This window comes from Corylus avellana, chromosome 2 (genome assembly GCF_965113065.1).
Source record: "Corylus avellana chromosome 2, dhCorAvel1.hap1.2, whole genome shotgun sequence".
Taxonomy (NCBI): Eukaryota; Viridiplantae; Streptophyta; class Magnoliopsida; order Fagales; family Betulaceae; genus Corylus; species Corylus avellana.
The window spans coordinates 33,037,795-33,109,883 of NC_142491.1; the positions used below are offsets into that span (position 1 = coordinate 33,037,795).

The 72,089-nt window shown below is 38.2% G+C and overlaps 1 protein-coding gene across 2 annotated transcripts; it reads left to right on the forward strand.

Moving 5' to 3' along the window:
- Positions 1–18,700: 18,700 nt before the first annotated feature.
- Positions 18,701–39,687, forward strand: LOC132192151 (diphosphomevalonate decarboxylase MVD2, peroxisomal). 2 transcript variants are annotated; one of them, XM_059607410.2, is made up of 11 exons: positions 18,742–18,788; positions 18,891–19,134; positions 34,073–34,271; positions 34,603–34,666; positions 34,824–34,887; positions 35,024–35,104; positions 35,260–35,346; positions 35,530–35,687; positions 35,795–35,843; positions 38,870–38,994; positions 39,069–39,687. In XM_059607410.2, exons 2-11 carry the CDS (start codon positions 18,919–18,921, stop codon positions 39,289–39,291), a joined length of 1,266 nt encoding a protein of 421 aa, XP_059463393.2. In that variant the 5' UTR covers positions 18,742–18,788; positions 18,891–18,918; the 3' UTR covers positions 39,292–39,687. The 2 variants fall into 2 exon arrangements, with proteins under 2 accessions (XP_059463384.2, XP_059463393.2); XM_059607401.2 differs by having other exon boundaries at positions 18,701–19,134.
- The last annotated feature ends 32,402 nt before the right edge of the window (positions 39,688–72,089 follow it).

The window sequence follows — 72,089 nt, forward strand, 5'->3', positions numbered from 1 at the left end:
CCATTTATTATACTCCGAAAGTATATTTCGGTGTTCAGTATTTGCGGCAAAACAAACGGCGATAAATCCTCAAGAAAATTGTAGACGATTTTCTCTACGCCGATAATTTATCAGCATTTGTCGATACCATATACTGATATATTTACTTGCGTATAGCTTATAGCTGCACACCGACAATTGTGACGACGAATAGACATAGCCGATAAAATCATTTTACGGGCGTAAATAAGTAAAATAATAAGTTTTACATTTAATTTTTTCGGCGTTTTTGAAAATGCCGTTTAGAGTTATAATAATTAATAAAATTAGTTATTATACTGGAATTCCAGTATAACCATTTTTTTAAAACGTGTTAATATATAAACCAAAATAAAAAAAAAAAAAGTAATAATATGATTCTGTTTTTAATTGAGATAATCCGGAATGACTTAGAAGAAAATAATCCGGAAAGACCTAGCTATAAGATAATAACCACGCCATATTCATTAGCTTAATTAAGATTCGATTCTGTTTTTAATTGAGATAATCCGGAATGACTTAGAAGAAAATAATCCGGAAAGACCTAGCTATAAGATAATAACCACGCCATATTCATTAGCTTAATTAAGATTCAATATTAACTCTACCGAGATTCAGGGCCCGTTTGGGAGTGCGATTTCAATAAGTGCGATTTTAAAAATTACGTTTTTAAAAATTGCGTTTTTAAAATCGCTACTTTTTAAAATCGCACAGGTGTTTGGTAAAACATGCTAAAAAGTACTTTTTTTTATCAATTGAGTGTTTGGATAACATTAACATATAATTGCGGTTTCATGACCAAATTACTAATAACGATGAAATAGATAGAGAGGATGAAGAAAAAAAACAGAAAAAAGAAAGGTTTTAATATATTTTAGGTGGATATTCTTGGTATTTTTTTCATTCCCACTCTAAAAAAAGTAACTATTGCACCAAATATCTTTTTAATAGAAATCGTGATTTTGTTTTAAATTTGTACTTTTTCAAATAAGCATCATCTAATCAGCTTATAGAAATCGTAGATTTTTTTGCGATTTTAAAATTTGCGTTTTTAAAATCGCAATCCCAAACACCCTAAAATTACGATTTGGTTTAAAATCGCAGATTATTTTTTAAAAACGCACTCCCAAACGCATCCTCAATAATAGCAAACCACATAAACAGCAGAGAGTGCCACACTGGAGGAGGGGGAGATCTCCCCTCATCCTTTGTTGCCACTCCTCTCTCTCTTCACCTTATGAGCTAGACTATTTAGCTGATGCTCCCTAGCTCCTTGTGCAGTGTTTTTTCCCCTTCATCTCCACCTCTTTCCCCACCTTCGTCCCTTTTTTGTTTTAGCCCTTCTCCTACGGCCCCTAAGCTCAGATCCGCCGAGTCATTTTCTGATTCTGGCTTGGCTCTTGGATCGGACTGGTCTAAGCTCGATCTACCGTCCCCTGTCAGACCCACGTCGACTCGTGCTCTTCCCAATGGCTCTCCGGCTCCGTCCTTGTCCATCGCCTCCTTGCGTCGCTTTCTGGCAGCCTCGCTCTGAGGCTTGTTTTCTTCCGGCATCGCTTTCTGTTTTTATGGTTTTTTGGCTTTTGTCTCTTTTTTCCTTGTATTTATTTTCCAGTTTTTCCATGTTCGTTCCCTGCCTGTTTTTTCTATTTTCTTGTGGTTTTTTGTTCCTATTTTGTTGCTTGTAATAAGGCTCTATCCTCTCTCTTGATCTACCTGCTTGATGATATGTGGGGTATTCGCTTTTGGTCCAGACCCTTGGGTTGTAGATGTGAATGATATCCTGACTATCGGGTCAAGGAGGATGAGTTTCGGCATGGGAGTTTTCTGCTCTCAAGCTCGGGGAATAAGAGCTACATATGCATTGAATTGAGTCTGTCTAAAGCAGATCTATTGTTAAAACTGAAGGCTAGTCATGTGTTAGCAGATGTTGATGTCATTGATAAGTCTTAAATGTTAGATTTATAAGGTATGTACCTTTGATGTCTGTAACCTTATAGCTTCGGCTATGATTTGCTTCAGAGTTTTTTGCTCTGTTTGTAAGAACATAAGAACTTTTGCTCGCGATCTTTTCATCAATGAATGAGTATGGAATGTCTTACCCTTTTAAAAAAAAAAAGAAAAAAAAGAAAAGAAAAGTAAACCACATAAACATGCCTCATCTTGTAACTCCATCATAAATAATTGCTAATAATGCAATCTCTAATAGCTAGAGAAAGAGAGAATCAAATTTGTTTGAGCATATATAACAACAACATAAACAATCCTAAGATTTACAACAGCGCCCAACATCATTTTTGGTAAGTCCAAAAAAAGGGTAACCATAGCAAGAGCAGCAATTAGTACACGCCAAAATTGCTCTAAATAGGTTGCTTTCATTAACAATATCAACTATATAGCATGTGCTAATTAATATTCTCGAGAAGTGATGGTCATCTTCTAGAGGTTGGGCTCTAAACCTTTTTAGAAAACCATGAACCCCAAGAATTTTTCCGATTGTACCCTGAAAGCATATTTGTTGGGTTTAACTTCATCTGATATTGCCTCAGTCTTGAAAGTTTCTTCCAGATCCGCAGTGGGGTTTCCTGCCTGAACAGTCTTGATAAGCATGTCATCGAAGTAAACCTCCACATTCTTGCCAATTCGTCGTCTGAACATCATATGTACCATTCTCTAGCAGGCTGTCCATGTGTTCTTCAACCCAAAAAGCATTAACTTATAGGAATATATATAAACCCTTATCGGTGAGAGAGGCTATATTTTCCCAGTACATGCAGATCTGGTTGTAGCTGAAGAACACATCCATTAAACTGATGTAGCGTGACGTCATGGGTGCAAAGACAAACAGCAAGAAAAATGAACAATATTGCCTAGAGCCTTGAGTCTATCAAGGATCTAAGAAATCTTCTAAAAACGCTAGAATCTATCTAGGTTTTGAAGGAAAATATTTAAGAAATTCAACTCTAAGCTTTCTTATTGATAAAAACTGAATAGTAATCAAAAGCTACGTTTTGTAGGCTATAAGCATGTATTTATAGACCCCAAAACTCTTAAACCTAAAAGTAAAAGAGATTAAGTCGGTTAACAACTCTACGCCGAATAAAACATACCTCCATTCGAACGGTCACAAAATAAACTGAAATTTAAGTATGTAAATCACTGGCCTTTCAAACGAAATAGACCTCCGTTCAAATGGTCACAACATAAAACTATCAGTTATGTAAACTGAAACATAACATAGGCATTCGAACGAACATCTTGAGATTTACTATGGAGTCTCTCTGGGAATGCTTGGTTCGCTAGACCATTCGGATGAGCTATCGAATGGAGGCTTTTGTGACTCCTTGACAGCTTCTTTGCGAATGCTTGTAATCTTGTCTTGTCGCCCTGGCTGGCACGGTTCCATAATGCCCCTTCACACTCATATCTGCTCCGATCTTCTTCATGAACTTCCTAGCGTTTTGGTCTATATCATCCTCCACAGGTTGGAGAGAATTCGCCATCAAATTCACATCATCATCATACGAGTTGCTAGTGAATGACACTCGAGTAGTGACCCATTTTGTAAAGTTCGCAGGGGTAAGTTCCACCCTACATCTGAGCAAATTGTGCCCCACCTTGGAGTCCACCAATAAATCGATTCAAGGAAGCGGTAAGCTATCTTTCAAACACATCTTCTTGATCAAAGCCAAATTGGACAACTAATCTGGGTACAAAACTTCTCAGATAAAGCATGCTCGAATCAACTTCTCCACTTCTTCGGTCATTGCCTGATTTTGTTCGAGTGACTAGCTTCTCCTCTTTGGCTTGACTGGCTTTGTAGCTAGATTGTCTTCTTGGATCACCCTGCTTTTGCCGATCCTCCCCATGATCTTCTTCTCGTCCTTGGTTTGCCTCCATGCATAGCGAGAATGTGCTCTTTGAAGGTAGCAACACATTGGTTCAGGTTTGGGATTGGCTAGGGTCGATCAAGCGGAGGGCAATGAGTTGGATCGACGGGCAGTTGTTGGTCTAGATCAACAAGGGCCCGCTATTTTGGACCCATAGGGTCATGGTGATTTGGATCTACCTGATGAAGGAGTCTCTTTGCTCTATTTTTGTGATGGCTATTTCTTAATCGTGTAGTCATGATAACAGTTTTTGTTTAGGAATGGTTATTCTTATAGCCGACGCCAAATTGTTAGTACATTTTTTCAGCTTGGTGAATACCAAGAGATAGTAACCTGCAAAACAAAAGAGTGTAAGAAAAAAGAGCTTGTTGGTGTGAGATGGCAAAATATAACTCCGATATTTAAGTCAATGATACTCTTAGTGGTTTTTCCCTATAGCTCATACCTGCTTGGGGCTCCCCTTATGTTGCCTTTGGGCTCATCAAGCCGAGTTGCATTTGACCTAGAAATTATAGCCGCATGCAACTGACTTCTGTTGAAACTAGGATTACTGTCATTTGTTGACATATATATCAGGACCCTTGAAATCCGGGACCGATTTGATATGCTGATGGAATATTCTCCGTGCCATACACGCCATCATCCGATGGGCGTTTTGGACTTAACGACGGGCCCGATCCTGCGCAGGCCCTCTCGATCTTATCAGTTATCGGCCTTATACCCATTATCCTCTATTTTGAATTTTTCAATTTGTTTTAAGCGCGCTTTAGATATTTGACGAGCTTTCTTTTTCTTCTCTCAACAAATTTAACATTTGGACCGTTGTTTTGATTAATTTGTTTGATCAGATATGTAATGTGCCTGTGATGATTTAGGTATTGTGCTCTCTGGTTTAGGGAAGTGGTACCAACATTTACCAATATCATGTCCAAACGGACCAAACCCAAAATCAGATGTAGGAAGAAGTTGACTTTTGACTTGTATGGTTGAATTCATATATGGTAACAATCATTAGATCGAATATGCTAAAATGTTACATATCATTTTATCTGATATTCATTGGACAAAGCTAACTTGGTACCCTAAACTAATTTTTGGGTTAATCTTTGTTAAATAAAAAAAAATAATTAATTTTAAGTGCCACGTAAATATTGATAAATAATTATAGAATATATATAAGCTTATAATATAAAATTACAATATCTAATTGTTGCCATTAATATAGGCTAGAATAATTCGAAAAATTTGACTAATCATATGTTATCATAAGAGGCGTAATACAAAGTTCGAGATTGTCCACCGAGTGAATGGGTGTCGTGAAGTCGCAGGCGGTAGGGAATTGTGTAAGAGCCTTCCCGCGGCAATCACCTCTTTTGCTAATGTCAATTGTCATATATATATATATATATATATATATATATATATATATTCCTGCTCAATGGGATCTTACAAACAGTAGTAGAGACCAAAGACCAATTACATGTTTCAACGTCCAAAATTCAAACGACATTATCATCATTCACAATTAATATGATCATGTGCCTTTATCGGTTGTTTCCTTTAAACAATTTTCTCATGTTTTTGCCACAGACTATTCAAAACTAAAAACATGAATTTGAAGAGCGAGTCAATTCAAAATTTCCCACCATTTTGGACTTGTTTTTTTTTTTTTTTTTCCCCTAAAGTATGCATTTCTAAATAACAAATTCTCTTAGGTAATATGGCATGGGTTATCTGATACTCATCTTTCCCTCAGGAAAAAAAAAGAAGAAATATGCCTCTTTTAAATTAATTGGTTTAAAGAATATATGGCATGAAGAACTTGATTTGATTATTATTAGAGAGCTAGCCAATATTTGACTATTTTTTCCCCTCCCCCCAACACACGTATTAGTACAGTACAAAACTACCAAACAAAAATGTACAAAATCAAAAGCAAAGGGGATTAATTATGGCTATTTTAGAGAAAACACGTATCATTCGGTGAATATACTTCAACAATTTCTTATTTTCTATGATTCTATCTCTAGTCTATTCAAACTTTAAAAGATTTGTATTGACTTAACACCGTTGAAATATTCATACCCGGAAGGGGGAGGGGGAGGGGGAGCCAATGTATCAACTTTTTCCAGCAAAACCAACTCCCTCGTTTTTCAGCTAAAACTCCTTCGTCAACACGTGAGCCCTAAAAGTCCATGAAGATCAGTATACTGATATGAATAGTATATCCTCAAGAAAATTGTAGGTGTTTTTCTGTACGCCCATAATTATTTGGTGCTTCTCAATAGGCTACATTGAAATATATTTACCGGTGTATAGCTATATACAATTCTCATCAAATCCCTAACTTTATTGGTGTATAGCTATATACGGGAAGTAAACATAACGACAAAATTATTTTACAGGCGTAAATAATTTAGTAAGAACACACAGAAGCTCTTGCACTATCCAGGTGCAGAAGAGCCCCAGTGAAGAAACTGTTGATAATGGCTCAAATTGTCAACAAGTGTGAAGATAATTGTTGGAAAATATCAATATTCAAGTTTGTGGGCTCAAGTCATATTTATCTATAAGAGGATAAGGTTAGTTTTTAAAAGGAGTCCAAGAACAACTTGGAATTTGATTTTTTGGAGAAAACGTGTATGGATAAACATGTGAGCTGAAATGCTTATCTTCATCATGGAAAAGACTTTGTATTCATGATGGTTTCGTTTTCTCAACAGCAATTGGATTATAATTGTTTCTCCTCTTTTTTCGTGATTAAACCTCTATAAAAGGACATGCAGTCCTTAGTTAAGTGGGGGATCCGAAAATTCAAATTGGTGAGAGCACTTTGTGACATTTACAAAGTGTAGAGAGTTTTTTCTTTACTGGGCATTTGAGAGGGACAGTTGAGTGGGGTGTACAAGGGGTTAAGGGCTTGGGTTTGGGATATTAAACTCGAGCGGTTCAGGCTTGTACCATTGTACTCAATATTTCTCAATAGTAAAGAAGGAGACCGGATCACACCCCGTGGACGTAGGCATATTGCCGAACCACGTAAACTATTTGTGTACGTGTGTGATTGGTGTGTGTTCTCGTGTGTTTTCTTTCAAAACTTGTCTTTCGCATAAAGGGCTGGTGGGAAATTGGTAACCAATTAATTATCAATTTTCCCAACAATTGGTATCAGAGCTTGGTTGCGGATTTCTACTCGTTAAGAAGAAATGCAGTCCTTGAAGTTTGGGATTGAAAGGTTCGACGGAAGAATGAACTTTGGCTTGTGGCAAATACAAGTCAAGGACATCCAATCTGGGTTACACAAAACGTTGAGAGGAGCAGATTTGGCAGATTGCTCCAAAAACGCTAATATTGTTTCTCTCGTTACAAAGAGAGATGATGATGTTCTTTGATAAGGGCATGTACATCCTCTGGGCGCTAAAAATGTCAGGATAATGAATGTGTTCTATTAGCGGGTCCACATTTGCATACGAGACATTGGTTTGGTTTTTGATGTCGGGTATGTGGTGGAAAAGGGTGTCGATGGCTGATGAACTTCCGGGGGAACCAAACATGGAAGTTGCACCATATTTTTCAGCAGGATTTTTTCGAGATGTGCCAAAAATGAAAATTCTTGGAATGGTTTAATTCTAAGTGCATGTGGTCTTTATGGTGGAGCATGATAATTCTTGTAGAATTATTATAGTTGGTATAGATAGTGTTTTGTGTAACATCCCAGGGCGTGGGGATGGGCATCGGTCAAGATGCGGACCTGAGGTCTCAGGTGGAGGTTGCCAAATTTTCGCCAAGGTGGAGATTGTTGATAATGGCTCAAATTGTCAACAAGTGTGAAGATAATTGTTGGAAAATATCAATATTCAAGTTTGTGGGCTCAAGTCATATTTATTTATAAGGGGATAAGGTTAGTTTTTAAAAGGAGTCCAAGAACAACTTGGAATTTGATTTTTTGGAGAAAACGTGTATGGATAAACATGTGAGCTGAAATGCTTATCTTCATCATGGAAAAGACTTTGTATTCATGATGGTTTCGTTTTCTCAGCAGCAATTGGATTATAATTGTTTCTCCTCTTTTTTCGTGATTAAACCTCTATAAAAGGACATGCAGTCCTTGGTTAAGTGGGGGATCCGAAAATTCAAATTGGTGAGAGCACTTTGTGACATTTACAAAGTGTAGAGAGTTTTTTCTTTACTGGGTATTTGAGAGGGACAGTTGAGTGGGGTGTACAAGGGGTTAAGGGCTTGGGTTTGGGATATTAAACTTGAGCGGTTCAAGCTTGTACCATTGTACTCAATATTTCTCAATAGTAAAGAAGGAGACCGGATCACGCCCCGTGGACGTAGGCATATTGCCGAACCACGTAAACTATTTGTGTACGTGTGTGATTGGTGTGTGTTCTCGTGTGTTTTCTTTCAAAACTTGTCTTTCACATAAAGGGCTGGTGGGAAATTGGTAACCAATTAATTATCAATTTTCCCAACAGAAACTGACTTGATGAGTATTCTTGAGCACTTGTTGAACAGAACCACAACAGAGGAGCTACAACTGGCAGTGATTGTTGCACGGCAAATATGGCATAGGAGGAATGCCGAAGTATTTGGTGGGAAGTTCACAAGCCCAAACGCCATACTCCGCTCGGCAGTGGAACAAATTGAAGCTTTCTACAAGGCTGAAGTGCAAGCTGACAATTCACGACTCCAACCAGGGAAGCCCATCTCTACACCTTGGCAGAAGCCACCTACGGGAGTGATCAAAGCGAACAAAGACACTTCTGTCTACTGGATTGAGTGGAGGATATGGATTGGCATTATTATCAAAGACCACGGGGAGGGGTGATAGCCATGCTATGCGAAACGAAGGGCTATATCCAAGACCCAGCCATGGCTGAAGTGTTAGCAACACGCCGAGGAGCAGAATTCAGTGCTTCGTTGGGTATACGAAGACTCATCTCGGAAGGAGATGCACTCCAGGTTGTCCAAGCTTTTCGAGGAGGGTGTGGACCGTATGGGCATATAATCCAGGATGCTCAACATCTGCTGGGACAATTCTAGGAATGCATGGTGGCTCATCTACATCGGGAGGCTAACGGGGATGCACACAAACTTGCCAAGCTTGCACTCTCTCTAGGGGAGGATAAAGTCCGGAGAGATAATTTTCCTATTTGTATGCAAGACTGTATCCATGGATTAAGGCTATTTTTATCATTGAAGTTTGGAGTACCTTTTCAAAAAAAAAAAAAAAAAAAAAAAACATAGAAGCTCCCTGTAGTATAAAAAATAATTCAAATATCCTCGAGGTAGTTAAAAATAACAATTTAGTCCTTATAGTCAAATTCCATCAAAACACTTGACGGATTCCGTTAGTGTGCCACGTCAGCACTAATAAAATAATGACATATGTCACTCAATAAAATTAAAATATATATATTAAAAATATAAATATAAAAAAATTAATATAATTTTTTGAAAAAAAAATAGAGGGGGCTTGCTGCCTCCCCCAATGGTGGTTGGGGTGCCTCGTCACCACCCCAGCCCATAGGGGTGGGGCACAGCCACCCCCATGTCCTAGGGGTGGCTTGCGGGCCACCACTTCAAGGATTTTGTTCATGTGCGACATCAACACCATTAAAATGATGACACGTGTCACTCTTAATAAAAAAAATATGTAAATATTAAAAATATAAATATATAAAACTAAAAAGATTATAAAAAAATTAAATTTGACTACATGGGCTACATCGTTATTTTGGCATATCCTAAGGACCTCTAAATTATTTTTTATACCACATGGAGCGATTTGTAATCAGGCTAACCACGAGAACTGATTTTGCATTTAATGGTTAATGGTTAATGGTTAATGGACGATTTCCAAAAATGCCAATAATGGTTTTAATAAGTAGTAACTTCACTTTAAACCCATGCGATTTGATAAGCCCTCCAAACTTCAAAACCTCTCAATTTGAACCCCTGAACTTTCAATTGCAGTCAATTTGAAATCATCCGTCATATTTTAAACATTAAAAGTGAGATAATGACGTTTATACCCTTTACTTTTTATAAAATTCTAAATTTACCCATAATTTCAAATTAAAAAAATAATAATAATAAAGTAAAAAAAAAAAAAATCAAGGATATTTTGGTCTTTTTAGTATTGCCGTTAGAAGTGAATGTCTAAATCTGACAAATGAGTTCAAATTAACCCTTGAAAGTTCAAGGGTTCAAATTGAGAGGTTTTGAAGTTTGGGTGGAAGGGGGAGGGGGGAGAGGACTTGTCAAATCGCGTGGTAATTCAGAGGTTTAAAATGAAGTTACCCATTTTAATAATGAACAAAAAAATAGTTATACTCCAATATAATTAACAATTTTATCGTGTTAATAAGAAAAATATGATTATTTTTTTAATTGAAATCATCCAAAAAGACCTATAAGATAATAATTTGAAAGGACCTATAAGATAATCTAAAGGACTTGTGAAAGAGTCAGAATTTTGGTTCATGAGGGGTAAGATTAAAATATATAGTTTTAAAAAAATTGATTAAAAATATTAAAAAAATTCTCAAATAATTTAACTATCATTTAAAACATATAAATGTAACTTGTAATTTATAAATTTACACCTAAACTGTAAGCATAAAAAAAGTAAAGCGCTAAACAATAATCAAAACATAATAAAATAAAAGACAAACAGTAAGGAAATGAAAATGTGCTTCTGGTGGAATGGGAACAGAACCTAGCTTAAGTCTCCGTTGTTTTGCCGTAAAATGATTTATGGAAAATGTTTTACGTATTTTCGGGTGTTTGGCGCAACGTAAAATAATCATCAACGGAAAGTATTTTTCCTTTGACCGAAAATTCTTCTTTAATTTTAGGAAAATGGTTTATGGTTTTTAAAACCGTAAACCATTTTTTGACTTTGAGCATCTCATTTTAGAATCGTCGAACCATGCCAAGACCTACCCCGGACCCTGCGGGACTTAACTGTAACCCGCTCGAGACTTGACTAAGAACCGCCTGGCACCTACTCGGGACTTGACCGGAACTTGTCCAAGACCTGCTCGGGACCCCGCCGGGACCTGCTTGAGACCTGGCCGGATGTGCTCGAAAACCGGGTGGGACTCAACCGGAACTTGCCTGGGACTCGACCAGACCTGTCAGGGACCCTCTAAGGACCTACCTAGGACCCACTCAGGACCCACTCAGGTCTTGACCGGGACCTTCCCGAGCCCACGAAGGAACCTACCCGAGACCCTGCCGGGACCCCGTCGGGACCTGACCAAAACCCGCCTAGGACCAAACCGGGACCGGACTAGGACCCTATCGGGACCTGACCGGGAACCGCCCAGGATTTGACTAGGACCCGCTCGGGACCCTGCCAAGACCTGACCGGGACCAGACCGGACCTATCTAGGACCCGCTCGGGACCAGCCCGGGACCCCGCTGGGACCAGCCTAGGACATAGCCTGGACCTGACTGGGACCTACCCAGGACTTGCTCGGGAGCCACTCGGAACTTGATAGGAACCTGCCTGGTACCTTACCGGACTTGCTTGGGACCCAATAAAACCTGCATGGGATCTACCCGGGACCTACCCGCCTAGGACATGCTCGGTCGGGTCCTGGTCAAGTCCCAAGTGGGATTATGGGCTAGTCCGGGCAGGTCCCAGGTAAGTGCAAGGCCCACCGGTCAAGTTCGAGGTGGGTCCCGAGTAGGTCCGGCCGGGTTCTAGTCGGGTCCTGGTCAAGTCCTGGCGGGGTCCCGGGCGAGTCTTAGTCAAGTCTCGGACAGCTCCTGACAAGGTCCTGGGCGTGTCCCGGTCAAGTCCCAAGTGGGTATTTTTATATTTTATTTTTTAAATTATTGTATATTAGTATATTTATATTGTGAATATAAAAAATATTTGTGATTTTCCGTACACCCACCAAACGCCGAAAAATGTTTTCATCGTAAAATATTTTCGGGTAAAATGACTTCCATGAAAATATTTTACAACGGAAAATATTTTATGCCGAAACAAACAGAGCCCAGACTCTCTTCTAGCTCTCCTCTCTGTTATTCGTTCATGCTCAAGCTCCTTTTAAAGAGAAAAATTCCTCAATCTTCTAGTGATATGTCAGTTGTGTATCAGATGAGGTGAGATCCTACTGTGGGTCCATGAAGCTGGTGTTTATTGTAAGTTGTCTGTTAAATTAATATTTTCTCAAAAGTTTAAGTTGATGGAATAGATAAATTTAATTACCCAATACTTAAGCGGTTTGTTGCAAAGGTTATTTATGTCGCAAAAGATCGCTTCACACATGAGATGGCATGTTGATAGGCGCACAAATGATGGATACTAAGGCATCTGGCCGATGGTGAAGCCTATAAGACATTTGATGAGTGGTATCCAAAATTTACCTTTTGACCCACGCAATATTACGTAATGACACTGTAATGGCACATATTTAATCTAAGAAAAATGCTACTTTGCATTCTGACATCCATCTGGTGTACATTTTTGTTGAGATGACAAGCTCAATCTACAATCACTACAAAAAAGGAAAAAAAAATGTATTTTTTTGACGTGGCAAACAGTAACCCACTTTTTGCCATGTTAGTAATTAGTGACGTGGCAAAACATCAATAAAATTTTATTGATGTGAAAAATGTGCCACGTCACTAATTCATGACGTGCTACATTCCACACGTCAATAAATAGCAACGTGTCAAAGATTGTCACGTTGCTAAATTTAAATTCAATTTAATTTGAAGAAATTATATTTAAATTATATACAATATTATGAGCAGTTCTGCGATTGGTACCATGACTACGTAAGACTAATGTGAAGTTTAACAAAAGAATAGTCGGAGTATGTTCATATCAACTAAACAAACTAACTTTGCATTTTCCATTGTACGTAATATATTCACAGGTCGATCAATTGGACGATCGATGCTGGAAGGAACTTCGTGACAAATTGGTAATGGATTGTAGAGGGCCGAGAGAGTCAGCTGTCAAATACAATAGATATGTGGTTAACGGCTAGCTGTTTCGCACTCTTGCATATAATGCAGGAAAGAGGACTCAGAATAGCGGCTTGTACGGGCCGACCTTTGATGGCAAAATGTACTACGGAAAGTTAACGAAAATACTTAAGATTGAGTACTACGACAAGACTAAATACATTATGTTCAAATGTGATTGGGTGGACAACACGAGAGATAGGGGATACAAGGTGGACGAAAATGGCAAAATACTTATCAACTTAAAAAACCTTGTCCACATGGGAGAGCTGATTACTGATGAACCGTATGTGTTAACTTCACAAGTTGACTAGGTATTTTACGTCCAAGATAATAAGGACCCAGATTGAGCTTGCGCAAAGAATAAACCTAAAAATGTATATGATGTTGGTCAGGGTGAAGGGCCTCATGATGCATGTGCCAACTATCACAAGTGTGAGCCGCTTTTATTGACCAGTAATAATGATCATGATCCGCAGGATCATATCCAATAGGTCAGACCCGACTTAGATCCAAACCAAGCGTAGGTGATTGAATAAAAGTTGAATATATATATATATATATATATTTATATATATATATAGTTCACATTAATTGACTAGTTTCTTGTTATTTCTTGCAACATTGATTGGTAGCTGTTCACTAATTATTATATCAACACAATTAATTGATTTGTGCATTGGGTAAATGGTAAACATCTTATTTTTTAATATGTGAATCATTTACATATGGTAGTGCATATTTCATACATTGTATACGTAATTAATTGGGTGTGTGCTATTTTTCGCAGGTTGATATGAGTATTAAGAGGAAGACAAGAGCATGGAGGTCCACATCTTCAGTGTAGCAGTCTACAGCGTAAGGGTCTCCAACGTACCACGCTGATGACAGCGAGCAACAAGACGTTGCTATGCTTATGAGGCAATAGGCCAGGTATCGACCCGTACTTCCAAATGTTGTGGAAGGGGAGACCCCTGTCCCTAATCCATACGGTCCAACAGGCCTGACCTAGCAAGGGTATCGGTATGAGCCATCTTCATACAATACAGATGCTTCTTATCATCCACCTCACCTGCCGACGATGAGCGAGTTAGGGGTGTGTTCTTATGGCCATGTGGAGCACCTCTACAGCCAACCTATCGCAGGTATGGACGACAGTGAGACACAAGTCCAGGAGGACTTGCCTGGTGGGACAGGTTCAGGAGGACCTACCTGATGACTCCCAACCCGAGGACACTGCTCCAGCCGTGTTAGGCCTTCACCAGGTCCGAAAGATATGTAAGTATATACGCCCAGAAGACCAATATATACGTCTTATTATTTGTAGTTAGTATTCAATTCGAAATAACTAACATCAGTAATTATTAATGTGTTAGGTATCAATCCAGATGGAAGCACCTATTTAGAGGTGTTCACCATTAACGACTCGCACAGGTTGCTGGGGGCCTCCGCCGAGAAAAGGATCGTACTCGAGTACAATAATTCGTGGCAGCCTGTAGGATTTAGAAGGTTTAGACGGATGACCGATAAGATTATAAGGAGCGAAAATTATGTTAGAATACGGGACGACTGGACAAAAGTACCGGAGTGTACGAATGAGGATATATAAGACGCCTTAATGGTATGTTTTAACTAGATGTTATATGATAGCATGTGTATTTTATTATGTGTGTGTGTGTGTGTGTGCGCACGCGCATGCATTTACACATATATTTTTGTTTTATTAATTTAGGGTTAAATACATAATACCCCCTGGGGTTTACAAACTTCATTTTTACCCCACTGTGGTTTCATTTTTATTATAGGAGGTCTTTGTGGTTTTAATAAATGACCAAGTTAGTTAATCTGTTAGGAATTCCACGTGGACCAATCAGATGCTGACACGTGGCACATACTTAATTTTAATTTTTTTTTTAAATAAAAAAAAAATGTATTAAAAAAAAAAAAGGAAAAAAAATTGGGGGTGGCTTGGCCACCCCCATCTGGCTTGATGGGGGTGGCTCGGCCACCCCCTTGGCTCCAAGGGGGTGGCCGAGCCACCCCGTTGGTGCCCAAGGGGGTGGCCGAAACCCACCCCCAGTGGGTATTGGGGGTGGCTCGGCCAGCCCCATAGAGCCTAGGAGGTGGCCGAAACCACCCCCAAATGGTGGTTACGGGTGGTTTTGGCCACCCCCTAGGCTCCATGGGGGTGGCCGAGCCACCCCCATTCGGCCAGATGCCACCCCCTTTGGCCATCGCCACCCCCAATTTTTTTTCCTTTTTTTTTTTTTGAAATATACATTTTTTTTTAAAATTAAGTAGGTGCCACATGTCAACATTTGATTGGTTGACATGGAATTCCTAACGGTCAACTAACGGATGGACTAACTTGGTAAATTATCAAAATCACAGGGACCTCCTGTAATAAAAATGAAACCACAAGGAGGTAAAAATAAAGTTTGTAAACCCCAGGTGGTATTAGGTATTTAACCCTTTAATTTATCAATTTTTAACTTGTGCAGGTGGACTTTTACGTCCTGCCCAAGTGCAACATGGATGCCATAAAGAAGGACGCGTTCTGAGATATGGGCATGAAGTTGAGGAGTTGGAGGCACTAGTTAAAAGACGATCTTGCCATTCAACCAGATGATACTCTGGACACCGTACTGGTGAGACTGGGGCAAGAAAAGCTTTATGAGTACAACCCCTTCGACTTGGAGATCTTGTTGGATAGATGGTGTGACAAGTAGAACCAGGTAGGTCGTGAGTTATACTATTATTTTGTGTAATTTCATTAATTGTAATTGTGTTAGTGCTCACATTTTAAGAATGTTAATTGAGTAGGAGTATGATGCGCATATGAAGAGATTGCGAGTATTGAACAATACACCCCACTACATCGGGTTGAAGAGCTTCGCCAGGCTGATACATGAGGAGGTATGTGTGTAATTTACCCTATACTTATAGATGTAAACATTTGAATATATATATATATATATATATATATATATATATATATATATATATATATATAAACATCTCTTTATGTTCTATTTTTTCGGAAGACCGTAACTGTGGGCACTCCTCCTATACGAGTATAGTCTTACATTAAGACAGACAAGAAGAAGGATGGTAAATATCCGAATGACATAATCAAGGAGAGATGTGTATGCTACTCACCTTTTATATGTTGTTTTGCTTATATATGTGTGTGATAATTTATTTACGATTAATAGTTGTATGACGCACTAATAATTAATGTAACATACAGGAGAGGATGGAGGAGTTAATGCTCACTGACCCTGCAACATCGACGAGGATGACAGAGGGGACGGTACAGTGGGCACCGAACGACGCGTTCGCCCAGGCGATTGGAAATAAGTTTGAGTACGCTAGTAGGGTTGAACAGCTTGGACTGAATATTCTACCTGTGTGGGGCAGCATACACTCATATTATACACCGTCATAGGCATGGTCATAGAACCCCGAGCACTCCGTGGTCTCATAAGAATTTCTTGACATAGCACTTGAGGCTAAGATAGCACAACACAAGGCACAAATGGATGCGCTGTTGGCCACAGAATGGGAGCTGACAGATGCATGGGTAGCTCAGCAGGTGGCTGCGCAGATGGCTGCAAAAGATTTGCAGTTGGCTGAAATAGAGGCTCATATGGCGGCGTAGCTTGCGAAAAAGGAAGCTTAGATGATAGTGAAAATTGCCATATTTGAGGCCCGTTTTCGCCAGCTCAAGGAAATGATGTGGTAGAGCTCCGTGCCCGAGGTGACTTAATACAAGGTAGCGCCAGACAAAGCTTCCCCACCCTTTGGGATTGTGTGATCGTCGGTCGATAGTGGATTAAGTAATGACATTTTTTTAATGGTAAATGTGGTTTTAGAACTATCCCTATATATATGTGCACCTCTAAATTTAGAGTTTGGATATTTTGTAGTGATTATCATTAATAATGTTGCAAATCCTGTTGAATTTGGTTTATATCTTGGTTGGTTTGGTGGTAGATGTTGGTTAGAGCTTTGCATTTGAAGTGTTTAGCATCGTGAGATGGACCACTATGGTCATTGTAGGATGTGACGTCCGTTTGATTTGATCACGAAAATATGTTAGGGGTGTAGATATAAATCTGAATTTGTTGAGCATGATGACCTTTGTTTATATAGTGACGTTGCTCAATGATTAAGACTTGATAAGATTCTACCATATTGTTTTGTCATTTGCAGCTAGTGGCTATGGGGAGGATGCTATTGATATCAATGATGACTTGGATTGAGCAAATTGTTGGTTATTCGCACTTGGTGAACATAAGTAATTTTTTTTTATGTAATTGTATTTGTGATAGTTTTCTTGATGTAGTTATATATATATATATATATATATATATATTTGTAATAACAAAGATGGTTATATTGTGTCTTGAAGCTGGTTTTGTTGATAGTTTGTTAGATATACATCGAACTTGTATGTTTGTGATCGACGTTGATGGATATGCATTATGTTATTTGCATGGATCGATGGATAGCTCTTTTGTAGTACATATGTAACTTGTATACCAGGTTAAATCCGAAATTCGGGTAGAACTCCGAAGAAATTCAAAAAATATATACAGGAGGAAAAAAAAAAAAATTTAAAAATTACCAATTTTTTTGATGTGTTAAGTTATGACACGTCACAATTTAGTGACGCGTCATAACATTTGACACGTCAAAAAATTTCTGACGTGCCAGTCTTGACACGTCAATTATTACTGACGTGGTAGAAGTGGCACGTCATAAATGTTTTTGACACGTCAGTACCACCACGTCAATAATTTTTTTGACGTGGCACTATTGCCACGTCAAAAAAAATTCTTGACGTGATAGTACCGACATGTCAAAAAAGTTTCTCCATAGCATGGTCTATCAAAAGACATAAAAAATATAGGCTCCTAGTTCTTCAAAAAATTCCTAAGAAGTATTATTTCCAACATGTACATATGAAGTTAATTAATTCAATTTAAACTAAGATTGATTAAGAATTTCAATCTTAAAGAAGGAGAGAGGTTGCCATGAATATAGATAATCTTATTTCTTGCCACTTCATTTCCCTCATTTTTTGATTGCAACCAGACCAGATCAGCTTCTACCTTTGGCTGTGTTTGCTAAGCGGCTGGACCAAAACAAGACCTCAATTTTAAATTATTTTTTCTAAAAATCAACCCCAACATTCTTATTTTTTACATCACATCAATCACTTTTTATTACTATTCAAATAAAAAAATCACTACAAAAGAAAATTTTTCACTTTTTTATACAAAACATTATTACTTTTTTCTTTCATATCAATCAAATCTGCTACAGTACCGTTCTACTCCCTTACACAGCCAAAGAACATGTGGCTTCACCTGCAAATTGTACGTAGGAATCCAAACCTATTGGCTATGTTTGGCAATGGCATGGACATAGGAAGTAGACCGGTACTGTAGCAAATTTGATTGATATGAGAGAAAAATGTAAGAATGTTTTATATAAAAAAGTGAAAAAATTTGTTTTGTAGTGATTGTTTTATTTGAATAGTAATAAAAAATAATTGATTTGATATAAAAAGTAAGAATGTTAGGGTTGATTTTGAAAGGAAAAGTGTAAAAAAATTTTTTGGGTTTTGGGTCATGGGTCCTCTTTCCAGCACATGTGACTTGTGCTACGTACGAATTTCTCCTACACCACATCGAGCAATGATATACATCTGTATATCACTGCGCACACCACATTACACAACCCACGCCCTTTTTCTCCTGAATTGTGGGGTTCTTTGATCTCTGCCACTGCACCAGCAATTGTACGTTGGATGCCCTTTCTATGCTTGCCATTGGTCTTTAAAATTCAGACATCGGCCGGTGGCCCACTCCTTTGGTTCTTCCACCTCTCGTTAACTCTCCCACTCTCTCATTGCTGTCGGATTCTTTTTCTTTCTCTTTTATTTTCCTTATTATTATTTTTTTTCCGGGAAAGAAGAACAAACAGTTTCGAGAAATTTGGGGGAATGGCGGGTGACTGTGGAAAATGGGTGGTGATGGTGACGGCGCAGACGCCGATGAACATGTCGGTGATAAAGTACTGGGGGAAGAGGGACGAGACACTAATCCTGCCTGTCAACGATAGCATCAGCATCACGCTTGATCCGGATCACCTCTGCACTACAACCACTGTCGCCGTCAGCCCCACCTTTGACCGGGACCGCATGTGGCTTAACGGCAAGGTAAGGGGACTCAACTGTGTTTGGCTGGTGAGAAAATGGAGTGGAAGAAGAAAAAGAGGAAAGTCATTTGTGTTGTCTGTTTGATGTTATGGATAACATTTTGTTTCTTTGAAATATCATACGACAGGATGTTATGGATAACAAAAACGGATGTGTTTGTTTGCTGAGGAAGTGTGAGGGAGGCAACGAGATTTAATATGTAATATGTTTGAATTATTTCGTTTCTGTTAATTAGGGTCTCGGTTAAATTTGGGTTCAGTGGATTAGGCTTGATGTTATTGAACTAGCTTGAAAGAAGTTTTTGCTTCGGCTTCACGGAAAGGTGGATGGTGTTTCTCAGTATTGTCTTTATTATCTAATTGCTGCAATAAAGTTTAGAAAAAGGAAAGAAATTAATTTTTTATTTTATTTTATTGTTGGATGATTATTCATGAAGGACCAAACAAAAGCAGATTATTATTATTATTATTATTTTTAGCTATAATTATTATTATTTTCTTGAAAGAGCTAAACTGATCAGAAATTCATAATAATACTAGTCGTAGAACTAGAATTTTAAGTTTTGGGGCGCAAAACAAAGGAGAAAACTTTTTGGGGCTAAAAAGTTAATTTTAGTGGGTCTAAATATAAGAGTCTTTATACTTTTGAAGGACATTTTATTTTATTTTATTTTTTATTATTTTTTTTTTGGGGGGGGGGGGGGGTGTGGGAGGGCAGTAGCTTGTGTGTAGGTCCTCCCCTGCTAGTGATATTTATCTTCTATGAAGAATGGATAATGGATTTATGCTTGGGTTGGTTGTTGAGGGTATTTAGGAGTAAACAAAGAAACTCTAATCTTAATCATAATTTTCATCATTATTGTGCTAAGGAAACAAACTTCTTTATACGGCTGAACCTGATTTAAGCATGTAAAATGAACATGTTAGAATATTTGAAATTATTTTAGGTTGATTTATTTCCTTATGTATTCTAGAGTTTAGTTTTGAGTTTCTTGTCCACTACTCATTCTCTCTCTATAAATAGAAAGTTATGTAACATGGTTTAATACAATTCAATATACAAGATGTAGTTCATTACGTCTCTCCAATTTTGCTGCTCTACTCGTTCTCTCTTTCGTCAATATATCTCTTCAACATATTTAACATAGTAACAGAGTCACTTTTCTGTGGCCTTAAACATCATTGACATTTTCTGGCATTCCGTGCTCTACGACTGTCTCATAATTCCAGTCGTCCACATGTCGTCTCACGCCTTTAAAGTCGTTTTCAATGCCTTCCTTGCCTTCATCACAGCCCAATCCAAAAAAATGATCCCAGAATCCAACTTCCAAGGTACAGATCTAATGGTCTATGGAAGGTATGTCATCAATAGCCCTCACATGCACCCCCATGTGCCGCTCAAGACTGCTGCCTGTGCTGTCTCGCGCCTTCATAGTGGGCCAATCACCTCGGCAATAGCACAACTCGATAGATTAGGGGCCGACGAGTCTATAGCTGCCAAGAAAAACCTTACTAGTTCCTAGGTTTTACTCCTTAAGCAATGCGCCCACGCGGCATCGACAGAATCTCCATGTTCCTCACATACCACCCCTGTCCCTCTTCTTGCCAAACCAACCTCCAAAAGTGTTTTCTTAGCCTCAAATCGGTGGATCTGTTTAGTTTGAGCCTGTTTTAGGCTCCGCACACACTCCCACTCGCCTCTAGAAGAAGATGTTAGTATTTCTAAGCACTTCCACGCCTTCCACGCACCAGGGGATCCGTCCATGTGCCGATAGCTCCCCTCCACGCATTGTTGCACATTGGTTGTTGTTTGGTACGTCCCCTCCACATGTCCCGCGTGTATTGTTGGGCCATGGATTAGCTCCTAAAGCCCAACGGGTCCCAAACCCAACTTAAGCAAGATGGAATACCCGACAAGGCCTTGGACAAGCTTTCCCTGAGGAGGTTTCGTAAACCGAGGAGGCCTCGGACAAGAGACCGAGACTACTCCTCGGTAGATGTCGGATGCTGAACCCGAGACTCAACTTCTCAGGAACAAGATAGTCAAGAGCCAAGGATAGATCAGTCATTTTACGACTAAGAATATGCCGGCATTCAAACTAACAGAAGTGATCATTATCTCACCTTCGAAAAAGATCTCTACAGCATAGATGACTGTCTACATACAAACTGCCCCTACATAAACGGGATAAGCAACTATTCAAATTCAAAAGGTTATCTCATTCAAACAGAAACCTTATCAATTGTCCCAGGATTCCTACCCTTATCAAATAACTGCGAAACAGATATCTAGGGATAGGAATCCCGAGACGTGCGGGAAGCAAACTCTACTCCATGCCTATAAATATAAGTCCTTAATTTCAATCAAAGGTAAGTGCAATTCCAGTTCTGAAAACTTTGGTTCCTTAGACATTCTTTCTTCACATTCTAACTTAGGCATCGGAGCTCCCCCATCGGGACACCACCAGGGGCTCTAACCCTGTTTGTTCTTTGTGTGTGTAGCCTGAAGCATCCGCGAAGTTGTCGGCACTTCCTCTAGTTGTGCCACTCATCATTTCAAAAAATTGTGTATCAACAATTTGGCACTGTCTATGGGAACACTTCGCTTATTCTCATCATTCATTATTCTGTTATGGTGACTACATGTTCTCATTCTCAATCAGGACGTCATACCAGCAAACCTCTCGCGGCTACTGGAGTTCCTCTTGATTTGGCTGAGTTCATGAAGTAGATGACTGAGTCCATGATTGCTTTACAAAAGCAGAATGAAGATCTTGCCACTAGGCTCACGGTTGCTAAAAGCCGAAACAACTGAAGGGATCAAGAGCGGGAGGAAAGGTGTGAGAAGGAGAGACGCGCTGAAATCCGTAGGGGAAAGAGGCCTCGAGGTTATAATCACGAAGACAATATGAGTTCAGTTCAAGCTAGCCATTGCACAACTGTCCAGAACGAAGAAGATAGTGAGTAAACAAACCCCAAGAGATCTCGTCGTACTAGATCTCGATGGGAGCAGTCTCCTCGTCAAGAGGACCATCATACTAAAGGGAATAATGAGAGCGACGTTAATGCGGACTTGCAAGATCTTATGAAAAAGTATGAAGAGATGGCTTGCCAGATAGCTAACGACGGAGATTAACCCAATGCAGGGGAACTTATGGAGAACACGAATCTGCCCTTCACCGCTCAGGTTATGAATTTTCCCCTTCCTGACAAGTTCAAGATGCCCGAGTTAATACCTATGATGGCACTGGGGATCCTACAGACCATATGGAGAGTCTTCGTGCACATTTTATTCTCCATGGCACCCCAGACGAGATTTCGTGCAGGGCTTTCCCCCTAACTTTGGCTGGAGTAGCTAAGGATTGGTTCGGAAGGCTCCCAACCGATTCAATAGATGATTTCAAAACTCTTGGGCGTCTCTTTTTAAGTTAACTCTTGGCTACTTGGAAGAGAAAGAAAAATTCAGCCTATTTACTCTCCCTTGTTCAGGGGAAGGAGGAGACGTTGAAGGACTTTATGCTAAAGTTTAACCAGGAGAAGCTGATGATTGAAAGCCTGAATGAGCAGACGGTGCTCGATGCTTTAATGCATGGACTAAGGGAAGAAGGGCTATTGATGGCAGAGCTATCGAAAAGCTCCAAATTAGTGACTCTCAGTCAATTCATGAAAAAGGCTAAGGAGTACATTAATCAAGAGGAAACTGTCAGAGCTCTCATGAAGTCTCAAAGGGAGGAAATCGAAGCCAGGAGTGGTACTGTTAAGACGGTACCAGCTAGTGTTGCAAAGAAAGAAGAGAAGAATGTGAAGAAATTAGGGAAGGTGGCCCCATCGTACCCAAGGATGGACCCTCAAAAATTGCAAAACCCAAAGTCCACTCCACTGAATACTAGTATGACTGAGGTATTCATGGAGATTAGGAGAGATCCTGCCTTGAAGTGACCAAGGAAGTTGAAAGGCAATCCTAAAAGGCGTGACCCTCAAAAATACTGCGAGTATCATCGCAATCATGATCACTTAACCGAGGAATGTATAACCTTGTGGTAAGAGATTGAAAATCACATCAGAAACGGGAAGTTGGTGAGATTCCTAGCAAATGAGCAGAATTGAGGAAGGAACCAGGAGCTCCCGTTACTTGAAGAAAACCAAGAAGTTCCAAGAAACTGAGAAGTAAGGCCGAAGGATGATCGGTATGTCAAACCGATACACAATCAACAAGTAGAACCGAGACGTGATCGGAATGCCCATCAGCCTCAGCATCAGGATGTAGTGACGGAGATCCACACCATCTCGGGAGGAATAGCTAGTGGAGGAAGTTCTAGGTCATCTAGAAAAGCTTACACAAGAAGAACGAAGGCTGATGATGAAGTTTTGTTGGTAGAGAGACATTCAAAAGTTGCAAAGAAGGAGGTGATGACTATATCCTTCTCTGAAGAAGACGCTAGGGAGGTCATAATCCCCCATGATGATACGTTAGTAGTTACGCTAACGGTTGCCAACCATAAAATCCACCGAATCTTAGTGGATAATGGCAGTTCAGTTGATATTTTGTACTGACCGGTCTTCAAGCTGATGGGTGTTGATTGGAACAGGATCCAATCATGTGATTCACCATTGGTAGGGTTTGTTGGAGAACAAGTGCAGCTGATAGGACTCATCTCTCTCCATGTTACTATAGGGACAGCTCCCAAGCAGTCTACAACCATGGTGGATTTCTTGGTGATCGATCGACTGTCTACTTACAATACAATCATTGGTCGACTATCCCTCATTAACTTGAAGGCTGTAACTTCAACTTACCATTTGATGATGAAGTTTCCTATGGAGGAAGGAGTCGAAGAGGAGAGAGGAGATCAAACCGCATCAAGGAAATGTTATAACATTTCCCTTAAGAAAGCAGATCCTACTCTGTTGACAGTTGGCATGGTGGGTAGCCGAGACAAAGACCCCTCAAAAGGGGAACCTGCCGAGCCCTTAGAAGACATGGAGCTAGGGGAAGGCAAAGTAGTGAAGATAGGAACACAACTCGCCTCAGCGATTCAAGATCTCGTAACCTTTCTCCGAGGGAATATGAAAGTATTTACATGGACTCAAGAAGATATGCCGGGCATCAATCCCGATGGCATTCTCCACCAGCTCAATGTGGACCCAAGTATGAAGCCAGTGCGGCAAATCGAAGGAAGTTTGCCCCCAAGCGGAATATGGCCATAGCTGAGAAAGTAGAGAAGCTGCTTAAGGCTCGATTTATAGAAAAGGTATATCGATTTATAGAGGAGGTATATTATCCCGACTGGTTGGCCAATATGGTGCTGCTCAAAAAATCCAACAGGAAGTGGAGAATGTGCGTGGACTTTACAGACCTCAACAAAGTATGCCCGAAAGACAGCTTTCCTCTGCCACGCATTGATGCGTTGGTGGATTCAACAGCTAGATATGGCCTGTTAAGCTTTATGGACGCTTTTTTTCTGGTTACAACCAGATCTATATGCATCCAGAAGACCATGAGAAGACCGCAATTATCACTGACCGAGGCCTGTACTACTATAAGGTTATGCCTTTTGGTCTGAAGAACGTAAGAGCAATGTACCAAAGGCTAGTTAATAAGATGTTCCAATACCAGATCGGGCGTAATATGGAGGTGTATGTTGATGACATACTGGTTATAAGCGTGCTACCAGAAGGCCATATAGATGACCTGCGTGAGACGTTTAGAACATTGAAGCATTACGGGATGAAGTTGAATCCTGCAAAGTGTGCATTTGGGTATCATCGCAGAAATTCCTCGGTTACATGGTGTCAACCCAAGGGATAAAAGCTAATCCTAAAAAGATCCAAGCAGTCTTGGACATGCACTCCCCTAAGAATACAAAGCAACTTCAACAATTGATGGGTAGGATTGCAGCGTTGAACCGATTCATCTCTTGGTCAACCGATAAGTGCCTACCATTCTTTAAAATCCTAAGGAAAGCATTTGAGTGGTCTGAAGAGTGTGAAGAGGCTTTTGAGCAATTAGAGAAATATCTAACAAGTCCACCCCTATTAAGCAGAACTGTTCCCGGAGAGGCATTGTATTTATACTTAGCTGTCTCCCTAACATCTGTTAGTGCTGCCCTTATCCAAGAAAATGGCATTCAAAAGCCAGTTTATTTTGTTAGCAAAGCACTGAAGGGAGCAGAAGAGTGGTACCCTCAGATGGAGAAGTTGGCCTTCGCACTAGCTATCGCTTCCAAGAAGCTCTGCCGTATTTCCAAGCTCATACTATAAAAGTCTTGACCGAGTATCCATTGAAGAAAGTACTCAGAAAGTTTGATTTGTTTGGTAGATTAGCTAACTAGGCAATCAAACTCAGAGAATTTGCTATTGAGTTCCTTCCAAGGAACGTTATCAAAGGGTAAGTATTGGCTGATTTCTTAGCAGAATTCACCAATCTACCTGTCACCCTGGAATGACAGAAAGACAAAACATGGGTAGTCTACGTAGATGGATCCTCTACAAGGAAAAATGGTGGAGCCGGTGTGGTATTAATCACCCTGGATGGAGAAGAGTTATGCAGCTCTTTGAGGCTGGAGTTCAAGACAACTAATAATGAAGCTGAGTATATGGTAGTTTTAGCGGGACTCAATTTAGCTCGTGGAATGGGAGCTGAGTTCATCGAATTACGGAGCGATTCCCAGGTAATCGTCGGACATATCCGATGAGAGTTTGAAGCTAGATGAGGTAAAATGAAGCAGTACTTATCAAAAGTACAAAATTTATAGAATGCATTCAAGAAATTATGTATTATGAAGATCCCAAGAGAAGAGATTGAAAGAACTGACCGGCCAGCCTGGATGGCATCGACAGCAACTAGAGACACCGAAAAGCTTGAAGGGCCAATCCAGACTTTAACAAGACCTGCCATAGTCGAGGCAGTCTCGGTCTCAGTTACCGAGACTATACCTAGATGGTAGAGGAGCATAAGAGAATACTTGCAATAGGGGATTCTCCCGTTGGATAAGAAGTCAGCAACGCAGGTCAGAACTAGAGCTGCCAAATTTACCATCATTAATGGGATTCTATACAAGTGAGGCTTCATGCTGCCACTCTTCAAGTGTTTCTCCAAGGAAGAAGGTGATTATGTCCTTCGTGAGATCCATGAAGGCATCTGCGGTAGTCACTCGGGAGCAAGAGTATGGGTGCATAAAGCAATCAGGGTCGGTTTCTACTGGTCAAATATGAGTTGGGAGTCGGTACAGACAGTAAAAAATTGTGACAAATGCCAACGCTTCGCAAATATTACGAAACAACCCCCAGAAGATCTGAGTTCAATCTCTTCGCCATGGCTTTTCTCACAATGGGGGGTAGATATAGTGGGGCCACTACCTCGTGGAAAGGGGGTTGTACGATTTGTGATTGTAGCAGTGGATTATTTTACCAAATGGGCAGAAGTAGAGGCCCTAGTGAACATCATAGCCAAAAGCATAGAGCGGTTCTTGTGGAAGAACGTTGTATGCCGTTATGGTATTCCACATGCGTTTGTAACTGATAATGGGAAGCAATTTGACTGCAAGTCATTCTGAGAATGGTGTGCAAAGCTTCATTTAAGAAACTACTACTCTTCTCCGAGTCATCCCCAGGCGAACGGACAAGTAGAAGCTACCAACAAAACAATTTTTAAAATTCTAAAGAAGAAACTTGAAGATCGGAAGGGAGATTAGGCAGATGATCTTCCAGAAGTCTTGTGGGCATACCGAACAACGAAAAGAACACCCATTGAGGAGACCCCATACACCTTGGCTTTCGGGACCGAGGCAACCATACCAGCCGAGGTGGGCTCGGGTAGCTACCGAGTTGAGACCTTCCATCCCGAGACTAATGATGAAGGTCTGAAAGTACATCTGGACTTGCAATAAGAGAAACGGGACCAGGCCCAAGTAACCATGTCGACGTACCAAGAGAAAGTAGCTCGGTATTTTAACAAAGGGGTCAAGCATAGAAACTTCAAGATTGGGGACCTAGTTTTGTGAAAGATCACCATTGCCATTAAAGATCCTGTTAAGGGAAAGTTAGCTCCAAATTAGGAAGGACCCTATAGAGTGATTGAATGCAGAAGGGTGGGAGCTTATTGAGAACATGGAGGGAAAAGCACTCCCCAGGCCATGGAATACCGAGCACCTCAAAAAGTACTTTATCTAACATATTATAGTAAGGTGATTCTTGTTTGATTCTTATTCAATTCTTATTTTCTTTGTAATTTTCATTACATTTCATTAAATAAAAGAATTTCTTGAAGTTTCAATAACCTTTCAAGCATGTCAAAAGCAAGGTAAACCAAACTACCCTCAGGGTAAACGGCCAAAAAGCCATCGGAAAAAACTTAGGAGTTTCCCGAGACCGAACCGGATGAGACATAGTTCTTCGAAAAACAACCTGTAAAGAACGAAAAACCTTCAAAGAAGGTGTTTTCAAAGAAGGTTAAACCAACAACCTGTAAAGGACGTAAAACCTTCAAACAAGGTGTGTCTGAAGAAGGTTAAACCAATGGCTTGTAAAGAACATAAAACCTTCGAAAAAGGTGTGTTCAAAGAAAGTCAAACAACTAGCCTGTCATGAGCAAAAATCCTTTGAGAAAGGTGTGCTCAAAAAAGGCTAAACAAACCTCAGAAAAAGTAACCTGTCAAGAACATAAATCCTTCAGAAAGAGGTGTGTTAGAAAAATGTTACTAGTCTATTCCGAGAATAAACATAGCCAAAATTAAACTACTAAATAACAGCTACAAGATTTAAGATAAATGAAAAAGACACATTTCATTAAAGTCTTAAATTATAAATCTGTGATTTACAAATCAAAAATCAAATATACTAACTACTTTGTTACAAGAAAAAGCTTAGCCCTCTTTTGGGTCTACAGCTTGAGCCTTGGAAGTAGTTGGGGTCTCAGCACCATGTCCAGAAGCGGTCCCTTCACTACCCGAGGACTCCTCGGAATCCGAAAATGGTTGATGAGTAAACCAGTCGATCCCCTCAACATCAGGCATCAGACCCTACCCGAGACTGATAAGCTGTTTTAAAGCTTTATCAAATATAGGGATAGTCTCGGGCTTCACTGTGTCAAGATCTATTGTGCGAGCGGGGTCCTTGGCGTCTCAAAACCAAGAATGATCCCATCTGCCCAAGCACTATCCCGAGTCTAGGAAGCATACGATAGTTGCTATAAATAGTTGGAAGATCGGGCCTCGGCTTCTTCAAGTCATAGCTTATTTTCTTCAAGCTTTCCCAGGAAGAATTTAAGCCACTCCTCAGCAACTGTCTGGCCTTCGATGGCCTCTTTAAGTTTAGCATTTTGGCTAGCAGCCTCAGCTTGAGAAGCCTTCAACTGCTCCAGAACTTCTGTATGCTTCTCCTCAAGTTGGTACAGATCCTCCTTTATGATAGAATAATCCTCCTGAAGCCTCGAGTGATCAGCACGAAGGGTTTGCAACTCAGAAGACAGATCCGAGACACGGGACTTGGCTTGTGCAGCCTTAGCTTCAGTCGCCAACTGCTACTGGCCGAGAAGGAGCAATTCTTTATCCCGCTGAGCTAGCGTGTCCCTCAATTTAGCATTTTCAGCCTCAGAAGCTGCAAGCCTACTTCGGGGGCTCTTGAATTCCGAGGCAAACTCCTGGCAAAACTTTCTGAAGTAGTAGTATAGAACTATTGACTTCAAAGCTCCCTACAACAAACAAAGTTAATGAAAACAGGGTACGACTTATGCAAAAAGAAAGCCAAATAAAGAATGATACTTACAAATAATTGGTTGAATAACATCGACTCTACCATACCTGTTGTGCCAAATACTACCTAAATTAATAGATAATATTTAGTACATTTTAACTCGCAAGTGCACAAGATCAAACAATAGTATAGTGCAACAAGTACAAGGTTGATCCCACGGAGATTGTTGATTTTATTTAGAATTAATTAAAAATATCAACTTGTCACTGAATTGATATTGTGAGAAAGGAAATAAAGAGATAAATGAAAAAGGTAAAGACAGGGCTTTGATATCCACCACTAATTATATTTAGATAATATGTCAATATACCAATGTTTTGATCATGTTATGTATATCTAATGTTTGTCAACCTAAGGGCATGGGTGTATACTCCTTAACCTATTGATTTCCCTAAGCAATGAGTTAGGCATGGGTGTATACTCCTTAAGCTATTGATTTCCCTAAGTAATGAGTTAGGCATGGGTGTATACTAAAGGATTTAGCATGGGTGTATACTAAGTTGTTCTTTAGGAAAGCATATATTCTGTAGAAATCGACAAACACATAAGGCCTAGGGCATGGGTATATACTTCCGGTTCCCCATGTTGATTAACCCAAGAACCAGTGTGGATTACTTTTGTTACTTATGTTAAACCCAGGACTCAGTCATCCAAATTGATTTAATTAACTAGTCCATACCACATGCATATAATGGCCAGCTACATACATATGAGGAATTCATGAAAATAGGAATTAATCAAGTTAAATATAACAACATGATCATCACAAAGATGCCAATATTGAAATATTAAATAAGCATAATTAGGACTTCAATCTAGCCCTCCTTAAAAGTTAGTTATACCTATAAAAATAAAAGAAAAGGAAAAGGAAAAGGAAAAAAAAGAACCAAAAACCGCTCCTAGAAGTAGCCTCCAATTCCTCTCACCAAAGTTGTCTCCTTCCAATTGTGTATTGAATTCTGAGGCTTAGAGGTCTATTTATAGGGCTTAGGAGAGTCCTAAAAGCCCTATTAATCCTAGAAAATTCTGAGATTTAAGTCCCAGTCCAATTAGGATAAATAAAACCCAAGTCCAAATCAGAATAGGATTCGTCCAGAATTGCGTTCCTATTTACGGGGTGATTTTGGCTTTGTAGCGCTTCGAATTAGGAAAATACTATTCACAATGATTTGTATAATTTTGAGTTAGCTTTTCAATGCCGCTTGAATCACCTCAATCGGATATTTGAGCTAAAAGTTATGGTCAAAATATCGAGACGTATGCAGAATCCAATTTTCAATCCAATCTGATTTTGACTCCAATTTGAGAAATTCCGATTTAATCCTTTCCTTTATGATTAAACTTAACCATGATTGGTTAAGCTTAACAATATCTTCTAGGTCTTCCCAATTTTCCCTTTAAGCTTGGAACTTTTCTGGAAACGCTTTCTTTTCTTTCAAAAACCTATAAAACAAAGAAAATACAAAAAGGAAGTAAAATGGCATAAATTAACCAAACTAAAGGATTAACACAGTTAAGGGCTTAAAATATGAATATTTTAGCACTTAACAATACCCTTGGCAGAAATGTCTCACTCGCCCATCAAACTATCTTGGGAAACTAGCTCCATTAAGGCTTGAAACAGATTCCCTAGCAGTTGTCCACCAAACCGAGACAGAGGCTTCCCCACAGTCCATTCAACATTTTGGGGCTTCACCAGGGAATAACTCGAGGACGCCTTGGACCCATAAGCAACCGCGGCCTCGGTAGCCAATGTCGGAGCCCGAGACGAAGCCTCGGGTGATCGAGCCAGAGCCCGAGACCTCTCATCGGCTATTGGAGATAAGACCCGAGGCCTTTCTCCTCCTTCCCCTGCCTTGGCACGTGGCCCATTCTCTTCCAGCTCCATCCCCACTGAGCTATCTGAAAATGGATCTATTAAGAGGTGCTGAATGTTGGGACCAGAATGGACCGGTGATACTGACTCCACGGGGATAGCAGTGGTTAGAGCAGCATCGGGAGCTTCCAAGGGAGTTGCAGCAATGGGATGGTTTGCGAGGATATTCTCATAGGCCATTATCGGAGCCATGTCAAGCTCGGGGTTAACCCTCCTCCGAGTAGCCAGGAGGTCAACATAGAGGGATTTCCCCTTCTCGGCCTCAATAGTAGGGCCCTTGCCCTTCACTAGTCTCCTTTTCTTCAAATGAGGAGCTTCAGGCTCCTCGGGCTCATTAACCAATTGCAGAGCCTTCTTTACCTGAGACTCATCTACTTTTTTCTTGCCTTTGTCAAGCACAGGCTTTCGGGGGGTAGTGCCTCGAGTATTGGCCGCCGGAGGGCCCAAATCAACAGCCGCTTAAGCCGGTCTCTTCCATGATTGACCGGCACCATCTCTGTTGGCATATAAACAGCTATTTAACCTAGCCATCGTAACCAACTTCTTGTAGGTCATGATAGATTCATGCTTCTGGGCCCAGGCTAGAACCGTGTTAACTCGGACCATTTTGTCCTCCGACAGGCAGAGATCCTTGTGGAGACCCAAATGGGGGGTAGTCGTTTCCTGAGGCACTATCGGCCTCTCCACCTTCTCTCTAGGAGCAAATTCCCATTGCCCTTGCACAAAGAAGTACTTATTCCTCCATCCGTGGTTACTCGTGTAGGTCTTCTCTATGAAAATAAACTTCCCCCGTCTCGTTTGGAAGTTATACAGCCCATCACTATTGGGGTTCTTCTGGAGCCAGTGCATCTAGAGAAATTCTAAAATGGTGAGGTTTTGTCCTTCTCCGAGAGCCATGGGCCAAACGACCACACAGGCAAAAAAATCCTCCAGGCGTTAGGAACCAATTGATGAGGAGCCACGTTCAGACGACCGAGAAGCTCACGTAATACCTTTGGGAAAGGCAGCTTTAGGCCTGCATGGAACATCTCTTCATATAGTCAGACCTTATGACTTACGGCGTCCACTATGGCGCCCTTCCTCTCATCATCAAAATGGAGCTTCACCGTTTTGGGGATGTAGCAGTCCAGGATGATTCCACGCTCATCCTCCTTGGTCAGATCGGGCTTCCATAAGGCTGGGTAGGTTTTGCCCAAACCACCGTCTGATCTAGATCCCTCTTCATGAGACATAGCTGCGTTTTGCAGAAAACAGAGCAGGAACAGAAGTGCAAGAATGGAAGAACTTTTGCAAAAGACTTGGTGTGAATAGAAGAAATAGAAGAAGTAAAGTTTATAAAGCTTAAGAAGGATAAATGAGAGGTCTGAAACGAGAAAAGATAAGAAGGAAAAGCTCCAAAGGGTGCCTCGAGAAACGTGTGCAATAAATACGGTGATAAAAGTGCGCCTCTGTAAATCTCGCGTGACAGCTGACAACTGACAACCAAAAGGACATCCATCTCGGCACTGACACATTGGACAACCGATTCACCCTCGGTTATGTCAACCGTCTCGGCAAAAATTGGTGTCAAATTTCCTGCCAAAATTTGAAATTCCAATTTTCCGCCTTGGAAGTCTTAGATTTTTACTTAAGTATAATATCAAAACGCCGATCCATTTATGAACAAAAAATTTCCATAATCTTCCAAACCAGGAAATTGGGGGGTAACTGTTGGGCCATGGATCAGCTCCTAAAGCCCAACGGGTCCCAAACCTGACCTAAGCAAGACGGAATACCCGACAAGGCCTCGAACAAGCTTTCCACGGGGAGGTTTCGTAAACTGAGGAGGCCTCGGACAAAAGACTGAGACTACTCCTCAATAGGTGTCAGATGCCAAACCTGGGACTCAACTTCTTAGGAACAAGACAGTCAAGAGCGAAGGGTAGATCAGTTATTTTACAACTAAGAATATGCCGGCATTCAAACTAACACAAGTGATCATTATCTCACCTTCAAAAAAGATCTCTACAACATAGATGACTGTCCACATACAAACTGCCCCTACATAAACGGGATAAGCAGCTATTTAAATTCAAAAGGTTATCTCATTCAAACGGAAACCTTATCAATTGTCCCAGGATTCCTATCCTTATCAAATAATTGCGAAATAGATATCTAGGGATAGGAATCCCGAGACGTGCAGGAAGCAAACTCTACTCTATGCCTATAAATATAAGTCTCGATTTCAATCAAAGGTAAGCGCAATTCTAGCTCTGAAAACTTTGGTTCCTTAGACATTCTTTCCTCACATTCTGACTTAGGCATCGGAGCTCCCTCGCCGGGACACCACCTGGGGCTCTAACCCTGTTTGTTCTTTGTGTGTGTAGCCTGAAGCATCCGCGAAGTTGTCGGCACCTCCTCCAGGCGTGCCACGTCATCATCTCGGAAAACTATGTATTAACACGTATCAAGTGCCATGCACCAAACCGGTTAACACAAATTTGCCAACCCATTTCATGAGGTTAGATTTGGTTGATCCGCATTGGGTTCAAATCAGCCTATTCATAAACTATTCAACCGGATTCTAACCCGGGTCACTTCTTTTCTGGTCAGGCCGACTTAGTCCACGGTCCACAGGTTTGGGCCGATTTCTGCCCATTACACCAGCCCACCATCATGCTCAAACCGTCTCAGTCGTGCAAGCTAGCCAGGTTAGCTCATACATGGGTCGAACCTTTTCAAACTCAACCAACCCATACCTCGCTCAGTCAATCCATGCCTGGTCTAGTAGGTTCGAGGCCAATAGGCTTAACTTCTATCCAATCCAGTCAGGTCCAATCAGTTCAGTCCAGCTGCCACTACAAAGCTACCTCTGCCTATGGCTTCTTTCTGCCGCCTGCCGTCGTACTTTGGCCAGCCGACCATCTCTCCACCCAACTTTTCCGGCAGACTTTTTGGCAAAGTTTTCAAGTTTATTTATTTCCTTACGCATTCTAGTGTTTAGTCTAGGGTTTCTTGCCCATTGCTTATTCTCTCTGGTCTCTATGAATAGAGAGCTATGTAACATGGTTTAATACAATTCCACATATAAAATGTAGCCCAATACGTCTTTCCACTTTTGCTGTTCTTCTCTATTTCTTCAATATATCTCTTCAATATGTTTAACCGAACACAACTTGAAATGTGAAGCCAAAACCATTTGTATTTTTTCAGCAGCAGAATGGAGGGGATTAGCTTTTACTACTATTATTATTTGTTTTTTCAATTACTGTGATCCTTCTCTTGTTTCTAAATGATTCATTGCGATTTTCATTTTTGCTGGTTAGTGCAGGAAATTTCCCTTTCTGGAGGCAGGTACCAAAATTGTCTTAGGGAAATTCGCAGTCGTGCCACTGATGTTGAGGACGATGAAAATGGCATCAAAATTGCAGAGAAGGATTGGGAAAAGTTGCATTTACATATTGCTTCATACAACAATTTCCCTACTGCTGCTGGGTTGGCCTCTTCAGCAGCTGGGTTTGCTTGTCTTGGTAAACAATCTATTTGCCCTATTTTTTTTTTTTTTTTTTTTTGTCATATTTGTGTTCTTTTCTTGTAATATATTAGACGATCAGGCCCCTATCTTTGAACACTCATCCGTCTCATCCCTGCAATTTTATGAATGATAATTCAGTTGGTTTTCACTTTCTTTTGAAATTAATGATATCAGAAGGTTTTGATCTGCTTCTTTCTTGGTTTTGGCTTAGTAACAATATGCATTAAGATATCTTGAATGTGCCCTTTTGTGGATCAATCTATTAATTGCATCTCCAGCTGAAACCAATTCCTGGGTGTATATGTAATTATTGTTATTATTTGCAGTTTTTGCCCTCGCAAAGCTAATGAATTTGAAAGAAGATCGAAGCAAGCTTTCTACTATTGCGAGGTATCCCTTTCTTTGTGGATTTATATTGAATTTCAAGGGTTCTAGTTGCTAGTTGCTTGGATCGAATGTCTAGTTCTTTTATATAGCCATCCAAGGATGATTGTGCCATTGGCAATGACTTTTCTTTTCTGTTTTTTCTTTTTCTGAATTCATAAAGGCAAGGTTCAGGCAGTGCTTGTCGCAGCCTGCATGGGGGATTTGTCAAGTGGATAATGGGAAAAGTAAGTTTATTCTCTCATGTTCATCAATAAAGCTTTGCATTTTTTATTATTATTATTATTTTTTTTTATATTTTATATTTTTTATGCATTTCGTTCTGATTTATTTATTTATTTTTAATGTTGATATGTTAATTAGGATGAGGATGGAAAAGACAGTCTTGCAGTTCAACTTGCAGATGAAGAGCACTGGGATGATCTTGTTATTATTATTGCTGTGGTATGTCTCTCTTCCATTTTACAGTCTGTTGTGCGAATCATTTTTCTGGTGAATTTGAGCAATAGACACACTATGTTGTGTGAATGATTTATTGCTCCTACTATGCTCCATTGTTTTTGTTATTTCAATCTTTATTTCTTAATTTTTTATTTTAGGTAAGTTCAAGGCAGAAGGAAACAAGTAGCAGCACTGGAATGCGTGAAACAGTCGAAACTAGTTTGCTTTTAAAACATAGAGCAAAGGTACTACTTTTTATTTATCCTTTCCCCTCTTTCAAAAGATGACCGTTGTTTTTAGCAACAGAACATTTGTGGGTTTTACATGGTCCTTTCAAGGCTCTACTTTCTCTATTTGACTTTCTCAGATTCTTTAAAATTGTATTCTGCTTTTGGGATTTGTTCTTTTCATTTTTTGGAATGAAACAGGAAGTAGTTCCAAAACGCATTCCACAAATGGAAGAAGCCATAAAAAATCGTGATTTTGCATCTTTTGCTCAATTGACGTGTGCTGAAAGTAACCAGTTTCATGCTGTTTGCCTGGACACATCTCCCCCAATTTTCTACATGAATGATACATCCCGTAGGCGAGTTCTGCTCTAGTTTTTTGGTTCTACAATATGATTTTTTTTTTTCCCATGAGCTGCTGCATTAAAGTGTTGAATATAAAATCAAAGAAACGACTATTTTTCAGGATAATCAGCATCGTTGAAAACTGGAATCGCTATGAAGGAACGCCTCAGGTTTGATTTTCTTTCTCTCCTATTTCTTTTCTGGAAAATCTTCATGACTTGTATCTAGTAACAGATTAGACCAAGGTGCCTGCAAGGCTGCAATGTTGCATATTTCTTTGTGAATGGTAATTATTTAGTATTTGATAATAAGTAATTTTTCATAAACAAGAAAAAGAAAAAACTTGAACCAAAAAAAAGAAAAACAATTTTTAAATGAAGAAAGTTTCTTTACAATTGAATATTTCAGAATGTTAAATATATTGTGAATATATTGAAGCGGAAGCATGAGAGAGAGCGGAAAGAAACAATGGACTACATTGTATTGATGTATTGATATTGATATTACAGAGGCTTCTATTTATAGAGAGGCTATGAGTGATAGGCAAGTAACCTAGTAGACTAAAGAAAGGTAAACTTAGTAGACTTAGAATACCTAATGAAGTAAATAACCCTAACATAATATTTTTAACACCCCCCCTTCAAACTCAAGGTGTAAGCTTGAGTGTGGGTAAAAGAAAGGGAAAGAAAGAGTTGAATTCACTGAAAAAGCTGCTTGTGCCGAAAGAGTTTTCGGAGTGACACCGTAAAAGTTGCTAGTGCAATTGAATTAAGTCATGCATTTGGACTGGGAACCATATACTAGTAATGGACTTGGACCGTCTCATCTGGTCGGCTAAGCTAAGTAGGGCTATCTTGCTTGGTCGGCGAAGCTGAGTTGAGAGAAGAGGGCCGGTTGAAGGGGCTAATATGCCTGAAACTCTTGGACCGTTGAAAGGTCTGACCCAAAAATTCTTAGTAGTAATGGATCGATAGCCTCGGAGAGGCAGCAGTGACCGGCTTTGGTGGCATTTGACAAGGCATAAATGGGCCGGTTGAAAGGGGCTTGTTTGGCCCGAAAACCCGTGGACCAGATAGAAATTGGTCTGACCCAAGAGTGTCTACCGCAAGAAGAATGAAACAGATTGAACTGCGTAGAAAAAGGTTGTGGAACTCAATTGAATAATGAATGAACGGACTTGAACCGCATTAAACAAGTGCCTAAATTTGGAGAAGAATCTTGTTTTTTGCCATATAGAGATGCCAAAAGCAAAAATTGACCATAAATTTGAAATCATGACGAAAAATTAAGTGGGAAACACCTAGTCAACTTTGAGAGTTGTCAAAGTGAACAGTCAACGGTCAACTCTACAGAAGTCAAAACCAAAACTCAACCAAACAAGGAGATGACGTGGCAAACGACTCCACGTGTGACTAAGGCTGACTTGTCACAGTGAGATGACGTGACATGTGCTGATTGACGTGGCCTTAGGGCTAATGTGGCGCGATGAGAGGTTGACACGTGGTTGGCAGCAAGAGGGGAAGTCTTCTGGCCCGTGTACTACACGCGCCTTGCCAGCAGCGGCGCTGTGCCGCGTGAAGCCCATGTGCAGAAACTTGGGACGGCACGTGGAGGTGCGTCAGAGATCATTCGGCGGTGTTCTTGATGAATTTTGGATGGCTGGTGGTGGATTTGTTCAATGGGAGCCTGAGTGAAGCGAATGGACCAACTGGGCGGCGCGTGGACAGAACGACACCAACTTATGGTGGCACGTGTGGGCGTGTGACCGCGTTGTTGGCGGAGCTCACGACGAATCTAGACTCGTTTGGCCTTGATCTGTCAATTGGCGCTATCACCAATGTGATCAGTGCTCTAAGGTGTGGCTCTTGGCACTTGGAATGATGCAGCGGTGCATGACAGAACCTTCGAGGAGCGTGTGGCGGTGCGTGAGTGAGCCGTTGGCAGCGAATCTTCTTCAGATCGGTAAACTTGTGCTTCACAAGCTAGAATCTGGGATTTATTTTTCCAGATGAGGCTGTGATAAAGGCGTGAAAGATATTTTGAGCGGATGACCGCTTGGCAGAGCGCGGATGACCGAAAAAGGGAGCTCGCCGGAGGGAGGGCGGGAAAACATCAAAGACATTTATTGGAGGCCACAAAAAATGGCTCTGATACCATGTTAAATATATTGTGAATATATTGGAGTGGAAGCATGAGAGAGAGGAGAGAGAGAGACAGCGGAAAGAAACAATGGACTACATTGTATTGATGTATTGATATTGACATTACAAAGGCTTCTATTTATAGAGAGGTTATGAGTGATAGGCAAGTAACCTAATAAACTAAGGAAATGTAAACCTAGTAGACATAGAATACTTAATGAAGTAAATAACCCTAACATAATATTCTTAACACATAATGCATGACTTTTTACCTAATTTTTTTTTTTTTTTTTCACTTTATAAAGGAGTCATAAAACCCTCTCATTTGCAACACACAATTCAGTTTTTAGCTTCACAAGCATTTGGTGTATTGTTAAAACAAAAAGAAACACCAAAAAGAAGGGTAAAAAAAAAAATTGTACGAACGGAAATGGAAGCTTAAAAGAAATTCATATTTTTGATGTATGTTTAATTGTAAAATAAAATTGCACATTTATAGTTAAATAAGGCCCTAAACGAAAGGAAATACAATAATTACAAAATCACATAAAATCAGCATATTTACAATAATAAATACCGTAGCAAATATTGCCATAATACGTGGAGAATATTTCTGTAATATATTGAGAATATTATGGGAATATTTTATCATATAAATAGTACGGAAATATAATATTCTAATAAGCTTGGTTAGTGTTAAATTGCTCCCTAGCGTTACTGTTCTTCATTTTATCCCATAATCCTAAAGAATGTCAATCAGACCATGCATATTGTTCCTTGATTTAAGACTTTGTATGTATGTATATATATATATATATATATATATATATGATCCAACCACTCATTTGGAGCTGTTCCTTGTATTTGTCGTCGTCTCTTTCGAAAGATGACCATTATTTTAAATCCAACCACCTGGGGTTGGATCGATTGAGGCGTCTGATCCGGTTAATGTCAGTAATCAATCACGTTGGTTTTTTTTTATTTTGCTTATGCCTAGCCCTTTCTGTCTTGTCGTTAACTATTTTGAATATGTGGTTAAGTCAAACGATTGACAGGTGGCATATACTTTTGATGCGGGACCAAATGCTGTACTGTTTGCCCGTAATAGAAAGACTGCTACCCTTTTGCTTCAGAGGCTGCTCTTCTACTTCCCTCCAGATTCATTTTCTGGTTTGAACAGGTATATAATTACTACTGCCATACATATAACACTGTGTGAAATATCAATGAATTGTTTCTTTTGCTTATTCACAGTTACATCGTTGGTGATAAGTCAATTCTAAAAGATGCTGGGATTGAGGGGATAAAGGATGTGGAAGGTTTGCCACCGCCCCCAGAAATGAAGGATAGCATTCCTTCCCAGAAATACATGGGGGATGTTAGTTATTTCATCTGCACCAGACCTGGCAGAGGCCCAGTTTTGCTTTCTGATAAGACTCAGGCTCTTCTCAATCCCCAAACCGGGCTGCCTAAGTAAGTTTTGATTGATTGTTTGTTTTCTTGAGCTTATCATAATTCCTTGTCTCTATGAGCCTTGGTGGAGTATTTCAATCAGACATCTTCTACAGTGTGCCTGTGCTCATTGTAAAATGACTGTCTGAAAGCATTTGCTAGCTGCTTGTGTTGCTTATGTCATGTAATTGTAATTTAGTTTTTCTCCTAGATAATTTAATAGGGTTTGTGTTTGGTACTTGAAAAACTATCAGAATATCATACTTGTGATCTTTTGAAAATATTATCCAGTTATGTTGACTGGGCCACTTCCAATTCTTAAGTTTTAGCATTGCTTGAACTTGATTGGTGTTTGTAGTTTCTGATATGAAGGGACAATGCACCCATGATGATCTTGATGCTACACATCCAGAAGATTGGAGTGACAAAATAAGATTGGTTTTGTTTAATTATCTGAATTGGGTCCTTTTTTTTGTTTTGTTTTGTTTTTGTTTCTTTTTAAATGGATGACTTGGTACATAATGATGTGGCATTAACATTAGGTGTTCATATAGACATTGGCGTGTCAAATGACACGCATGTAGCAGATGATAAATCATTAATTTTGATGATAAAATAATAGAGGAACCTATTTAAGACTTGGGTAAATAAAGACATTATTCTTGAAATTAAAAACTCAACAATGAAAATCCAAATCATATGAAAAATTAGGAGATAATTAAATATGAATTTTCCCAAAAAAAAAAAAAAAAAAAAACCAATGCCTAATTTTAATTATCACATCATTTTAATTGTATGTTACTCGTATGAAAATTTACAAAATAGCATTACTAAAAAAAATTATAAAATAAAAATTAATTTTTACTATATTATCATATGTAAATTGTATTGAACGATATTAGAGTGCACTTTGTGAAAGTGGGGGAAGCAACCCATCGAGGGAATAGGTGTCGCGAAGTTGCAGCGAGTATCGACGTTTTAGGACATTGTGCGGTAGCAAATGTCCAAAAACATATTCCTGCTCGAATGGCAACATAGCGCAGTGGGGATCTTACCTTACGGTACAAACACCGCAAACCAAAGACCAACATATGTGAACGTACGTCCAAAGAGACCAAATGAGATAATGATCGTTAAAAATGGTCAGCTGTCTCTATCGGTTTTTTCTTTTAAGGTGTTGTTTGTTAAACTACATTACACTCCCTCACATTATTCATCTCATTTTTTAAAATAATCAACATCAAAATATTTTCACTTTTTATATCACATTATTTATTTTTTACTATTATTTAAACAAAAAAATTAATACAAAACAAATTTTTTTCACTTTTCAATACTTTTTTCACTTTTCTATACTAATTATTACACTCATTTTCTTCTTCACCAATCATAAACGGTGCATTGTAAAAGGCTTGTTGTTTACCAAACAAGGCCTTAAACAATTTTCTCTAGTTTTCGGCACGGTTCATTCAAAAGTAAGAACAACGAAATTCCCACCATTTTGGACCTTTTTTTTTTCGGTTATTTCCTAAAGTTTTATGCATTCCTAAATAACAAATTGTTGTCGATTGTCTAGCATGGGTAATCAGATACTCAGAAAAAAAAAAATCATCTTTCAAATATATATATATATATATATATATATATATATATATATATATATATGGCTTGAAGAACTGGATATGAGTATTATAGTATGATCACTTAGGGCTTGGTTGGGTGTGCGTTTGAGGGAGACTAAAAATGTTTTTAACACTCAAAAAGTCTGAAGAAAAAAATATATGTTCGGTAAAAATAATTAAAAGCGCATTTAAGAGTTTAAAAAGCCTCAAAATGACTAAAATGTAATTTTGGTAAAAGCTTAAAAATAAAACTTTTGCGAAAAACCATTTTTGACTCAAAAGCTCTATTATTCAAACACAATCTCAAACATGCCCTAAGACTTGTTTGTGATTACGTTTAAAGAGCCTAAAAGTGCTTTTAACACTCAAAAATTTTATTTTAAAAAAAAAATTACTCGTTTGGTAAAAAAATTAAAAGTGCGTATAAGGATACAAAAAACATATAAATAACTAAAACACATTTTTAGCAAAAGTTTAAAAATAAAGTTTTTGCCTAAAAGTTCTATTTCTCAAACGCAATCTTAGCTTTGAAGGTAAAGACTCTTGATATTTTATATATTAGTTTGAAAAAAATTCATATCCAAGGACTAATTAATACGTTATAGAGAAAATGCGTATGGACAATACGGTATAATAGTACTATTGAGGATCTTAGGAACTGTACAAACCGAACAAACAAAAATGTTAAAAAAATTAAAGGTTAATAACTTTTTTGGTATCTTAGTTTTCACTTTTTTATTTTTTCCCCCCTAAGTTTTAAAACCGGACAAATATAGTACCCAACTTATGGGAAAAGACGGAATCACTACCTCCATTAGCTTCGGTCAGTCCCAAATAACGAATGTACACGTCATCGCCAGTTATATCGTGACACGTGTCCACCATTAAATAAAAAAAATAAAAAAAAGTACATCCACGTCGTTAGATAATTAAACAAAAAAGTAAAAAAATTCGATGTTTCCCTCCTTTTTCCCATTCTTCCCGTTTGTCTTTGGCCTAGGCTTCAAAAGAACCGTATTTTCCCCAAATTTTTGTTATGGGGTTTCTATTTAGGTGGGTTGATTCTCGATTGCAATTGCGATTTGGCTTACGATCTGAAGTATTATCGACCAGAGTTTGAGTTTGAGTTTGGGTGGACACTAGTAGTTTGGGTTGGAGTTTGGTGGAGTATCGTGGCTGGATTGGGTTGATTTCGGGAAGGAAATCGACCTTGTGGCATTGTCGGACCTGAGTTGAGCACGTTGGCAGAGACCTTGTACATGGGAGGAGCAAAATGGGACGACCTTGGAGAAATCGGAAAGGTCAAGGTATGTACTTTTGTAAAAAAGTTAGAGAGTAAAATAGGGAATACTTTTGCTTTACTGAACTAAATCCCCTACCAGTGGGGTGTTTTCTTAATACTATTTAGCATATGGGTTTGAGACGTTGCAATCACTTTATGGCTACCTGTGTTTTTTAGTTGTCCCTTAGTGTAGTACTTTTTGTATGTTTCGAAGCCAAGTAGAAAGTTCTCACCTTTTTCACATTGGAAACTTTAATATATAGTTGTTGTGTTGGTTGTTAGTGGGCTATTGAAGACTTTAATATATGCTTTTGAAGACTTTTTTATTGTTGCTGCTGTAATGTGGGATTGTTTGGTGGGTGGGGGCCAATGTGCATGATAGATTGAGTTGGTACATAGGTCTGTATGTGTCTCATAAGTCCATTATTTTGTTGATGCAGGATTACCACTTACAAGATCCATTGATCTCGTTAATCACAATCATGGTTCATTTTGTAAACCATTTATGGAGTATGTAAGGGGGGAAGTGATGACTTTTCCTAATTTAGATATTTCTGTGTTAGGCTACTCAAATATTACAAACATAGTGGAAGTATACCTTGGTTATCAGTATGGAAATGTGCCTGCTCTCTATTACAAGGTTGATGATTATGAAGAAATTCGTGGACTTACAAGGAGAAATCATGTCTGACAGATGTTTAGGGTGTTTGATTGTAAGTCCAAAAACTTCCTTGTGTTTGTAGATCATGAAGATGCAGAAGTTGGTGAAAAAGAAGGTGGAGTTGTAGAAGAAGTTGGAGTTCTAGTTGGTGAAAAGGATGGAGTTGAAGAAGTTGAAGAAAAAACAGATATGGTCAATGTAGAAGAAGATGGAGTTCGAGTTGTGTTAAGTTCTAAAATATTCATATTTTAAGCCCTTAACTTACATGTGTTAATCCTTTAGTTTGGTTAATTTATGCCATTTTACTTCCTTTTTGTATATTCTTTCTTTTATAGCTTTTTAGAAGAAAAGAAAGCATTTTCATAAAAGTTCCAAGATTAAAGGGAAAATTGGGAAGACATAGAATATATGGTTAAGCTTAACCAATCATGATTAAGTTTAATCAAATAAACGAAAGGATTAAATTGAAATTTCTCAAATTGAAGTCAAAATCGGATTGGATTTAAAATTGGATTCTGCACATGTCTTGGTATTTTGATCATAATTTTCAGCTCAAATATCTGATTGAGGTGATTCAAGTGGCATTGGAAATTTAACGCAAAATTATACAAATAATTGTGAAATATCATTTTCCTAATTCTGAGCACTGCAATGCCAAAATTACCCCGCAAGATAGGAACGCAATTCTTGACGAATCTTATTCCGATTTGGACTTGGGTTTTCTCTATCTTAATTGAACTAGGACTTAAATCTCCGAAATTCCTAGGATTACTAGGGCTTCTAGGACTCTCCTAAGCCTTATAAATAGACTTCTAAGCCTCACAATTCAATAGACAATTGGAAGGAGACAACTTTGGGGAAAAGAATTGGAGGCTACTTCTAGGAGCGGTTTTCAGTTCTTTCTTTTCCTTTTCCTTTTTTCTTTTATTTTAATTATGTGTAACTAACTCTTAAAGAGAGCTAGATTGAAGCCCTAATTATATTGATTTAATATTTCAATATTAGCGCATTTGTGATAATCATATTGTGTTGCTTAACTTGATTAATTCCTGTTTTCTTGAATTCATCATATGTATGTAATTGGTCATTATATGCATGTGGTATGGACTAGTTAATTAAATCAATTTGGATGACCGGGTCCTGGGTTTAATAAGAGTAACAAAAGATATCCACGCCGGATTCTTGGCTTAATCAACACGGGAAATCGGGAGTAGACACCCATGCCCTAGGCCTCATGTGTTTGTCGATTTCCATAGATTTATGCTTTCTTAAATAACAATTTAGTAGACACCCATGCTAAATCCTTTAAGAAAGAAAAGAATTAGAGTAGATACTCATGCCTAATTTGTTGCTTAGGGAAATCAATAACTTAAGGAGTAGACACCCATACCCTTAGGTTGACAAACATTAAGTATTGACAATATGATTAGATCATTGGCATATTGCTATATTTTTTTGAGCATGATTAGCGGTGGATATCAAAACCCTACCTTTACTTTTTCATTTATCTTTTTATTTCCTTTTTCACAATATCAATTCAGTGACAAGTTGGATATTTTTAATTAATTCTAAATAAAATCAACAATCTCCGTAGGATTGACCTCGTATTTGCTGCACTATACTATTGTTTGATCTTGTGCACTTGCGAGTTAAAACGTACTAAATAATATCTATTAATTTAAGTAGTATTTAGCACAACAAGTTTTTGACGTTGTTGCCGGGGATTGTTTGATTTTGTTTGGAATTTATTTTCTTTTAATTTTTTTGTTTTAAATTTCTCTGTTTTTCTAGTTTTTCCGCAGTTCCTGTTTTATCTTTGGAGGTGCGCTTGAGCGTCCAACCAGGGCGATCGAGCGCACCTCACGGTGCGATCGATCGCACATCCAGAGAGCAACATAGTTACTATTTTAATTATAGATTTGATTTTTTCTTTTGTTTCATGTAGGGTCATTCAAGTATGCATATTAGTAAGTTTTCTTTTTAAATTTCGTTTTTATTTTCACTTTTTAATTTTAACTTTTTGGTATTTTATCTTTAATTTCACACATGTGGGGAGGCATTCCGACACCCCATGGACCATGTTCTTTATGCCATGACCCTTATCATCATGTTAGAGAATGTCTTATAATAAGACAAATTTCTAACAAAATTTTGGGCATAAGAGCACATCGTTCTCTAGACCGGGGACCGACCGCTATTTTGATTCCGATAACCCGTCATGGAGCCAACAGTCTAATCTTTCGTGGCAAGTTGAAGCTCCTAGAATTCAAGCACCACAACTTCATGAAGAGGAGCCATCTCCATAGTTCTATGGTTAATCATATTCATGTCTTAGTCCCAGTCTGTGGCAATCCATTTTCAAGATAATAGTTCGTGAAGAGGAACCATCTCCCATATATGACTATTCATATTCCTCTCCACCTCAACAATACAAAGAAAAGACACCTCCTCCGAAGAATTATGCGTTAGAAGAAGCGCATACTAGTTTAGAAGAAACTATTGAGGAGAGTTTTTGTGAGCCAAGTCTTGAGGATCCGATGGGAGAGCGTTTTGATCAAATTGGTGATGACCTAGACCTGGACAAGCTACTTGAGCATGCTGAAACTTCTAATGAGCCAAGTCTTAAGGATCCTTTGGGAGAGTGCTTTGATGAATTTGGAGGTGACCTAGACCTGGGACAAGCTACTTGAGCATGCTAAGACTTCTAATGAGCCAAGTCTTGAGGATCCATTGAATGAGCATTTTGATCAATTTGAGTTTGACTTGGATCTTGACAAGTTCCTCAAGCAAGCTAAGATGTTTAGTGAGCCAAGTCTGGAGGATCCATTGGCAGAGTACTTTGCTCAATATGAATTTGATCTGGACCTTGACATGATACGTGAGCAAGCTAAGGCCTTATTAGATTCCACTCCTAAGAACAACAAGGTAGAAGAAGAAGATGAGCAAACTAAGGTTCTAGAGGAGCTACATCGGGAAATGGAAAAGAGCACTGAGACTTCTTCAACATCAGCTCCTATTTCTGAATTACTAAGAATCCAAGAGAGAAGTCTGTTGGGGCTATGTGATGAGCAAATTGAGGACATCAAGATAGATGAATTCTCTAAGTATTATCTAGTTCATGATTCCCTCCCAGATAAGAAACTGTTGGAGAAAACTCAAAGTGATCCTCCACGATCTATAAACACTCGAAAGCATCTTTCAACAGAAAAGATTCATTCCCTTTGGTGCAAGAGAAGGAAAGACTGGTGCTTCAAGTTTAAAGTGCCACAATCTGGCTGAAGATGTTAAACTTAGCGCTCATGGGAGGCACCCCAAAGCATATCCTTTTTATTTTGTTGTTTGTTTTATTTTACTTATATTTTGTTTTGTTTTACTTTTTGTTTTATTTTACTTTAGTGTTTGAGTGTTTCAAGTCCTTGGTCATTTTTGTTACATTCTGTTACTGCGATCGAGCACAGTAACCAAATTTTGGCTGTTTTACATTTTATCAGTACGATCGAGCGCACATCACCCACACACACACCCCATTGTGCGAGTACGATTGAGCACACTCAAGCAGAAGGCCACGTGACCTATTTTAGGTCACTATTTCCCCACTTTCACCTCATATCCTCCCCTGCGTCGTTGATAAGTGCTAAAATATTCATATTTTCAGCCCTTAACTTGCATGTTTTAATCCTTTGGTTTTAGTTAATTAGTCCATTTTAATTCTTTTTTGAGTTTTTCATACTTTTACAGGCTTTTGGAAGAAAATGAAGTAAAACTAGGTGATTTGGGCTCAAAGAGAGAAGATGGAGAAAATTGGAGCTCCCTAACACTACGATCGAACGCAGTACCCGAGAGGACACAGCACAAAGCACGCCAGGAGCAATTGAGCGCATGCAAGAAGAAGGATCGATCGCAGACCAGTGATCGAGTGCACACGGGCTGCGATCGATCGCACCCGTGCGCAGGAGATACATCAAGTGGCAGCTAAAGTGTCACTTTTTCCATATTAAGGTTTTCCAACTCCCAATTGTAATAGGTCTCAAAACCTTACGAAATTCCTAGGTTTACTACTTTCTCTAGGACTTCTAAAACCTATAAATAGACCCTTAAGCCTCTAGAATTTGGAGGCTTGAGAAGGAGAAGAAGAGGAGCTCTTGAAGTTTAAGTCTCGGGTTTATTATTTTATTTTATTTTATTTTATGAAGTTGTTCAACATTAACTTTCTATGTAACTAATTTATTAGTAGAGCTAGATTGAAGCCCTAGTTATGTTTATTTAATATTTCAATATTGGCACCATTGTGATGATCTTGTTATGATATCTAACTTGATTAATACCTAGTTTCATGAATTCATCATATGTGTGTGCCTGACCAACATGTGCATGTGGTATGGACTAATTAGTTAGATCAATTTGGATGACCGAGTCCTGGGTTTAACATAAGTAACAAAAGTAATCCATACCGGGTTCTTGGGTTAATCAACATGGGGAACCGGGAGTAGACACTCATGCCTTAGGCCTCATGTATTTGTCGATTTCCACAGTTTTTATGCTTTCTTAAAAAACAACTTAGTAGACACCCATGCTAAATCCTTTAAGAAAGAAAAAAATTAGAGTAGACACTCATGCCTAATTCGTTGCTTAGGGAAATCAATAGCTTAAGAAGTAGATACCAATACCCTTAAGTTGACAAACATTAGATATTTATAACATGATCAAAACATTGGCATATTGATATATTAGCTAAATATAATTAGTGGTGGACATCAAAGCCCGACCTTTATATTATTATCAGCTCAATCAATCTCTATTCTACATAAGGAATTTATTTTTAAACGGAAATTCAGCAATCCTCGTGAGAATAATCCTGTACTTGCACCATATACTACTATGTTGACCTTGTGCAATTGCAGGTAAAACGTACAATTATTTACCTATTAATTTAGGTAGATATTTGCACAACAACCATACACACTTCACCCCCCCATCACTTGCACCTCATCATTTATCTTTTTATTTTGTTTTGTTTAGTGTGTTTTAAGTTACTCTTTTTATTTATCTTTAGTTTTGTTTCTTTTTAATTTTTTTTTTTGTGTTTTCTTATTTTGCAAGGACAAGTGTGCTTCGGTCCAAGTTTGGGGGTGTGCTATGAGTTATGCTATTCTAGACAGTTTCGTCCATATCCCGGGTAAATTCTTTCCATGTTATAGACACATTGGGGACAATGTGTAATTTAAGTTTGGGGGTATGGGAGACATCTCACACAAACTTTGTCCCAACTTTATTTTGTTGTTTATGAAAAAAGAAAAGAAAACAAAAAAAAAAAATTCCCAGTTTTATTTTATTTTTTATTTTTGTTATTATCAACTCAATCAATCTCTATTCTATTTTTTAAAATCTTTATTTTTGTTGTTCATGTTTACTTTAAAATTTTGATTGATCTTAAAAATTGTGATTTTATTTCATTGGTGAGCTTAAAATTTTGAATACATGATCTGATAATTGAGTTTTTCAATTTGATTACTTGCTTAGGACAGTTGAGAATTCACATGTTTGATCTGATCTTACACAAGCACATTAGCACATAATTTGTGGGGGTATGATATGAAGTCTGATGTGTGTGTTTCTATGTCTTGGGTGAAACTGAATAATTTATTAGATGAATACTTTGGCATATATATATGTGTGTGTGTGTGTGTGTGTGTGATAAAAAAAAAAAGAAAAAGAAAAAAGAAAATCTTTGATAAGTTTTTCACTAAGTAACTGGACCTCTACCTCAAAGCATTGAGTGTTCACGTCAAAAGGTGAAAATTTTTGATTTGATTGATGTCATGGTTAGTTTGGTTTTGTAGCCTTTTTGACTCAAGTTAATAAGTCGTCCTAGGGGTGGGTGTCTCTACACCTAATGCCCTAAAACCATCTGGTTTGAGAGTCATTGACTTAACACTCGTTACATGGATCAATTAGAAAGCTTAAGGGAACCAAACATTGCACAACATGACCAAAAAAAAAAAAAAGAAAGGGAAAGAAATATGCCATTGTTGTTCATTCTAATAGGGATTTCAGTGAACTTTGAGATGGGAAAACATTGCACATTGGAAATACTTGGAAGAATCATAATTTTGTGTTAGTTCACTTTACACTGTTTTCAAACTTGTGATGTTTTAGCATGTCCTTCGTAAGTAATTGAATTTTGAGATTCCAATTCATTGTAAAGATGGAGTTTATCATTTTAAGCTTGCTAATGAATGAAAATCATTATCTTGAAGTGATACTTTAATTTTTGGAATAACATGAACTGTGCATGATGTTTGTGGATAGCATTTATGGAAAACTCTCACGAGACTCCACTCGTCCTTTAGAGAATTTCTATGGGTTTAAAAGGCTTGTTGCATACGCTAAAATGCAATCATACATCCTACAAAAGATGGATTTATCTTTTTGTTTTCAGTTTTCCATTTAATTTTTAGTTTTGTATTGCTAAGGAACTAGGAATATTAAGTTGGGGGGTGTGTCAAGTGCTAAAATATTCATATTTTAAGCCCTTAACTTACATGTGTTAATCCTTTAGTTTGGTTAATTTATGCCATTTTACTTCCTTTTTGTATTTTCTTTGTTTTATAAGTTTTTGGAAGAAAAGAAAGCGTTTCCGGAAAAGTTCCAAGCTTAAAGGGAAAATTGGGAAGACCTAGAAGATATGGTTAAGCTTAACCAATCATGGTTAAGTTTAATCAAATAAAGGAAATGATTAAATCAGAATTTCTCAAATTGAAGTCAAAATCGGATTGGATTCAAAATTGGATTCTGCACACGTCTCGGTATTTTAATCATAACTTTCAGCTCAAATATCTGATTGAGGTGATTCAAGCGGCATTGGAAAGCTAACTCAAAATAATACAAATCATTGTCAAATAAAATTTTCCTAATTCTGAGTGCCGCAATGCCAAAATCACTCCGCAAGATAGGAACGCAATTCTGGACGAATCCTATTCCTATTTGGATTTGGGCTTTCTCTATCCTAATTGGAAGACTTAAATGTCCGAAATTCCTAGGATTACTAGGGCTTCTAGGACTCTTCTAAGCCCTATAAATAGACCTCTAAGTCTCACAGTTCAATAGACAATTGGAAGGAGACAACTTTGGAGAGAGGAATTGGAGGCTATTTCTAGGAGCGGTTTTCGGTTCTTTCTTTTCCTTTTCCTTTTCTTTTATTTTAATTATGTGTAACTAACTCTTCAGGAGGGCTAGATTGAAGCCCTAATTATGTTTATTTAATATTTCAATATTGGTGCCTTTGTGATAATCATATTGTGTTGCTTATCTTAATTAATTCATGTTTTCTTGAATTCCTCATATGTATGTGATTGACCATTATATGCATGTGGTATGAACTAGTTAATTAAATCAATTTGGATGACCGAGTCCTGGTTTTAATAAGAGTAACAAAAGATATCCACATCGGATTCTTGGATTAATCAACATGGAGAACCGGGAGTAGACACCCATGGCCTAGGCCTCACGTGTTTGTCGATATCCACAGATTTATGCTTTCTTAAAGAACAACTTAGTAGATACCCATGCTAAATCCTTTAAGAAAGAAAAGAATTAGAGTAGACACACATGCCTAATTCGTTGCTTAGGAAAATCAATAGCTTAAGGAGTAGACACACATACCCTTAGGTTGACAAACATTAAATATTCACAATATGATTGGATCATTGGCATATTGCTATATTTTTTGAGCATGATTAGTGGTGGATATCAAAGCCATACCTTTACTTTTTCATTTATCTTTTTATTTCCTTTTTTCACAATATCAATTCAGTGACAAGTTGATATTTTTAATTAATTCTAAATTAAATCGACAATTTCCGTGGGATTGACCTCGTACTTGTTGCACTATACTATTGTTTGATCTTGTGCACTTGCGAGTTAAAACGTACTAAATAATATCTATTAATTTAGGTAGTATTTAGAAAAACAAGTTGACAAACATAGTTGGGCTATTGTTGAAGTTCCAGATGGTTTTATAAATATTAATGGAGAAGGCGGGTATGGACATGAGTTTGTGGATCATGAGGATAATCATGGATATGAAGAGGTGCTTATGAAGGAGATAAAAAAAGAGATGGTTGAGCAAAATGTCAAAGAGATAGAAAAACAAATGAAGCAACAAAAGAAGGTTGAGCAAACTTCTTCCAGGGAGAAGAAAAAAGGGAAGATGCAGTCCACTGGCAAGCAGTCCACACACAAGTAGCCTCCATGTCATGTATATGACGAAGATGACCAGGATATAGATGAAGAAGATGATTAGGATGAAGTGGATATTCAACCTCTTCTATTAACTGATTTTGAAGATACTGATTGAAGGGAGGATGACATTTATGTCCATCCCAAAAATGAAGAAGTTCTACGGGCGGTAAAGGAGGTTGCAATGAAGTGGTTCAAGCTATTGGGTGAAGAATCATCATCAGCTCCTAAGGAGGTTAACACTGGAAAGGGCAAACTGAAATAGCCGAATGAAGAGGGTGTGGAAAGTCCTGAACTGCTCAGCCTAGAAAGTGAAGATGATGATGATGAGGATGTTGAAGGTACAACCAAAAGAAAAAGAAAAAGGAGAAAGTATCCGGAATGGCATGGACTGTAGGATCTGAAAGAGAATGTTGAAATATATGTGAGATAGTTATTTGCAAACCCATCTGAGTTTAAAGAGGCAATACAGCTGTATGCAGTACATAATTGCTTCGATTACACATACATGCATAATGAGAAAAAGCGTGTTTCAGCCTATTGTAAGAAAAAATGTGGATGGAGAGTATATGCGTCATGGAAGAGTAATACGAAATATTTTCAAATAAAGACATTAGAAAAATTTAATAATGGTGGAAGTCATTACTTTAATAAAAGAGCGTCAATCAAGAGGGTAGCACACCGATACATTTATAGCTTCAGAGATCAAGCAAATTGGAAGACTAGTGCTTTGAAAGAGGCGGTTCGAGGGGATTACAATGTGGAGCTAACTTTGCTTCCTTGCCACTGTGCCAAACGAATGGCATTGAAGTTATTAACTAGATTGGATGATGAGCAGTACAAACTTACGAGAGCGAATTGTAATGCAATACATAAGTGGAATTCTAGTAGCTCAACTTACATACAAAGAAATGGGCTATTCTTCAAAAGGATGTACGTTTCCTTAGATGCTTGTAAGCGGGGTTTCTTGGTTGGATGTAGGCCGATGATATGTGTGGACGCCTGCTTTATAAAAGGTGATGTGGCATTTTTGTATCCAAAAATATCAATAATAAAAATAACCACTCGCAATAAGACGAATCTTTGTAGGATACGGCAATAGAGAGGGTGTCGAACCTCAAGGACTGCAGGGGTTTAATTATCAAAATTTAAAAAGATTAAAGTTAACTTAATTAAAATGAGATTTAATTTGATTTGCTTAAAAACTAAAGTGCATAAAAATTAAAAAGAGTAAATATATGAGAGAGAGAGAGTAGGGTATTGATTTCACCTCTATCCGCACAACAATGGCTAATCATAATTAATCCCAGAAATTCATTCTATACATGTTATAAATAAACACGAAACAACCTTATTAAAGAATAAGCATAATCTAACTTCGGTTGACACGGATCGTCCACCTAACCACTAAGATGTGGTACGACCCGTCTTCCCTAGGTATAAATTATCAAATTCTATAACAGGATACATACAATCAATGAATACGTATAACCCATCTTCGGTGGGCACGGACTGTCTACCTAAATTACACTAAACTAGGGTGTAGTACAATTCGTCTTCCCTGGGCATGGCCTATCAAATCCTATTAATCATATGTCAATTAAACCCATTGTATAACCATCATCCTCATAATCACAGAAAACAAGAATGATTTGAGATCAATAAAAGTAAAATACTTTCTAGGACAAGAGAAGAATTTCACAAATATTGATTTTGAAATTTAAGAACAATTGCATTTAATAATTAAGAACAAAATCAAAAGATAGCAATTCTCATAGTTATACAATCAACATGCATAAATTGAAAATATAGAAATTAAATACAATCAAACCATTGTGCTTGGATAGGGTTATATCAACACTCCACGAAGGGGTTTAGCCACTCATGATCTTCTAAGCTTCAAAAACAAATTTCTGATTTCTAGCTTTAGGAAGCGGTGTGTCTGTTTACAATGTTTAGAGCCCTATTTATAGGGATTAGGAGAGTCCAAGAATCCCTAGTAATCCTATAAATTTCAGAGATTTAAGTCCAAGTCCAATTAGAATAAAGAAAACCTAAGTCCAAATCAGAATAGGATTCGCCCAAAATTGCGTTCCTATATTGCGGGGCGATTTGGGCATTGCGGCGCTCTGAATTAGGAAAATATTATTTCATAATGATTTGTAGAAATTTGAGTTAGCTTTCCAATGCCGCTTCAATCACATAAATCGAATATTTGAGCTGAAAGTTATGGCCAAAATACCGAGACATATGCAGAATCCAAATTTGAATCCAATCCGATTTTGACTCCAATTTCAAAAATTTCAAATTAATCCCTTCCTTTATTTGATTAAACTTAATCATAACATATAGGTCCTCTGTTATAATTGGCTAAGCTTAATCATCTCAAAGTGTGCTTTTAAGCCCAAAATCAATGGAATTAATTGCATCTTTATTTATAACCTGAAAACACAAAAACAAAACAAAATCAAACAAATAACAACACTATGGAATTAACATATGCAAATTAAGGGGCTTGAATGTGCAACATTCGGTGCTTATCACACCCCCAAACTTACATATTGCTAGTCCCTTAGCAATACAAAATAGAAAATAAACTAAAAAACAAAAAGATAAGTTCATCTTTCGTGGGATGTACGATTGTATTTAGCGTATGCAACAAGTCTTTTAAACCCCTAGGCATTCCCTAGAGGACGAGTGAAGTCTCGTGAGGGTTTTCCAGGAATGATACCTACAAACATTGTCATCATTATGTCATTCAAAAGGATAAAGCATCACAAAAATAATGGTTCTCATTCATTAGCAAGTTTAAAATTATAAACTCTATCTTCAAAATTCCAAAGAATTTACAAGTCAAATCACTTACAAATGGCAGATTGAGATACACAAATTTCAATTAGTGCAACGTGAACTAACACATAGTCATGAGGCTTCAAAATAATTCCAATATAAATGAATCACCATCTCAGAATTCATTGGACTTCATATCAAATGAAACAACCAAGGCATACATTTTTTTTTTTTTTTTTTTTTTTTTGGTTGTAGGCTTTGCAATGCTTAGCTCCCTTAAGCTTTCTAGTTGACCCATGTATCGAGTGTTAAGTCAATGTCTCCCAAACACAATGGCTTTAGGGCATTAGGTGTGAAGACACCCCTAAAGACTTACTAACTCGAGTCAAAAAGGCTATGAAACTAAGCTAGCCATTTTATTAATCAACCCAAAAATTTCACTTTTTGACGCGAACACTCACTACTTAATGAAGCAAGAGGTCCGGTTACTCAGTGAAAAATTCAAACTTGATTTTTATTTTTTTTATACATGTATAGCATGCCAAAGTTATTCATCCAATATGTCACCCAACAGAATTCAAGACATTGAAAACAAACATAATTGGTCTCAAAATTCATACCTCACAAACATGTGCTAGTGTGCTCAAGATAGATTTAAATTGAAACAAGAAGCATCTCATGTTGCCGAAAGTAAGTAACAAGACTCAAAATTCCTAAGTCATATGATCATGTGTTCATAACTTTAAGCCTATCAATGAAATTTAAACCAAAATCGAAGCTCAACCATATACTTAAGAATGACATAACAACAAAAATGGACCATGTTTTATTTTTTCATACCCCCAAACTTGAATCGTACATTGTCTCCAATGTATGTATAGAACTAAAGAATAAGATCAAGAGTATATGAATACCTGAATGAGCAGATGTGGGCATATCATACCCCCAAACTTGTATGCAAAAACAAATCCCTAAAAAAAAAGTGATACTCCAACCAAATACCAGTCAAGTGCAACACATTGTTGTATAAATATAAACAAAGAATGAAACAACAATGGATAAAGTAAACCTGGATGGAGATCATGTACCCTGGTGGAATGAGATTCAAGTACACAGAGCCTGCACTTGATCCTATGAAACTGACTCACCGAGTCAAAATATATGGAATCTGCCAAGTCAACGGAATCCACATCCTTGATGCACGCAGTGTTCTCCGACCCTTAAGTTTAAACTTGAAGCACCAATCTTTTCTTCTCTTAGACTAAAGAGAATAAATTTTACCCACAAATAGGTAATTCCAAATGTCAGCATATCGAGGTAGATCCCTCTGAGTACTCCCAAGCAATTTATCATCCAAAAAGGAATCATGAATTGGAATAAAATGGGAAGAATACTTAGGGAGTTTTTCTACCTCAATGGTCTCTTTTTGCTTGTCTAACAGCCCTAACAGACTACCCTCCTAGCCTCTTGGTAAGTCATAAGAAATAATGACCGGGATAGTGTCATCTGTCCCTAAAAATGAAGATTTCAGATTATCTGGAACAGAGGCTCGAGGCTCATATGGCATCTCGGGAATAGGAGGTTATGGTGAAGAAGCCTTAGTGCTCGCTTCCTTGTTTTTTTCCCGATGTAGATCCTGTGGGACCTCAATTTGCTCCTCCTTCCTTTCTTCCACGTGGTTTTCGACCACCTCTCCACCCCTCAGTGTGAGGATAGCTTGCTCATGACAAGAAGTACTTTCTTCCTCCATGTAGTGTCCATCAGGATTGGCCACCAGCTGACTTTGAAACTCTTCTTCTTCCATTCTATTGAGGTGGTTGATGATTTGTTCAACATGAGCTTCCATTCTGGCATTTATCTCGGCGAAGAATTGAGGAGTATAAAGTTCCTGTTGAGATTTCACCGTTTGCTTTATCTCACCCGCTAGCTCACTCATCATTTTTAGCATCCGAGCCTCAAAATTAGACTCTGAGAGAGATGGTGCGGCCTGGTATATCTGTTGTGGAATTGCTTGATATTGAGGAGAATAGGATTGATCATTGAATTGCGGATATGCCTGATGGTACAGTTCATGACGTTGTGGAGCATAATTCCCAGGAGCTTCAGCTTGCCACGAGAGATTAGACTGGTTGCTCTACGCCAGGTTATAGGGATCAGAATAAAGGTCATTCCTCGGTCTAGAGAACGGTCTGTTCATATGCTCATAAGAATAATTAGAAGATTGTCCTGCTGTAGGACAATCTCTAACATGATGATAAGGACTATAGCAATATGAACATGGTCCATGGGGTGTTGGAATGCCTCCCCACATGAACTAACTAATAGAATTAACATAAAATAACAACAGAAAAATAAAAACAAAAACTCACAAATGGCCCTTAGGTGCACTTAGGGTTTTGGATGCAGGTTGCCGCAAGTGTGCTCGAGCATAGTGTTGTAGATGGGTGCGAGTGTAGGAGGGGAAGGCTCGAGTGTTGCTGGCTTGATTCCTACTGAATTGCGTCCGTGCGCTCGATCGCAGTCACAGAGAAGGCAGCTACGGACCTGTTTGCAAATTCTAAAAAAAAAAATAAAAAACAAACACAACAGAATTAAAATTAATCCTTAAAATTTGACAATAAAACCGTTAAGCAGTCCCCGACAATGTCGCCAAAAATTGATGTGGCATTTTTGTGTCCAAAAATATCAATAATAAAAAAAACTAATCGCAATAGGCCGAATCTTTGTAGGATACGGCTATAGAAAGGGTGTTGAATCTCAAGGACTACAGGGGTTTAATTATCAAAATTTAAAAAGATTAAAGTTAACTTAATTAAAAGGAGATTTGATTTGATTTGCTTAAAAACTAAAGTGCATAAAAATAAAAAGAGTAAATATATGAGAGAGAGAGAGAGAGTAGGGTATTGACTTCACCTCTATCCGCACAACAATGGCTAATCATAATTAATTCTAGAAATTCATTCTATACATATTATAAATAAACAAGAAACTACCTTATTAAAGAATAAGCATAATCTACCTTCGGTTGGCACGGATCGTCCACCTAACCACTAAGATGCGGTACGACCCGTCTTCCCTAGGTATAAATTATCAAATTCTATAACAGGATACATACAATCAATGAATAAGTGTAACCCATCTTCGGTTGGCACGGACTGTCTACCTAAATTACACTAAACTAGGGTGTAGTACAATCCGTCTTCCCTAGGCATGGCCTATCAAATCCTATTGATCGTATGTCAATTAAACCCATTGTATAACCATCATCCTCATAATCACAGAAAACAAGAATGATTTGAGATCAATAGAAGTAAAATACTTTCTAAGACAAGAGAAGAATTTCACAAAAATTGATTTCGGAATTTAAGAACAATTGCATTTAAAAATTAAGAACAAAATCAAAAGGTAGCAATTCTCATAGTTGTACAATCAACATGCATAAATTGAAAATCTATAAATTAAATACAATCAAACCATTGTGCTTGGATAGGGTTACATCAACACCCACGAAGGGGTTTAGCCGCTCATGATCTTCTAAGCTTCAAAGACAAATTTATGATTTCTAGCTCTAGGAAGTGGTGTGTCTGTTTACAATGTTTAGAACCCTATTTATAGGGATTAGGAGAGTCCTAGAAGCCCTAGTAATCCTAGAAATTTCGGAGATTTAAGTCCAAGTCTAATTAGGATGAAGAAAACCTAAGTCCAAATCGGAATAGGATTCGCCCAGAATTGCGTTCCTATATTGCGGGACGATTTTGGCACTACGGTGCTCCGAATTAGGAAAATGATATTTCACCATGATTTGTATAAATTTGAGTTAGCTTTCCAATGCCGCTTGAATCACCTAAATCGAATATTTGAGCTGAAAGTTATGGCCAAAATACTGAGACGTATGCAGAATTCAAATTTGAATCCAATCCGATTTTGACTCCAATTTGAAAAATTCCAAATTAATCCCTTCCTTTATTTGATTAAACTTAATCATAACATATAGGTCCTCTGTTATGATTGGCTAAGCTTAATCATCTCAAAGTGTGCTTTTAAGCCCAAAATCAATGGAATTAATTGCATCTTTATTTATAACCTGAAAATACAAGAACAAAACAAAATCAAACAAATAACAACACTAAGGAATTAACATATGCAAATTAAGGGGCTTGAATGTGCAACATTCGGTGCTTATCAAAAGGTGAACATGGTGGGCAGCTACATGTTGCCATTGCACGGGATGAGAATGATGACATCTTCCCAATAGCATATGCTATACACAAGACTGAAAGTAGAGAATACTTTGTTGGAGGATATTGAGAATCCAAGGGAGCACACATGGTGATTTATGTTTGACAGACAAAAGGTAACAACCTAACATCCTAATTGAATGAATACTTGATTAAATTGTGCTAATAACATGTGTTAATTAAATTGTGGTTTTCTTACACAGGAACTGATGGATGCCATGGAGTACCTGATACCTAATGTGGAACACAGGTTAGGTGTGCGACATTTGCGTGCAAACTTCAAGAACAGGGGTTACAAGGGCAAAGCATATAAGGATGCATTGTGGGGTGCAGCTCGAGCAGCAAATGAAAATCAATTGAAGTACTACATGTCAGTGATAAAAGGAAGGGATACTACAGCCCATGAATACATCACTAAGGTGAACCTAAAGTTGTGGTCAAGGCATGCTTTCAGGGAGATCAATTGGAGTAACATACTTCTGAACAATAGAACTGAGACTTTCAACGCATAGGTACTTGAAGCTAGAGATCAGCCCATTCTTACTGGCATGGAGATGATAAGGCGGCAATTGATGAATCAGATTATCTAAAAAAGAAATGGTGTAGCAACGTCAACCAATATTATTTGCCATAAGATTGTGAAAAAGTTAGATAGGAACAAGTCAGATGCTAGGAATTACATCTCCCACTGGAGTAACGACTTGACATTTGAGGTTAACCACAATCATGAAGCTAGTCAATTTGAAATCGAGAACCTGTGGATATGGTAGGTGGCAAAAGAATGGGATCCCATGCCCTCATGCTTGCTGTGCAATTTACCAAAATAGAAAAACTCCAGAAAAGTATGTAAGTGACTGGTACTTAATGGATACGTATAAGAAGTCATATGCATATAGCATTGAGCCGATGCCTAGCCCTAAAGATTGAGCTATTGACAATGATGAGGAAGTCACACTGCCACCTTTACCCAAAAAACAACGAGGTAGGCCGAAGAAGGTGAGATGAAGAGGAGCTGATGAAAACGAGCCTGATGAAAGTATTAAGGTGAGTCGAAAGGGTATGATGTGCGGTGTGGAAACTGCAATCAGCTGGGCCACAACGTTAGAGTTGCACCCGACGACAGAATCCAAATAGGAAGATATACAAATGAATTGGCTTATTAGAAAAAAGCCTTGTTCTAAAGGAGATAGACAAAAAATGCGTGTAAGAAGCCACAACCGAACACTGACACTAAGGTACATTTCTACATAATACTCTAGGGTAGTTTGACATTTGATATTTTAAATGTTTTCCAAATTGATTTTTTTTTATTATATGGTGTGATAGGGAGGTACCTTATAGACAATGCATCCAACTGACATACCCCAACCAACTGCCACCCCAAGTGGACAAAGTAAGAGTTTCATCAAGATGGTAGGTAGAAGGTCGGCTAGGCTATAAACAATGGTGAGTTCATCAATTTTGTTTGTTGTGTGCATAGTATTAATTGTATTGCCTATGTTTCTTGCAGGCTAAGCCATCATAGCCAGTGGGGCAACACCAACCTCATCCACAGTCAACACAATTCAGGGCAACACAATAGGGAATGTAGTTGGAATGTGACATGGAGATGTAATTTTTTGAGCACTTTTGGATGTTACTTAATGGAAGTTTGTGGCATAATTGTATTGACAATGTGGCATATAGGAATTATGGTTTTTTGTGTTTTTTGGTGACATTGTGGTTAATGGAAGTTTGTGACTTAGTTTATTTGGAATTTATTGCATATTTAGATGTTTTAGTTGGAATGTACATGATGTGGTCCAGATTGTGAAAGTACTTATTTAGTTGGAATGTTCATGATATGGTCCGGATTGGGTTAATAAACAATGTGGAAGGACTTGTTTACTTATAATTTAGGGAAATTATATCTAAAATCCTTAAGTAAACGCGCTTTTATTAAAAACTCTCTGGGTATTTTTTTTTGAAAATTTAGTCCATGGGTCACTCGAAACTATAGAAAACTCCCTATCGTCAATTTTTGTTAATTTCCGTTAGTCTACTCAAAACTCACCGTTTTATCTGATTAAAATATTATTTTTTTATTAATTTAATTTAAAAAATTCAATCCTAAAAAAAAAAAAAAAAATTTGAAGGGTGGCCAGGGGTGACGGTGCCACCCCTTGCCACCCCCCCCCCCCCCAACCCCTATGGGGTGGCAGTAAGCCACCCCAGGGGTGGTTCGCCCACCCCTGAGGTGGCTTGCGGCCACCCCCAGGTGGTTTGGGGTGGCCCGCAGGCCACCCCTCCACCCATGGGGTGGCCGCGAGCCACCCCAAGCCACCCAAGGGGTGGGTCGAGCCACCCCATGGGTGGAAAGGGGTGGCCCGCAGGCCACCCCAAACCACCATAGGGGTTGGGGAGGGGGGGGGGGGGGGCCACCCCTGGCCACCCTTCAATTTTTTTTTTTTTTTTAAGATTGAATTTTTTAAATTAAATTAATAAAAAAATAATATTTTAATCAGATAAAACGGTGAGTTTTGAGTAGACTAACGGAAGTTAACAAAAATTGACGGTAGGGAGTTTTCTAGTAGTTTCGAGTGACCCAGGGACTAAATTTTCAAAAAAAAATACCCAGGGAGTTTTTAATAAAAGCGCTTTTACCTAAGGATTTTAGATATAATTTCCCTATAATTTATGGCATATTTGGATGTTTTAGTTGGAATGTACATGATGTGGTCAAGATTGTGAAAGTACTTGTTTAGTTGGAATGTTCATGATATGGTATGGATTGGGTTAATGGACAATGTGGAAAGACTTGTTTACTTGAAATTTATGGCATATTTGGGTGTGGTCCAAATTAGACCAATATGCATTGTTAGAGTATGGTCCAAATTAGATCAATATGCAGTGTACATTCCAAATGGTCCAAAATTGGTCATATTTGGAATATACATGGTATGCTCAAATTATGGTCAATATTTGGAATGATTTGGTCAATTAAGTTGTACAGTATTGACAATGTTTAGTTGGAATGTTTATGATATGGTCCGGATTGGGTTAATGGACAATGTGGAAAGACTTGTTTACTTGGAATTTATGGCATATTTGGGTGTGGTCCAAATTAGACCAATATGCATTATTAGAGTATGGTACAAAATAGATCAATATGCAGTGTACATTCCAAATTGGTCATATTTGGAATATACATGGTATGCTCAAATTATGGTCAATATTTGTAATGTCAATAATTTGGTCAAATTAAGTTGTACAGTATTGACAAAACATTTAGTTAATTAGTGCAATAACACAAGAGTTTATAACTAATCACTTGCATAAATACCTACATTACAAAACACTCATTTACTTAGTGCACTAATGCCAATCAATATTATTATCAACCATGACAACAATAAACCAAACATGAGAAATTTCTCTCTTGCCCTATATACATGCTTCTCCTTTTCTAAGTAGGTAAGCATTTCTAATTGTTTATCATTCTCCTTCTCCAACTGATTTACCCTTGCAATGTAGCCATCACGTTTAGTCTCAAGGTCTTTCACCATTGCCAAATACTGACAATTTTCATTCTCTAGCTCTTTCACCTTATCTAATAGTGCAGGAATAACTTTCATACCCCTTTCTCAAATTGGTTTGTTGATCCATTTGAAAAATCGACATGCTGCTTTTCTCTACATATACATAAAATATCAAAATATCAATCAAACCATTACACTCACTTCATGCAGGAATAACTTTCAAACCAATATGCATTGTGCAATGAAACTACTCACGTTAGAATCATAGGTAGCACAACCCCAAAATCTCCTTCCAGGGTATTCTAGAGTCCAGGATATCTTCAAAGGTGCAGGTAACGAGCAATAACAAACCTAGGACATTTGAGTATAGTCCACCGAAGAAGACCCAGATGCAGATGATGACTTCATCAGCTGCTAAGGAAAATAGCGTGAACCCTAGCTTAATTTCGGTACAATATTCACCAAAAAAAACCAAAGCTGAAATTTGGGTACAGTATCCACCGAAAAAACTAAAGCTCAAGATTGGTTTGAGTAGATACCTTATCCAAGCCGAGAGAAGATTCCTTTCCTTTGGATTTCCGTAATCGACTTGAAGACATTTTCTTCTCTGCGCCTTCCAGTATGAGTTCTCAAGGTCAACGATGGAAGGCAGTTCAATATCCCTTATGCATGCATCTGCAAACCATATTGAAGCGCGATCTAGGGACAATCGATTTAAGCTCGATTCTAGGGTTCAAGTCATTTAGAGATAACTAAGTATGTAGCTCTAGGTTGAAGAAGAAGAATAAGGAAGGTAATAGAAGGAAAGGGAGCTCGACCTTACCATACCTACGAGTGAGACTAATCTAAGCTCAATTCGAGTAGCAAGAGAACGGATTGTTGAGCTCGTAGTTTAGGGTTCATGCAATTTAGGGGTAAATGGAGAAGAAAGCTCAGGTTTAAAGGAGGAAGAGGAATCCTGTTAGCTTATGTGGAACCAAGTGACAGATGTCGCCATTATAGCGTAGTTACATGGCAATGACGAGGACTTTCGTTAGTGGGACTGATGGAAAATGAAGGAGGTAGTGATTCCGTCTTTTCTCATAGGTTGAGTACTAGATTTGTCCCGTTTTAAAACTTAGGGGGGAAGAAATAAAAAAGTGAAAACTGAGGTACCAAAAAAGTTATTAACCCAAAAGTAAAAGCCGACCAAAGAGCATTATGGCCATTATTTTAGAGAAATTAAACATGTATCATTTGGTGATTTTCTCAAACAAATTACTTGTTTTCTATCGATGTCGAAGAATTACAAGACAAGTGATGTAAGTCGATCTATTCAAACTTTGGACTGAATTAACAAGAGGACCGGCCAAATCGAAATTCAGTTTTACAGTGTTACCCACTTAATTACCCGGCAGTCAAGTGTGAAGTAAATTGACGAATGCTTTTTCTTGCTCTCCACCTATATAGACTTTTTGTGATTCACAACGCCATTTTCGTAAATAACACTCATGGTAAACGATTCAGCTGTTGAAACATTCATACTCGGGTGGGGGGAGCCCATGTATGAACTTTACCCACCAAAACCAATTTCCTCAACTGTGTTAAAGCTAATAATTGCATGTGAATGACTAATTCAAAACTTGTAAATGTTCACATTTAATTAAGGAACTTGAAGGAGGTTTATATAAGGAGCTAGCTCAAACCCTAAACCCCAATTTACCCGATTTTCTAACACTCGACCCTAAAGAGACAAAGAGAAGGAGAGAAAGGCCAATCTCTTGAGAGTGTACTCCTATAGCTTGGAAAGCTTATACCTTTAAAGTGTGCAATGTCATATCCAATTATATAATGGCACACGTCACCCATAATAAAATATATATAAAACTAAAAATTTCAAATTTAAAAGTGAATCTAATCTAAAAACTATTTTTTTTTTTTAATTTAAAAAAAAAAAAAAGGTTGGAAGAGGGGAAGGGGTGGCCAAGCCACCCCCTTTGGCCAAATGGGGGGTGCCCTCCTTTTGGCTAAAATTTCTCAGTAAGACAAAAGAAACAGGATTCCTTTAGATTCAATAGTCGGAGAGCCACTAGCGCGAGTGAGCACAAGCCTATATATATTGGGTCTTGGAATCCTGGCAAGTTTTCATGGTTGTTTGGCATACTAGGCTTCTCCAGGAAGCAAATGGCCAAGAATCTGAGTGACCCTATGCCCGTCTCTAATGCGGGGGCTTAGTACAATGACGGAGCCATTTGTAGGGTTTGATGGAAGAACAGAGAGCAAGCTAGCAGATCAGGAAGCGTCATAGTCATGGCCTAATTGAGCAAAGTTGTGAGCATGAACAATGGTAGAGATAGGGTTTGGAGGATGAGGACCTGAAATGAATTTTTGGGGTTGGTTGTGCCACCCCCTAGGCCTATTTGACTAATGGGGGTGGTGGCCATGGAACCACACGCACTTCCAGCCGTTTTTTTTTTTTTTTAGTTTATAATTTTTATAAATCATGTTAAAAAGTGTCATGTTAAAATCATGTTTAACAAAAGAAACAATCTCCTTTAATCAACATGTTTAACATGATTTAAGCTTAACTTAACTCAGTTATCTTACTTTTAATTTGAGGGAAGCTGTAAAGATTGAATTTTAATTAATTAGCTGTGTTGTCACTGCTTCCATTTTCTAGTCTTTCTTAATTATTGAAATTCAAGCCACGAGCAAACGCCATTCAAATTATAATAATAAAACTATTCAGAAGTTATACTGTTGACCCATTCATAACTTGGAGCGCAATTGCGCATGCATGTAAGCTAAACTATTTGTTCTCAAGGGATAACTCAATTGGCTAGAAACCATGCCTTATAAAGTGGAGGTCACTAGTTCGAATCTCCCTTTCCACTTTTGTGTGGACATGTAAAAAAAAAAAAAAAAAAAATTGTAAGCCAAACTATTTGAAAACTCCTGGGTCAACAACGATGACGTCAGTGCCCACCAAGACCCTGACGAGTCCAAAAAGACTTGTACCAACTTTAATTTTAACACTATAAATACCTTCACCTGTTAATAAACATTCACAAACACTCAAAACCTCTCCTCCAAGAGTGAAATATATAACAAAACCTCTCACGTACGTACAACTTATAATTTCGAGCAAAAGTTTCATCCATTCCAGCTTAAGATGAATTCCAGAAAGACAATAACCCTTTTGATCATCTTTGTCATCTTCGCGGCTGTCTTCAACCATGCGAGCGTTGAAGCAAGCAGAGTGTTGTTAGAGGATTTTGCGAGTGCGAACCACCTGGATACATATTCCTCTGTCTATGAGAAGGCAAAGCGCAACATGGCGTATTGGCTCGAGCGGTTGCCATCCGGACCAAGCCCAGGAGCCGGTCACTAGTTTTTTTGCAAGTTCGGAATGTCTTATAAAATTTTTTTTAATGAAATGTATATTGTTTCTAATTCCTAGTTTGTTTTCTTTTTGAAAAATAACACAACGTCTACTGCTGTACTTCTGAGCTGAGGAGACAAATCTATTTTAAAAAAGAGAAATACTACATCTACTATTATTCTTCTAGAAAATGACGGATCCACTTGAGGACCTGAATGGGACGTGGCCCCTTCAAAAGTTGTAAAAAAAAAGTTACTCTTAAAGAAATCTTGAATTGGAAGGGTTGAATAAAAATAGGACTATCCTCTATCCACACTCGGTTAAATGATTGTTGAAGAGCTGCTTTCATCAAACAGTAAGCTGCTTCATTTACTTCCTTTTATATATGACCTACAAACGATGACTGCATATAATTACATTTCCCTAAGAGGAAAAAAAATCAGCTTTCAAATTGGTTTAAAGAATGTATATATAATATGGTTTGAAGAACCGGATATGAGTAATATAGTATGATCACGTGGCATGATCACATGGCCTAGTAGGTTAAAAATCTTGATATATATATATATATATATATATATATATATATATATATATATATATATTAGTTTGAAGAAGATTCACATCCAAGGATTAACAAGTTATAGGGAAAACGCGTATGGACCGTACGGTATATAATAGTGTTGAGGATGTTTCCAACCGTACAAACCAAACAAAACAAAATGTTAAAAAAAAAAATGGTAAAGTCTTCTCAAATTACTACTCCAATGGTAATCTAATTCCCAAACTATTAATTATGACAATTTATTCTCTAAATTACCAAAACAATGATAATGGACCCCTCAATACTAGCAAAATGGCGAAATTACCCATATAGAATTTTCAATAAGATAAAAATACCCTTAAAATTTTGAAAAAAAATTAAGTTTTAGTATTTTGTTTTTCTTTTAGTAAAGGTAATTTCATCATTTTAACAAAAAAAAAATTGAGGGTAGATTGTCGTTGTTTTGATAGTTTGGGCAATAAATTTTCACAATTGAAAATTTGGGGGCTAGATTGTCATTGGGGTAATAGTGTGAAGGAGTTAAGTCGATTTTACTAAAAAAAACAAAGGGGGGAGGGGGGGCCACAAAAGAGCATTATGGCCATTAGTTTAGAGAAAACAGGTATCATTTGGTGGTTTTCCCAAACAAATTCCATGTTTTCTGTCAAAGTCGATGAATTACAAGACAAGTGATCTAAGTCGATCTATATATTCAAAATTTCCAAACTTTGGACTGAATGAACAAGACGACCGGCCAGATCATTTCAGTTTGACCGGTTTTACCCGGTTTACTGTGAAGTAGATTGAGTCGATTGACGAATGCTTGCACTCCACCTATGTTGACTTCACGTAATTTACAAGGCCAGTTTAGTAAATTGCAAATTGATCATGGTTAATTAAACGATTCAGATAGCCGTTGAAACACTCATACCCAGGGAGGGGGCCCAGGGAGAGCCCATGTAGGAACTTTACCCAGCAAAACTTTGTTTTGGTCACTTATAACATGTCCATGACTAATTCAAAACTTAATTGTTGGTCAACACGTAAGCCTTAAAACCCCACGAAATCCCCAGTCCAGAAAGGCAGGTACGTACAAAACTCTACCACTATATATAAATCCCTTCGCTCATTCATACTTCGCCATTCACTTCCACAAGCACCATCAAAAGCTCTTATTTTCACCAGAAATCGATTAAGTTCATACATTCCAGCAACTTCTTCCGATCCAAGATGAATTTCAGAAAGACGAGCAAAATTTTGATCATCTTTGTCGTCTGTGTGGCCATCTTGAGCCATTACAGGGTTGTAGCAGCCAGAGTGTTATCCGAGGATTTTGGCGGTGCAAATAACCTGGAGACATATTCCTCCATCTATGAGAGGGCCAAGCACAGCATGGCGTATTGGATCGAAAGGTTGCCGTCCGGACCCAGCCCCGGAGACGGTCACTAGTTTATTCAAGTTGTAAAAGCTTTTGCTATATATATGGATTATACCGAACAATTGTAAATGGGAAATAAGATTCATTTATTTATTCAAATATTATGATAAGCCATTCTTTATATCTATAATTCTCATATTTTGTTACTTTTCATACTTGCTAACATGACGTGTCAAATCAGCTATATTCATGTTACTTAAATTACTTGTACGCATCTTACTAATTTCTGTGTATAAGTACTTGAAAATTTTAAAACCGACCCCAAACGACACCTAAACAACTGTCTAGGTGTTTAACAGAAATTATGCAGAATTAGATCTAACCTAACAAATAAAAATCAACCAAATACAGATATGAAATAATCATTTAAGAACACAGATATTTGGTTACGAAGAGGAAACCATTTAGAGAACTCTCTAAATGTAAAACCTCTCCGGGGCAGCCAAACCCAGGAAATCAATCCACTATAAGAAGAATAAGGAATACAAGAAGAATTACAAAACCTTTGACTCTTCCTTGCATATGACAAGTGACCCACTTGACTTCCACCTCAGTAGCCCTTTTTAGAACATCTGGCACAATTCTTCTAAAAGATTTCCTTTCACCGGAACTCCGATTGGCTTCACGTATTTTCTTTTCTCCAATAAACTAGAACAATATCTCCCTCTCTAAGCACTCTGATTTTTCTCCAAAAAATACGTACTACTAATAGCAAAATCGTTTGTTTAAATAGAGATTAAACTAACAAATTAGCAGCCATATCCGGACATGGATAAGTTGGTGTCCAAACATGGCTAGTGTTACAAATGCGTAACCTAGTGGTGTCTGGACATCCAACTCTTATGTCCGGACATCCCATTTAAAACGAGCTTGCTGGAAATGGGGTCCGGACCCAGCTTCTGGCGGTCAGAACCTCCTCATCAATAGGCAGTTTCTGGAAATCAGGTCCGGACCCAGCTTCTGGCGGTCCGGACCTGCTCTTCAAAAAGCAGTTTTTGGAAATGGGGTCCGGACCCAGCTTCTGGCGGTCCAGACCTCCTTATCAAAACATTATTGCTAGATATGCGGTCCGGACTTGGCTTCTGGCTGTCCGAACCGGCCCTTCTAGAATCAATTTTCTGGACATGTTGAGATGCTTCATTTTCACCAACTTTACATGCAAACCGAATGAGCCAAAACATAACCCAACAAACTCCCCCTTTTGGCCATTCGGGGACAAAAATAATTTGTACATGAAAATGACACATCAAATCAACTCCCCCTTTTTGTCTCGGAAGGACAAAAGGAAATACACAAAAAAAATCTAGAGTTTTAAACAAACAAACCAACAAACCAACAATCCATGAAATCTTAAATAAGTAGAACCAATCAACAGAAAAAAAAAATAAAAAATAAAAAAAAATAATAATAATTCTTGCTAGAAAGAAATAAACAAAAACAACAAATCAAAAACATGAGGGAAAACTTATTTTTGCCAAAGGCTGTTTTTGATAGACTTCACATCTTTTTTTCCAAAGTCGTCATGCGGTTGTGTAGAGCTTCGATGCTTTGGCCTTGAGCTTGAAGTAAGTTAATTATTTTATTGAATTGACTTGATGCTTCTGATGATCCTGATGAAGACGCTGCTGGAAGATCTTGAATAATTGGAGGCGCATGATCAGCTGGAGCTTGAAGCCTAAGTTGAGCATTGGACTTCATCACAGTTGCTTTGCCAAAATAACCTTCAGGAGCTTCCATATGTTCACTTGCAGCTATTTTTGGCAAAGTGGCGTGCAAGATCTTTGTGATGAGACCGCCATACGGTAAGGCAATGGAATGATCTTCATGAAGCTCGATCATTGTCAACACTATATGAGTGCATAAACAAAACGTAACACGGTTAATGATGTCATAAATCATCATTGCTCGTTCGATAGTCACATGACTATTTCGAGATATTGGCCAAATAGTCTGCAGCACAATCCGAGTTAACAGCCTCTCTGGAGCCCGTACATAGCCAATCGGAATTTTGTTCTGATCTTCGTCCCATACAAGCTGCTGACTTGGATTAAGAACCGCCATAATATCAGCTTTTGTTGGTTGTGGATCTTCTTCCAGAAATGGAAGCGGCTTCTCATTCGTCAATGGAATCCCGGTAACTTCACTGATCAATTCAGTAGTGATGTTGAGAGTTTTCCCGGAGACCTTGGTCTTGAATGATGGGGGACCAACAAAGTCAATATCTTCGATGTTGTAGTAGAATTCCCGAACTAACCTAGTGTAGGCATTAACAGGAACAAACAAGGTGGTCCATTGATTTGCCTGGAATATATCCTGAATGAAGCGAAACGGTTCCACTCGAAGATCATTTTGCTCTACTCCACGCTCGATTACAATTTTGCGGGTCAAAATCTTATCTTGTAAGACTGATTTTTCTTCTCGAGTGTGCTTCCTCCTTGGTGTGGATTCCGAAATTGGATACACCATTTTCTGCATTCACACCCAAAAAAAAATTGACAAAATAAAAGCACATATTATTCGTGGGAAAAATCATTGTAACCAATATTTTGATATGCACTATGTGAGCCAACAAATGAGATAGATGCAACAGACACAAATTTTAAATGTTGATCATACCAATAAGAACCTTTTTACAAGAAGATAAGAAATATAAATGAAAACAATTTCATTTAGGCATTCTATCAAACATTTAATAGGTATTGAAATATTAATGATCACATTAAAAAATTTGCATGAATATTGAACATATCTTTTTTAGAAACTTCTCAACAGGCTCATCAATTTTCTACATATACTTCTTCTTGAAGAATGCCATTGAGAAAAACACTCTTGATGTCCATCTGATACAATTTGATCTGGAGATGACATGAGATGCTTAACAAAATTCTGATAGATGCCAATATGGCTACCGGTGCGAACGTCTCATCAAAATCCACTCCTTCAACTTGAGTGTATCCTTCAGCAACCAATCGAGCTTTGTTTCTTACCACTGTACCATGTTCATCGGATTTATTCTTGAAGATCCATTTAGTGCCAATGATATTCCGATCTTTTGGTTTTGGAACCAAATTCCAAACATCATTCCTAACAAACTGATTGAGTTCATCATGCATAGCCGCAACCCAACTCTCATCTTCTAATGCCTCATTAACCTTCTTTGGCTCAAACTGAGAGAAATAACAAGAATAAGTGACTTGATTTACCACCCTGTTTTGCAGTCGTAACCCTCCATTAACATTTCCCAGCAAATTTTCTCTAGGATGATTAAGTTTGACTCTGGAGGATGGGGCATGAGAGATCAAGTGTGGAACTGGTGAAGGAGTCATGCCTTCTGTATCTGAAGGTATTGATGTATGGACTACTGAAACATTTGGACTAGGAGGTTCATGAGTTTTATCAGACATATCAACTTGCTCCCCCTCAACCTAAGGCTCTTCTTTTGCAAAATGCTCCTTGGTAGTTTCATCATCGATGACAACATTTACTGATTCCATTACTGACTTGGTCCTTTTGTTATACACACGACTAGCTCGACTTGTATTGGAATATCCAAGAAAAATTCCTTCGTCACTCTTTGCATCAAATTTCTCCAAGTTCTCCCTATCACGAAGAATGTAACATGTACTTCCAAACACCCGAAAATATTTGACAGTGGGTTTCTTGCCTCGCCATAGCTCATATGGTGTCTTGGTAGTTGTTGGTCTGAGAAAGACTCGATTAACAATATGACATGCCGTATGGACTGCTTCTCCCCAAAAATGTTGTGCCAAATCCTTAGCATGTATCATAACTCTAGCCATTTCTTGTATGACTCGATTTTTCCGTTTAACTACTTCATTTTGTTGAGGAGTTATGGGGGATGAGAATTCTTGTTTGATACCTTGCTGAGCACAATAATCTTCAAAACTTGAGTTCTCGAATTCTCTGCCATGATCGCTCCATATTCACTTGATGAGACAGTCTTGTTCATTTTGTATCTTATGAAACAATATCTGAGCTTGTTCAAAGGCTTCAAATTTTGCTCTTAACAAAATTACCCATGTGTATCGAGAGAAGTCATCTACGATCACCATAATGTATTTCTTGCCTCCCCAACTGGTTGTCTGTGTAGGGCCCATGAGATCCATGTGAATAAGCTCTAAGTTTCGAGAGGTAACAATACCTGAGATCTTTTTGTGAGGAGTTCTAGTTTGTTTCCCCAATTGACATTAGCCACACTTTCCTTTACCAGCCTAATGAATCTTGGGTAAATCAGCTATGGCTTCTGTCTTTGAAATTCTGACCAGATCATGAAAATTTAGATGCCCCAACCGTTGATGCCACAATTCGCCAGTGTCCAGGGTTGCCTTATTGCATTTTATTTGAGAAGTTGAGGAGAGATAATAGCAGCTGTCAACAGTGCGCTTTCCTCCCATCAACCATTTTCCTTGAGAATCAAATATGCTGCATTCTTTCTTGGAGAACTGGACCACTAAATCATAATTACAAAATTGACTGATGCTCAATAAATTTGCCCGGAGTCCTTCAACATATAGCACTTCTTGTGGAGTAGGAGCACCGAAAATTTCCACAATTTCTTAACTGATCACCTTCGATTTGCTGCCATCTCCATAAGTGATGCTTCCACCTCCTTTGCCTTCTTTAAGCTCTTTGAATAGAGACTTATCACCTGTCATATGTTTTGAACAACCACTATCCAGAAACCACAAACAAGAGTTAAGCACACTTAAGGCAGTATGAGCAACAAGGTATAGATGATCTTTCTTTTTAACCCAGACCTGTTCCTTTTGAGGAGGAATTTGCACATTCTTGCCAATCAAATTAGACATATCTTTTATATCAACAGAATTTGACGAAACAGCTAACTTTTCACTAATAAGTTTCACTTGAGCAGTTAAAACTTTTAGTTGATTCCCAATTCCAGGTTCATCTAGTCTAGGGATACTTTTCTAAGACCATGGTTGTTTAGCCCTAATTTGAAAACAGTTTGGTCGAGTATGACCTTTGACACCATAGTGAAAACAAGTAGGGATGAAGTTAGTCCTTACCGGAACTTTGAATTTCAACTTATTTTTCTTGGTCACATCTTCTGAACTTTCTTGAGGTAAACAAGAATTCTCAATTGCCACAT

What these genes read in the sequence shown, in the direction of transcription:
- LOC132192151 (XM_059607401.2), top strand. Translation starts at nt 18,724, where the DNA reads ATGCCCTTTCTATGCTTGCCATTGGTCTTTAAAATTCAGACATCGGCC. An exon ending in TTGTTATTATTATTGCTGTG is followed by an intron (nt 35,105 to 35,259) that starts GTATGTCTCTCT and finishes TTTTTATTTTAG; the next exon opens with GTAAGTTCAAGGCAGAAGGA. An exon ending in ATGAATGATACATCCCGTAG is followed by an intron (nt 35,688 to 35,794) that starts GCGAGTTCTGCT and finishes ACTATTTTTCAG; the next exon opens with GATAATCAGCATCGTTGAAA.